The sequence below is a fragment of the Nannospalax galili genome, unplaced genomic scaffold (genome assembly GCF_000622305.1).
Source record: "Nannospalax galili isolate Female #2095 unplaced genomic scaffold, S.galili_v1.0 scaffold707, whole genome shotgun sequence".
Taxonomy (NCBI): Eukaryota; Metazoa; Chordata; class Mammalia; order Rodentia; family Spalacidae; genus Nannospalax; species Nannospalax galili.
Genome location: NW_008356263.1, coordinates 1,696,678 through 1,762,655, shown reverse-complemented (window position 1 = coordinate 1,762,655; position 65,978 = coordinate 1,696,678). Strand labels below are relative to the sequence as shown.

General features: G+C 43.7%; 1 protein-coding gene across 3 annotated transcripts; it reads left to right on the top strand.

The window, feature by feature from the left end:
* Positions 1-13,958: 13,958 nt before the first annotated feature.
* Positions 13,959-49,337, top strand: Stk35 (serine/threonine kinase 35). Of its 3 annotated transcripts, none has more exons than XM_008854510.3 (4): positions 13,971-14,471; positions 15,040-15,637; positions 25,137-25,885; positions 44,830-49,337. In XM_008854510.3, exons 1-3 carry the CDS (start codon positions 14,085-14,087, stop codon positions 25,847-25,849), a joined length of 1,698 nt encoding a protein of 565 aa, XP_008852732.1. In that variant the 5' UTR covers positions 13,971-14,084; the 3' UTR covers positions 25,850-25,885; positions 44,830-49,337. The 3 variants fall into 3 exon arrangements, with proteins under 3 accessions (XP_008852733.1, XP_008852732.1, XP_029412718.1); XM_029556858.1 differs by lacking the exon at positions 13,971-14,471 and adding an exon at positions 14,478-14,677; XM_008854511.3 differs by lacking the exon at positions 25,137-25,885 and having other exon boundaries at positions 13,959-14,471.
* Positions 49,338-65,978: the final 16,641 nt, after the last annotated feature.

Sequence of the window (65,978 nt, the reverse complement as noted above, 5' to 3'; positions counted from 1 at the left end):
TTATCTTGAGATTCTTCTCCTTCCTGTGTGCCTATGATTCATAAGTTTGGTGTTTTTATGGGGTCACACAATTCTTGCATATTCCATTCTTGTGTTTTCTTAAATTTTTCTTAATCTTTTCTTGAGTGGTCTAATTTGTCCACTTTATCTTCTAGTCTTGATACTCTGTTTTCCATTTCATTCATCCTGTTGGTGAGGCTTTCTCCTGTCATTTCTAATTGGCTTACTGAGTGTTTCACTTCCTTCTTCATTTCAGCCTGAGTACTCTCCAATACTTCTAACTCTTCTCTGAATTCATTCAGAAGTTTATCCCTTTCTTCCTTCAGTTCTTTGATTTCTTTGTGTGTTCTTTAAATTCATGGAACTATTTTATCATGTTTATTATTGTTCTTTTGAGTTCCATGTCTTGTGTATCTCTAGGGAGTTCTCATTGTACTCCTCTGGAGGACTATTGATACTTGGTGGGGTCATATTATTTTGGTTTTTCGTGTTACTATTTTTTCTCTGTGACTTTGACATGTGAATTTCTTTCAAAGCTTCTGATTCTTCTGTGAGACTCAAGCCTTCCCTTGTTGCGTTTAGATCTGCTTCTTTTTGTAAACTTTATATGCCTTTGTGGTTTACTTATTGGGCATGAAAAGCTGGTTGGTCTAGGATTCAGGTTCTCTCTTTCAATTTTATATTGGAGTGGCCTAATTGCTTTTGTCTTCAGCAGTCCCACAGAGGCCCAAGTGAGATGAGGATCAGATATTCTCAGGCTTTCTCCTAAGGTCTGGATCCCTCCAGGAAAGATGCTGCCCTCAGGAATTTGGGTGCTTCCCTGGCCTGGGAGCAGGGCCCAGGAAAGTTGCTGGTCTCCGGAAGCTGGTGGCTGTGCCACCCAGGGATACAAAGGGACGCGGGGGAAGAAAGAGGCCCTGAGGGCTCCTGGGGCTACTGGGAGGAACTGGGTCGGTCTGGATGCAAGGGATCAGGAAGCAGTGGTGGCTCTGAGCCAAGAGGTTAGCCCTGGTGTCTGGGGTGCCAAGACAAGAAATGGGCCTGTACCCAGGATAGGAGGAGAGACTGGGCGGGGGAGCTGGGAGGGTGAAAGAGGCTGGAGGAGTCAAGGCGTCATGGGCACTGCTGGACTTACCCAGGAAAGGTGATGGCACCAGGACACCAGGGGCTGTGCAGCCCAGGGAAGTAAAGGGAGGTGTGGGTGGGACCAGGCTCAGAGGGTTCCTAGGGACCACAGGGAGGGACTGGGTTGGTCTGGATGCAAAGGATCAGGAAGCAGTTGTGGCTCTGGGCTGAGAGGTTAGCCCTGGTGTCTGGGGTGCCAAGACAAGAAATGGGCCAGTAGCCAGACTAGGAGGAGAGAGCTGGGAGGGTGAAAAGGTCGGGGGAGTCAAGGTGGTGGGCACTGCTGGACTTGGGGACCAGGAAAGGTACTGGCACCAGGACACCCGGAGGCTGTGCAGCCCAGGGAAGTAAAGGGAGGTGAGGGCAGGCCGAGTATTTTTTTTTTTAATGTGTATGAGTGTATTGCCTGCATGTATGTGAACGTACCCCTGTTGTGTAGTGCCGTGGAGGTCAGAAGAGGGCTTCAGATTTCCCTGGAACTGGAGTTAAGGACGGTTCATAGCCGCCATGTGGGTGTGGGGAATTGAACCCAGGTCCTCTGCAACAGCAGTCTTAACTGCTGAGCCATCTCTCCAGCCCCTCCCCTGAATAAATATGTATATATATAATCACAAAGGAGTCCCATTTCTCACTCTGAGTAGTCAGAGCTCACTGCCTCACATTCTTACTTTTGGGAGCAGGATGCAACTGATGGGTAAAATCTAAGACACAGACAAGAACTCTGGGCAGGACAGGGTGGCAGGGTTTATTTGGTGATGACACAGGGTGGGTTTCAGCTTGGGAGTGACGAAGGGAGGTGGGAGTTGATTCGTTGTGCCAAAACTTATCAGGGGAAAAGACTATGCTGACTCAGGCTGACCCATTCTGACTCTGGGGAAACAGACTATGCTGACTCATGCTGACTCAACTCCTGTTTTCGAGAGGCCCCCAGGGCCTGTCTTGTGGGGCTTTACTGCACTGGGGGAGGGTTGCTGCAGACCTGAACTCTAACAGCAACCTTGAGCAAATACTTTGGTCTTAGGAAAATGTTGACTGGGGCAAAGTTGTTTTGGTTTTTTTTTTTTTTTTAATTGAATTTTAGTGTATTTTATACCGAGTATCTCAAACAATTGTAACCATCTTTATACCCCCATCCCCAACAGTACTCTCTCATAGCCCCCTGACTGGAACCCATATACTGTGTTATCTGTGTTGAGACCCAGTGTGTTGTCAGTGTCCCCAAACATTCCCCAGTGCACATTAGCTATGTGTATAGCTAAGGGCTATATAACAAGAAGCAGTGCCAGACAGGAGAAACCTTCCATGAGTTGTTGGCCAGGGTAGTCCAAAAGACTCCCAAACACAGGCTATGTAACAGCCCTTGATGGCCTCCTAGAACTTGAAGGTAAAACCCTATTGCTGAAGACAGGTCATACTTTGGACACAGGATTTGGAGCAACAGAGCTGGAAATGACCTGAAACAACTTCTCCTGAAGGCAGCTCTCATAGCTTTGGAGAGCACCTTTGGTGAACCTTTGGCACCTTTGGTGCCAAGGGAAAACATCAATTGATGATCCAACACCAGCTTCAAGATCAAATAACCACATCAATGGCCAGCATAGCATATGACATTGGTGCAATAGTGGTACTTTTATCTTGGGGGCAATCAACAGCTACCTAATTGGACTAAAAGCACACTCAGTGGAAGGAAACTCAAGTGTGGTACTGTAAACATAATCAAATACACATGCTGGAGAGGTTGTAGATCTTAGGGAAAACCCCAAGACTGTCACATCTCTAGACGAATATAATTTCTTGTTATGTGCAAAATATGGATCCTTATATTTACTGACAAATATCCCAGTCACCACTCATCCAAGAAGCTTATTTTGCACCAGTTGGAGACTATTACTAAGTACCACAACTGGTCACACACAGACATTGTCTATGAATTGCCCAGGCCTAAGTGACACAGCTACAATGCAACTTCTACACCTAAGGCACACAGAACATAGAACGGGGGTGAAGAAGAGGACAGTAATGAATCTCCCAATTTTCATTAATGAAGTTCCCTCATGGAACAGAGGGCCAGGAATACAAAAGGTCACAAATGGCAAAACATAGAGATTAAGACTCTGCAGATTGATGGTCCTCGAACAGGACTCCTATATTAAAATTCACCCACCTGGAGCTCAGGGACCATCATGAAAGAGGGGGTGAAAGATTGTAAGAGCCAGGGAGGAGGAACATGACCATATGGAAACCGTCCTACAAGCTCCTGGGACCTTGCTCATATAATTCCATAGCAATGGTGTCAGCATATACAAGTCCCATGCAAACTCAGGCAGACAAAAAACCAGCATAGAATTAGTGAAATGAATAGCAGACCACAATCTTAGCTGAAGAAACATTGACGACTGATTACTGCTAGGTGAGGAAGAGCTGATCTTCCTAAAACAAGGGACGCTAGATAAGCTGACTGGAACTAAGAGGATGGACTTGCACTGGGGAATGTTTGGGGACACTGACGACACACTGGGTCTTAACACAGATAACAGAGTATATGGGTTCCAGTCAGAGGGCTATGAGAGAATGCTGGTGGGGATGGGGGTATGTAGAGATACTGTATATGTAATTTGTCATTAGGTTGTTGGACTAATATGATTCCCTTCCAGGGTCTGTCACTGGCCTGGAGCTCATTAAGAAGGCTAGGCTGTCTGGCCAGAGAGCCCAGGAATCTGTCTGTCTCTGCTCCATATTGGAAATACATGCATACAGCACTACACCCACATTTCTTTATTGTTGTTGTTGTTGTTGTTGTTGTTGTTTTTGAGACAGAGCTTCCCTGCTAACCCCAGATGGTCTGAAATTTACTATGTAGACCAGGCTACAGAGATCTACCTGCCTCTACCTCCAACTGCTGGGATTAAAGGCATGTGCCGTCACTCTAGGCTGTCTTTGAGATCTTCTAAGAAGGGGTTAAATGCAGTTTACATCACCACAGAGAGAAAATTTTCACAACAGTCATGCTTGGCACTTTACTAACTTATTACCCTATGCCCACCTCTAAGTCTTGTGCAAGTCTTTTGCAAGTTTTATGAAAGAAGGCATTAAAAATAAATATATTAAGGGGGGAGCAATACATTGAATATTAGGATGTTGTGGTCATGAATATAAATATAGGAGAAATGGAAAAGCATCTGTTCTCAGGTTAAGGAAGCTAGGACAAAGTATTTTAGCAGCAACAGCATCTGAATGCTTAAAGGGTTCTGGATCACAGTGTAGACAGGATGACCTAAATGGTGACCTAAGTGATGCAGAAACCATCTCCAGGGATAATAAGGCATTGAGAGCCCATGTGCTCGGGGGGATGGAAGGAAATTGTTTTGTTGAATGGGAGAGTGGAAAAACTCTAATATTTCTAAATAACCTTTAAATTAAATAATATGAAATATTACAATAATATTACACATAAACATTTAAGTATCTTACAGCCTTAAAAATTTATACATTCTACTTGATACTCCATATATAATAAGTACATTATATATAGAGAGATATATACTATATATATACTGTATGTGTAATTTGTCACTAGATTATCATTTCCAGTATATATATATATATATATTCATATATATTTATGTATATATATTCATATATATACATATATGAATTGTGAATTTGGGGGTATGCTAACATTCTGCCTTATATACTGCATGTTAATCTCATGTGTTAAACATGGCAAGCCTACCTGTTTACCTGTTTAACTGGTGAGCACTATCCCTATTTAACCATGAATCAGTTAAGATTTAAAAAAAAAAAAAAAGTGTACTCTCCTGTTTCCTGTGTCTGCCTGAAGATGCAGAACTTAGCTTTTGCTCCACCTCCATCCACCTCAGCCACCATGCTTCCCCACCGTGATGGACTAATGCCCCTTTGGAATTGTAAGCTCAAATGCTTCCTTCTATAAGTAGCTTTGGTCAGTGTTTCTATCACAGCAACAGAAAAATGACTAATAGAGTAATTGGTACCAGAAAGTGGGATGTTGACTGTGAAGAACCTGACCATGAGGGGTTTTGGAGGAATTTGGAAGACTTTGGAAGTTTGGGTTAGAAAAGCAGTTGATTGCTGTAGGCAGAGCTTAACAGGCCATTCTAATAGGTGCCTGGAAGAAAGTAGTGCTGAGAACAATGCAGTTCCAGGGGGAAATAAGGACTTAAGCAGCAATTGGAATATTTTGGCAAAGAGTCTGTTTGGAATCTGCCCACAGCCCAAAAGCTTGCCTGAGGCTAAGTTGAAAAGCCATGGACTAATTTCTCTGTTGGAAGAAATTTCAAGACAGCCTAACATAGAAATGGTGGTGTGGCTATTAATGGTGAACACTATGCAAATCTACAGTGAAAAAGAGCAAATGAGATAGAAATACATAACTTACAGTTTGGACTGAAAAGGAGTACTAGGAAGATAAATGTTGGAGCCCTGGCTTGTGCTGAAGAGGATCCATTTGATAAGGAGATTAAAGTGATTGAGGAGGGGCCTAGAGATTTGCACTTAAACAAGGGAGATGGTGCCTCCAGGGCAAGAGCTCACCCAGCTAAGCCTCCAACTTGTGAAAGGAAAATGCTGCAGGGGCCACAGAAGAGGAAAGCTTCTAAAAAGGATAAAGCAGGCTGCAGTCCATTCTAAACTTGTAGTCAAACTTAGCAGTGTCCTTCACCTAGTGCTGGCTTTAGAGGCATGAAAGCTGCAAGAGTGAAGGGGTCATCAGTTCTTCCTCCTCGGTTTCAGAGCCTCCAAGACCAGGCACCGTGCAGCAGGGAGTCCCCTGCATAAAGAAAGTCTTGATAGGTCATTGCATGAAGGTGAAGCCTGGTTGGCAATGGAGACCTCCCAAAAGACGTTCATGATGTCAGAGCTGTGAGGCATCTGCCAAGAAGACCTGCATGCAGGGAGTGGTACCAGCCTAAGAGAGAGAGATGTATGCTGCATGCAGCAAAGCTGGAGAGGCTGAGCCATCTAAGCCCTTTGGAAGTTGGAGGTGGAGTTACAGGATTTGCTGTTTGTCCTGCTCATTTTCGGTCTTGTTTTGGTCCGGTATGTCCTCACTGTGACTCTATTCTTCTCTTTTGGACTGGGAACGTGCATTCAGTTGCACTGTATGTTGAGAGTATGTAATTTGTCTTTTGATTATATACTTAAGAGATTTCCCCAAGTCTCAGAAGAGACTTTGGACTGTGGAATCTTGAGCAGTAGAAACTGGTAAAGACTATGGGGACTTGTAAGATTGGACTAAATGCATTTTGCATTTTATATGGTCATGAGCCTATGAGGGCCAGGGGGTGGAATGTGGTGGTTTGAATGAAAATGTCCCCCATACGCTCCAAGTATTTGGACATTTTGTCCACAGTTGATGGTGCTGTTTTGGGGAGTCTTAGAAGGTATGGCTATCCTGGAGGAAGCACATCACTGGGGGTGCACTCAGAGAGTTCTTAAGCCTTGCCAGATCTCCAGTTGCTCTCGTTTCCTGTGTCTGCTTGAAGATGTAGAGCTTAGCTTCTGCTCCGTCTCCAGCCACCTCTGCCACCATGCTTCCCTGCTGTGATGGACTATTGCCCTTTTGGAACCATAAGTTCAAATAAACTTCCTTCTATAATTACAAAAAAACAACAACAATAAAAAAAGTGTTTGGGACCACCCAGCACCTAGACATGTCTAGCATGTGAAAGCACTTTGAGTTGTGACAGCTATTAGGACTATTCTGATGCTGGTCTGCCACAAACTCGACTTTTTAGCTGTGCTCTCTGAGGCATTCCCATGGCTTTCAACTCTAAGTGTATTACCTAAGACAAACTGCCAAATTTATCTGTACTTCAGTTTCCTCATCTGTTAAATAGACATATTAGTAGCTCATTAATCATTTGATAAATTAGTATAATGTAACAAGTGTTTGGAATTATACTTAGCAAATGCTTCTTAAAAGTCAGTTATTGAGTATGGGGTGCATACCTTTAATTCCAGAACTCAAGAGGCAGAGGCAGAAGTGGACCTCTGTGAGATTGAGGCCAACCTGGTCTACATAGCAAATTTCAGGTCAGCTGAGGCTACTGGGAGACCCTGTCTCAACCCACCCCCAAAAGCTAGTTATATTCACCTAAAGAAAACTTTCTTTTCTTTTTAGAAAGTGTTTTCAAATAATATTTTATTTCTGTTCGGTATGTAAGTTAATAGTAGAATGTCTTCTTAGCAAATGAGACCCTAGATTCAATCCCTAGCATAAATAATTTTTAATTGACACATAATATTTGAGTGTGTATGGGGTACAGGATGACATTTCATGCATAGATGTGCTGTGTGGTGATTAGATAAGAGCAATCCAGATATGTCATCTTGGATAGTTTTCATTTCCTTGTATTGAGAACATTCAAAATCTTCTCTACCTGCTGTTTAGAAATACTTATTGTCAACCAGTTATCCTTTAAAACCCTGACATTATACCAAAGGAAATTTTCAGCTATTTATGAAAGCTCTACCATGCAGTGAGCTTTCTCCAGCAGGAATCCTGAACTTTCATTCCAGAACTCACAGAGAAGTCCTAACACCTAGTACTGTAAATCATTAATAATTTCTATAGAGAAAGAAAGTCCATAATGTTTGGGCCCAACACAGATACTTGTTCTGTTAGTTAAAACATACTGCTAAGTGTTGATGCCCTGTGGCACAGACATATTTCTCACTGGCAAACCAAAATCTAATTTGGAAAACCACAGTATGATGAAGTTACAAAAGACCATTGAATGGGTATTTATTTACGTCCTCACGGAAACCATGAGTTCCTCCACAACAGGAACAGGGTTCCATGTATCTTAGTCCCCAATCCAGCAAACAATAGGAGCTTAGTAAGAATTCATTGAACGAATGAGTAATAAGGAACCCGAATTTTACTAAAGAAATTATTTTAAAATTAGTACCCTAAATACATACATACAAAGTTCAAATCATATCACATTATGTTGAATATGAAGGAGTCACCTGGAAAGAATTCTCAGCTTCTAGAGCATTATTTCACCAAATATTTCCTTCACGTAGGCAAAAATCAGCTTGTATCAAAAAGGTGAATGTACCATGTAACCAATCAGGGTCAGGAGCTTTGGAATCACATGTCTGAGTTTGAATTCCCCAGTGGTGCAGCCTTAAAAAAGTCACTTAACCTCTTTGTGCCCCAAATTTCTATTTAAAATTGAGATATAAAACCTACCCTCAGTTTTACTGGGATAATGAACTAGCTTTTATTTCTGCTGGATCAATAGTAGAAAGTATTCTCAGGAAGTGTGAGAGCCTATATTCAGCTCCTAGCATGAACACTTAGGATGGCCTAAATACAGATATAACTCAGTGAGGGTTAGCAATTACATATGCATATTTAAATAAAATGAGGTCCATTTGCTTTTCTATGTAACAAAATATTCTGAATGTTTGTTCTGTAGTGGTACCCACAGAATAGCTCCTTCTGGAATTGGTTATATTGCATTCTAATGTATAGCTCTACATAACCAACTCCCTGCTGTTGGCACAGGTGTTTCTAATATTTTTATTACTACAGATAACTACAATAAAAACCCTGCTGTACATTTATCTTCCTACATCTGGGTATTTTCTAAAGTTTTTTCTTTATTGTGTATGTGTTTGTGCAATGTGGACACTCAAGAGCCCATTCTCTTTCCACAGTGGGTTCTGGGGATCAAACTCGGGTTGTCAGGCTTGAGTGGCAAGTGCTTTTCCCTGTTGAGTCATCTCATTGCCCCCTCCCCACTTTTTTTCCTTTTAATTGCGTTTGTGTATGGTGTGTGAATGCAAGGAGTACAAGGGTATTTCCATAAGATAAATTTCTAGAAATGGAATTGCTGGGTCAAAGCATATAAATTTTAAAATACTTTATTTAAAAATTGTAAACTTGGGGATGGAGATGGCTCAGTGCTTAAGTGCACTGGCCACTCTTGCAAAGGAGCCAGGTTCAGTTCCCAGCACCCACATGACCACTAACAACTACCTGTAACTCCAGTTCCAGGAGATCCAATGCCCTCTTCTGGCCTCTGCAGGCATTGCATGAATGTGGTACACTTATACCCATAAAAGTTGTTTTAAATTTTAAATTGCCAAGTGTGGTGGTGCATGCCTTTAATCCCAGCACTGAAGAGGCAGAGGCAAATGGATCTCTGTGAGATAGAAGACAAGCTAGTCTACATAGTGAGTTTCAGGCCAACTGTAGCTATAGACAGAGGCCCTGCCTCAAAAAAAAAAAAAGTCAAATTGTCTTTAAAAGGACTTATTTTGGGGCTGGAGAGATGGCTCAGTGGTTAAGAGCACTGCCTGCTTTTAAAGAGGACCTTGGTTCAATTCCCAGCACCCACATGGTGGCTAACAATCATCTGTAACTCCAGTTTCAGAGGATCCAGTGCCCTCTTCTGACCTCTGCAGGTATTGCATGACATGGGTGCACCTACCTATATACAGGCAATATACTCATACACATAAAATAATAAATAAAATACAGTTTTTTTAAAAAAAGGATTTATTTTTATATCTGTGTGTGCCATTCAGGTGCCTGCAGAAGCCACAAGAGGGTGTTGGATCCCCTGAATTGGAGTTATGGGCAGTTGTGAGTCGCCTGATTTGGGTGCTGGGATCTGAACTCCAGTCAAAAGGCTATATGGCAGGCTGGAGAGATGGCTCAGAGGTTAAAAGCACTGATTGCTCTTGCAGAGAACCCAGGTTCAGTTTCCAGCACCCATATGGTGGCTAACAACTATCCTTAACTCCAGTTCCAGGGGATTCCACACAGTCTTCTGGCCTCTGAAGCACCAGGCACACACATCGTGCACTTACGTGTGGGTAAAACATTTGCTGTGTTGCCTTATGACTGTGCACATTTTGACTACTCTCCACTAGTTTATTTCAATTAATTTTCCTCAAGTGTCCAAGTAGTCCCAGAATTAAGGACTTTACTCTGCTAGTTTTGCATTATAGCTCTTTATTGTCACCCAAATCATAAACAACTCCTAAGAACTTAGCAACCAATATTCTGCAACAAATATTCCGATATGCCACTCCCAAATGAGAGAGGACAATATGTTGGCATTTCTCAGGCTTTTCAGAACACTAAGATTAGAATCATCAAGTAAATTTTGGGTCACTCATTTAAGGGACAAGCAGCTTTCTCTGTGGAGTCTTATTGGGGACTATGTCTCTAACCCAGCATGTGATGAAGGTATGCCTGGCAGGCCCCAGATGCAAGTCTGTAACCCAGGTGTACCTCCAGTCTAGAAGCTGAACAGCACCACCAAGTGGGCAGCCTGCATCATTGGTAGTTAAGGCCTGTACAGACCTTTATTTTTTGTGTCTGTGTCTGTGTATGCCATTTGTATATAAGTGCACTTGGAGACCAGAAGACGGTGTAGGATGGATTCCCTGGAGCTGAAGTTATAGGCAGTTGTGAGCTCCTTGGCATTGTTGCTGGGAAACTGAACTTGGATCCTCTGAAAGTGTAGCAAGTGCTCTTATCTGCTGAGCCATCTCTCCAGCCCCTATACTTTTATTTTCTGTATCTATTTTAATACTAGAAATATACATAATTAAGAGTTAGATGCCACTATAATTGAGATTCTACTAGAAAGCTTATAATAAAAATCTTTACTGTTAATCCTAATCTAGAGGTAGGTTTTAATTATTTTTAATTTTTATTTTCTGTGTATGGGTGTTATGCCTACATAACATGTAAATGTACCCATGTTGTGCAGTGCTCTCAGAGGACAGAAGAGGGTGTTGGATCCCCTAGAACTGGAGTTACAGTTGTTAGCTGCCATGTGGGTGCTGGGAGTTGAACCTGGGTCTATTGCAAGAGTAGCCATTGCTCTTAATCACTGAGCCATCTCTCCAGCCTGTAACTTTAATTCTGTAGTTATAGTTCCTTAACTTATGTCATTCTGCCCCAATACCTTTCTTTTTTTCTTCAAACAGGGTGCTCTTGAACTTACAATCCTCTTGCCATGCTTCCTAAACTCTTGAATTACAGGTGCCTACCACTATGACTGGTATCACATCCTATCACATCCTATCTCAGAATTACTGAATAAGTGGATTTGTGGTGGGCCCAGCAATCTGGATTTAATCAGGAAAGCTCATTGGCACTCAAGCTCGAGTTCAATACCAGATATTTCATTCCTGTGTAGCAAGAGTCTTCATGGCTATAGGGTTTGGATTTTTTCAACTTTTGTCAGTAACACAGGCTCTCTTATAATTTCTTCCTTGAAGCAGTTTCTTTGTGATTCAAAGGAGAGAAACATCCTTTTCTGTCTTTTTTGAGACAGTGTATCCCTGCAGCCCCAGCTGGCCTGGAACTCACTATGTAGACCAGGTTGGCCTTGAACTCACAGAGATCCGCCTGCCTCTGCCTCCCAAGTGCTGGGATCAAAGGCATGTGCCACCACACCCAGCTTTTTCAACTTTTAATTGAACTTCATTGTGGTATAATTCAAACACAATAAAATTCCATCACCCAGAAAATTCCTGGCAGTCAGTTCCTACCTAAAAGACAACCACTGACGTTTCTGCCACCAAAGCCTGGTGGCTAGACTTTATATTAACAGAATCAGAGTATGTAGTATTCCCCCCATTTTTTATAGCTTTAGATTGAAAATTCTCAGTTTCACACCCAATCTCTGTATGATATGTGTGTGTGGGCATGAGTGCAGAAGTTAGAGGACAAGTTGTAGAGTCAGTTCTCTCTTCCACCTTTTTGTGGGTTAGGGGATTGAACTCGGGCTTATCTGGCAAGTGCCCTTACTTGCTGAGCCATCTTGCAGGTCTCAGACTGCTTTTTACATAACACTGGTTGTGCTATTTTACATTTTCAGGCCCCAAAGTTGGCTAAAGTTTAGCATCAGTCTTGTTCCTATGGCATTACTCTTGTACTTGCTGTTCCCTCTCTCTAGAATGACATTCCTAGTTTTGGCATGGCCAGTCTTCTGACATTCAAGTTTCAGGTCATGTTCCAAAGAGATTACTATCAACTGAATTATGTTCGTACCTCAAATTTACATGTTAAAATTAAGCCCCCAAAATGTCATTAATTATGTTTGGAGATGAAACCTTTAAAAATTTGAAGGAAGCTGTTAAGATAGTTACTGGTAACTGGTTTCAAACTGGACCAGAAGAAGAAAGGACAATTGGCAAATTGTAAATACTGCATGTTAAACAAAAAGCATGTAAAAACAAAAGCATGCTATCATTAAATTCCTGATTTTGATCACTATGTTGAGACTGTTGCAAGAGGCTATCTTTGTCCTTGGAAAATACATACAAAAGGACAAAGGAGTATGTCTGAAACTGTAAAATGATTTGTAAAAGGGTAAATACATACATGCAATATATATGTATATGTCTATACAAAGTACAGAAAACAATGTAATTCTGGCTGAAAAATATGTTTCTGCACTATTCTTACACTTGTGTGGACATTTGACACTTTACATATGTAAAGGTTATAAAAGTTTTCAGTTCCCATACTGTCAGAAGTGGTCTGTCCCCAAATTCCAGGAATTCTAGTTTGTTCCTTTTCTCCATCACACTTAATCACTGGCAAAGACTATCCTAAACACTTGTTTGACTACAATGTCTAACATTACAGAAAACCCTACTCTTGTTTTAAGTGCTTTAACTGTGTAACCTCTATGAAAAGATGCAAGGTTGAATGCCTCCAGTGGCAAACAACAACAACAACAAAACCGCAAAGATTATCATCATGTCCACTGCTCTTTCTACAGACTTAAAGTAGTGCACAGCACATTATGTCCTTCAATATTTGGAGATATAGATAACAAATACTGGGCATCTATCAGGCATTGGGGTACAAAGCAGACAACAAAATGTTTAAAAATCCACCAAAAAGCCAAACACAAAAAAGCAAAACCCTTTGGGCATGGCGGTGCAAGCCTTTAATCCCAGCATTCACAAGGCAGAAGCAGGTGGATCTCTTTTGAGTACCAGGCTTGCCTGATCTACATGAAGAGTTACAGGCCAGCACTAAATAATGAGATCTTGTCAACACACACCCACAAAAACATTGCCGCCAGGGCGTGGCAGCACATGCCTTGAAGGGAGACTCTGTCTCAACAAACAAACAAAAATCAAACAAGGACAAAACCAAATAAAAATCCATGCCTGCCGGGCGTGGTGGCGCAGGCCTTTAATCCCAGCACTTGGGAGGCAGAGGCAGGCGGATCTCTGTGAGTTCGAGGTCAGCCTGGTCTACATAGTGAATTACAGGACAGCTGGAACTACAGGGAGACCCTGTTGCACAAAAGACCAAAAAAAAAAAAAAAATCCATGCCTATGGGTTGGGGATGTAGCTTAGTACATGTACAAAATCCTGGGTTTAATTCCTAGCACTTTGTAAACCTAGTGTGGTGGTACATGACTTTAAGCTCAGGACTCTGGAGGTGGAAGCAGGAGAATAAGAAATTCAAGGTCATCTACAAACTACATAAGCATTGTGCCCCCTCCACCTTTCCCCTAACCCGGTGGGGTGTGTGTGTGGCGGGGGGTCGACCTTCCAAAATCCATGCCAAAAGTAGTTTATATTGGGCACTCCACTGACCAGTCACCGTATTTCATTTGGTTCTATCAACCTTCCCAGGTCAGTGAGGACAGTTCTGTCTGGCAGAGAAGGTGAAGCAATGATGGTTTGCCCAAGGTCACTGAGCTAATTAGTAGGCCTGAGGAATAGTATTCTAACTCAGGTTTGAGCTGTGAATCAATCAATCCGACTAATCCCATCACCCAATCAGTATTAGGTGCGGATGGTAGGGTAGCTCTCGCGTTTGTAAAGGAAAAGGGCTTCTGATACTCAGGCTGAGCGAATCGCGGGATTTTGGCGCGTATTTTTTTGTGGGCTGGGTGTTCTGGCCCGTGATTGGTCCCGGATGCGCCCAGTCGCTAGAGCTCCGTCGACTTCTGCACATAGGCGGCGGCGCAGCAATCGGCTGGCCTCCCGGGGGATGGGCCACCAAGAATCTCCGCTGACCCGAGCAGGGGCGGGAGGTGCTGCTTACATAAAGAGGTTACGTAAAGGGCTCAGCTGGCGCGAACACGAGGAGGACCGAGGGAACCTGGAAGCACTAGCCTCCCCCGCGAGCGCCGCTGTCACCACCCGAGCAGCGCCAGAATCTGCAGTACGCCGGCCCGGGACCTGCGCCTTGCGTCCTCCGCCGCCACCGCTGGGCGGACAACCCGGACCCGGAACCGACCGTTCTTGGGCGCGGGCTCCAGGGGGGAACCGAGCCGCCCGGAAGTGGCACAGCGCTGGCCAGGTAAGGGCAAGCCGCGGAGGAAAGGCCGAAGCCGGAGCCCCCGCGCTCCGCGATGCCGGGGGAGGGCCAGCGGGGCCTCGGCTAGAAGTCCTGAGAGACCAGACTTTCAGCCAGTCTTCTCCACCCGCTGCGCCCGGGGACTTGGGTCGGTCCGCCGGGCTCCGTAGGATTTAATTCAAAAGACTGTTTACACCCGGAGAATCTGGGTAGGACGCCGGAGGGGGCGTGGGGAAGGGGCTCAGCGCCCGGAAAAGGTGAAGCAGGCCCAATCGCTCCTCGAGGCGATCGTCATAGGTCGTCAAGGCCTCTGCTTCTTGTTTTTCTTATTGTAGACCGATAGATCAATGGACAAGGAGGACGGTTTGTACTTCACTTTCCGGTCCTCCCTCTGTACCACTTCTCAGTGGTTCCGCCTTTCCCGCTTTCCTCTCCCCTCCCCCGTTCAACCCCTGCCCGTGGCTCCTTCTTAAAGGGGCCGCGGCTGGCGAAGGTGGGACTCTCCGCGCCCAGTGCTCCAGGTTTGCCCTTCTTGGCCTGGTGTTGTTTAACCGATATTTTTCGCCCTCAGATCTCAATCCAGGGTACAGCTCCTCAGCATCCCGGGGCCAGGCGGAGGGATGAGGCAGGGGGGGCTCTGGCGGTACCGTTGCTGCTCCCCCAGCCGCCTGCAGCCATGGAAACGGGAAAGGAGGACGGCGCCCGTAGAGGTACACAAAGCCCGGAACGGAAAAGGCGAAGCCCATTGCTGCGGGTGCCCTGCGCGAAGCTGAGGCCGGTGGCCCAGGCCATGAATCCAACGGCGACCGAGGCCCCGGACGAGGCCTTCCTGGCTCGGCGGCGGCCAGAGGGCGGAGGCGGAGGCCCTTCGCGGCCCCGCTACAGCTTGGTGGCCGAGATCGGGCGCGGCAGCTACGGCGTGGTTTATGAGGCAGTGGCTGGGCGCAGTGGGGCTAGGGTGGCGGTCAAGAAGATCCGCTGCGACGCGCCCGAGAACGTGGAGTTGGCCCTGGCTGAATTCTGGGCCCTGACCAGCCTCAAGCGGCGCCACCAGAATATTGTGCAGTTTGAGGAGTGCGTTCTGCAGCGCAACGGGCTAGCCCAGCGTATGAGTCATGGCAACAAGAACTCACAGCTGTACCTGCGCCTGGTGGAGACCTCCCTCAAAGGTAAGAACACCTTGGGCGGTCCTTCCCTCAGAAAGCCTGGACCCTCTGCCCTCAGAACTACTTGGCTTGTCTCTCTGGATCGCTAAGCTAAACCCGGTCTGTCACCATCACCCTGGGGCCAAGACTCCCCATCTAGCCTAGGCTTTATGGGCCCTTTGAATGCAAAATCAGTCTGTGCCACAAATGTTAGCTGATATTTCATAACAAAAGTTATCTTAAGTGCTAACCATTATTTTAGTAAATAGTAACCATGAGCCCTGATTACAAGGCCACAGTTAAAAAACCCAGTGGGGGTGAGTTGTTGGCAGAACTGCAGAGCCCACCCACCCTTGAGGGGCTCTTCTTTTTCCTCTTCAAAACAAAAAGAAGCTATCTGACCCGCCCACACTCTCCCTTCCTGGTTCCTAGCTTCCTGATAACCTTCCAGTTCCACCCCAAAACTCTCACATCCAAGTTTGAAATTTTCTCTGAGCCTTCCTCCCTTCCGTTATCGCATCCAAGCATTTAGTTCATTTTCTGGCTTAGTCCTTTGAGGTATGCAGATTACTAACCCAAGAGCTTTCACCTAAAACATGTTACCTCTTTTCCTGCCTTTTACAATCATAATCATTTTCATAACCTCTAAGACTGGGAAGTGGTTTTGCTTAAAAAGAAAATGGGGTTCTTTGAGGCCAAAGGGCTTGCATTTCTGCATAAACTACAAGTAGTCAAGGATCTGCTAGAGGAGAAGGAGCTGTGGGGTAGAAAAGTCTAAGGGAAAAATAACTAGTCTGAATCCCAGCAGATTCTGAGCACTCAAGCACTTTTGGATAATTGTAAAAGTAAATTCTGTCTCCATTCTATAAATAGAGACACTAAGGCTTAAAGTGGAGCAAATACATCTTGATTAAGGTTAAAATCACCTTGAAGGGAAAGAGGGACTCCTGACTTCAAAGTCTCTTACATACTTGAAGCTTAAGTGATATGAACCCAGATTGGTCTTAACTCAAGACCTGCATCTTTTCACCTAGGTAATGCTGCTTTCCCTATCTAAAGTTGAACTTACAAGGTAGGTATAGGAGTAGATAGTGTGGTTTGCTAAAATCTTTTTGGAGCTTTTGTCAGATTTTACTGTAAAATCCCAAGAGACGCCCTTGTAGGGGTTTTAAAGTCAGTTTCAAAATGGATTGGATGGTGTGATCTGAATCACTAAGGGCCTCTTTTTAAAAGTACACTAATTCCTTTATCCCCATCCCTACCTGTCCATTCAGAAAAGGCCTTCATCCCTCCAGGATGCTTTTCCTAAGACTCCTCAGGGAGAATCTTTTACTTTCCATGTATTCTCATCACTTAATTTCTTAATCCTCTATTCTCTGACTTCTCAGTGGTTATTTCATATTTTGAGACTGACTTGGACTGTTGTGAATTTGTTATTGCCAAACAGTACCTTCTAACCTCAGTTCATTGATCCCACCAGTCTTGAAACTTTGACTTCAGTTTACAGCCCTTGCTGACTCTCCCAATGTACTAATACTATTAAACTGTATTCACAGATTTTTAAGAATTCTTCAGTAAACAGTGGCAGCATAGCAAGTAAACACCATGGCCTTTGGGCTTACATTCAGTCCTGGCTTGTTCATAACATGGGCTCATGCCTTTATCCTAAGATTAGGGTATCTGTGTCATAAGGTTGCTGTTCGTGCTGGGAATGTCAGTAAAACTATGGATAAAGAATTCACTGCCTCATTAAGTTCAGACACCATTCTGAATTTCTTCCATCTTCATCCTCCTAGAAGTTCAATTCTTAATTGACATTTCCCAAACTCTGAGCACATCTTATTTCCTGTTTGTTCAGAATATGAGGTTGACAGCAACACTAATTGTTCATCCTCTTTGTGAACTAAAATCTAAAACTAGGGAAATGAAATATTTTCCTTTGGGCCTTTTCAGTTTGGAGTCCTTATTTTTTTTTCTTCTGTGTGTGTGTGTGTGTGTGTGTGTGTGTATGTATGTGTGTATGTGTGTGTACCCACACACACGCATGTGCGCGCCTTTTTGAGACAAGGTCTCCCTGTAGCCCCAGTTGGCCTGGAACTTGCTATGGAGTCCAGGCTGGCCTCGATCTCACAGAAATAACCTGTTTCTGGCCTGCTGAGTGCTGGGACTAAAGGTGTGCACCACCACATGTCATATGTCAGTTTAGGAAGTATAGTACATAAGTAATCAGTTTTTGCTAACATTGGTTTCAGTTTCCAAGACATCATCTGTGCTTGATCTGTCTCTGGCTCTGAGTCTTGGAGCATGCTGTTGCTGTCTAGTCATGTCAGAGCTGAAGGAATTCTAGAGACATCCAGGAGCAGCTTAAACTGAAAAGTTTTTTGCAGCTGTCCTTTACCCTGTCATTGTAAAATGATTTTGAAATAGACCAAAATAATTTGTCAACTTTGGTATCTTTCATGCACATTTTTTTTTTACCAAGTCTCTCCCTGAAGTATTTGAAGAGATAAAAGTAACAAAAAAAAACCAACAAAAAAAAAAATTAAACACCCCCCCCCAAAAAAAAACTTGCATAGGTTTTATGCATATTTGAAAAGTTTGAAAACTATAGAAGGTATAAGTAGTGATCAGGGTCATTGAATGAATGACAGGTTAGCTCATTAATCAGAACTTTGTAGAGAGTGTTGTACATAATTAAGAGACTAGCAGGTACAGGGAACTTTTGAAAGGAGGGTGCCCAGTCATGAGTGGCAAAGAAATGGCAAAGAGAAACCCATTTCCTATTGGACCAATAGAAAGTCATTTTCCTCCTTTCATCTCAGTTCCTTGTTGGACACACAGAAGCCATTTTCATAGTCTTCACAAATTATTTGATGTATAAATAATAACAAAAGAAAAAGAAAAATCATGTTTATATCCCACTTTCATTAACTTCTGCACATCATATTTTTTTCCAAGCGTAGACCAAACAATTCCTACCCATAAGTACCTTATATTCAAATTGTATTCAGATAGGTCTTAGATGTCTTCTGTCAAAGCAAGGCCTTTATTTTTTTGAGACAGTCTCACATATCCCAGGCTAGCCACAAACTTGTGTTTTCAAAGATGACCTTGAACTTTGGATCCTCTACCTGGAGTCCTGGGATTACAGATGTGCACCAGTAAACCTAGTTTATGTGCTGTTGTGGATTAAACCCAGGGCCTGTGCATACTATACACTCTACCCACTCCCACTGAGTTACAGTCCTTGCTCTCAGCTTCTGTTTCACAAAGAAGGAACAGAAGCCCAGAAAAGGGGACAGGACTTGTCCAGAATGAATTAATGTCACAATCTAAACCCCATCTAGGGCTTTAAAAAACCAGATTAAGTCCTGTAAATTTGTTTGATGGGTTGGTTGTCCATGTCTTCAACTCTGAAGTGCTTTTCACATGAAAAGAGGAGTTAAGACATCAGTAGTTTTTTATCACCTTGTTTTCCATTCCTAAAAAATCCTGTCCTTAAACAAAGCTTAAGATCACTGCCACTTAGAAGACAGCAAGCAAGCCTAACTCATTTTCAAACACAGACAAGCTGGGAGCCTAGCTTATTCCTAATTTGATAATCTCTCTCTTACCAGTGGTTTGATGTTTATACTTTTGGTAGCTCTATGTTGGTTGGAAGCTAGGCTTTTGGGAAATAGTCCTTCCTCTTATGAGCCAGGTCACTATATATGAGCCTTTGCAGATTTTCTTCTGTAAGACGTGCCCATCTAAGTGATCAGCCATACTATGAGGTCACAAGTGAGGACATTCTGATAAATGGATTCTTATTTTAGAGGCCTGGGGAAACAGGAACAAAAGTTGCTCACACACGATCTAGTGTAAGGGAGCCTGAATCTGGCGATTGCAAATTCCTCCTAGCTACTTAGTGCCTAAGGAAACGTAAGGGGCCCCAAACAGGGCAGTCATCTGTTGCTCAGGTTTCTGGAAATCAACTTTGAATTCTGTACTTTGATTTGGGCCTTGGAATTGAGCCCCCAGTAGATAGAGATGAGTGATCTTTGACTATCTTGACATTGATAAAAGTGGCATTGCGGGCCCTCAAAGTTAACAGGATACCGTAGAACACTGGACTTGGGGTCCAGAGGCTTTAGTTTCAATTTTACTTTTGTTAGTAACAACTAAAACTTACTGGATTAAGCTTAACTTAATTTACTGGATTATGCTTTAATCTCAACAGTTGGATGGCAAGACAGGAGGATTGCTTTAAGTTGAAGATCAGCCAGAGCTATAGAGTGAATCCCCATGCCAGCTTGGGCTACTGAGATCCTGTCTCAGAAGCAGGCAAAATCTTGCTGATAATCTGCCAGATGCTACTCTAAGGCTTTATACCTATTAACTCACACAGCCCTCAGAACCCTTTCTTGAAGTCAACACTATGATTATCTTTTGCAGGTGAGACAACTAAGGCAGTGAGGTTGCCTGATGTAAGACAGCTAAGCAAGTGGCCCAACCAGGCTTCCAAGTGCAGGCTTTCCTGCAGGTCTTACCACTAGGGGTGTGCCTGGGTTAGTGGCCAAAGTTTAGAGTTCTTTTTTCTTGGTTGTAAAATGAGTGTACTTTATTTAAGAATCGAATGGCTGCTGTTAGTGTTGAATTATGTTTAATAACTGCCCATAACGCTGCTTTCTGTTGGTACCATCCATGTCTCTGCAGCCAAGGGTACTGCACCTGCTCCCTGATCTGCTTTTCAATGAGTTGGGACATTCTTGGGACAACTATGTAAACTTTTCTCTAGCTACTGAGTGAGTGCTTTTCTTCTGTATAGGGATTTTAGGTACCAGCCCCAGGAGATAGAAACCACCAGTCTAATTGAGAGCGTTGGTTAATTGGGGTTACATTGGGTAAGGCTTTTTATAGTATAAACTCTCAGGGAGAGCTTAATTTCCTAGTAGAATATCGGTTCACCTTGAATTTGGTCTTCAGTGCTACCTTAGGGCTAGGAATCCTCCTGAGTGACTCAAATTTTTATTAAGTTGTCTTTAAATTTATATATTTCACATTCCCCAGTGTTACCAGGTATAGGATCTGTCTGCTTACCACACAACTGGAGGCAGTGGAGAAGCAGAAGTGGTGGTGAAGAGCATACAGTGAGCTAACTGATCTGAAGACAGGGGTGGACATCATCCTAAAGCCACTTAGGAAGCTGATTTAGGGGCAGTTTGTATAGGAGATATTGAAGACTTGTGGCACCTTCTCTCAGGTGGAAGTTGTGGCCAAATGACGTATATCTGATCTTAATCACCTAGTCCCAAGATTTTTAGTTATGAGTATCAAGGATAAAATAAAGATCATTATAGTTTCCCTCCCTCTCCCCCTTCCTCCCTCCCCCACTACCCTGGAACTTAAGAGATCTGCCTGCCCATGCCTGTGCCTGCTGATTGCCAGGACTAAAGGAGTGGGCCACCTTACCTGGCAAGGTCATAGATCTTACCTTTGCCTATTCACCTGTTAGTAAACTGTACTCATATAGTGAGCTGTGGTGGGGAACCCTGATGCTTGATTTTATTTCCATTTGTGCTCACATCTAATGGAAAAGTTGGCTATGGAGCTGATTTGGTCTCATTGCAGCCTGTGAAAGATCTAGGGGGCCAGTCACCAGGAATGTGAACTGAGTTCTGAGTAGGAAGGATAGGTTCGAAATTTCAGATGGTAGAGACTGGAGAAAAGTCAGCTGTGTGGCAAGGTCATTGTACATGGAGAAGTACTTGAGCCCCACCACCATTGGTAACTCCTACTCTGGCCTCTAGTGATAGAATCCAAGTTTGGTTTTGTTTTTATGAGATAGGGTCTTGTTATATAGTCTAGGCTGGCTTTGAGCTTATAGCAGTCCTTCTGTCTTAACCTCCCTGGTGTTGGGATTACAAGTATAAACCACCATGCCAATCAGGCTCCATGTTTTAACAAGGTCCCTGGTAGTGTTCCCTCGATATCCTAGCAATAGCTAATCTTTCATGGTATTTCCATATTCATATTCTCATTTAATCCTCTTCTGCATTGGTAATTTTGTAACTTGATATCACAGATGCGATATATTGAGATCCTTCAAGGGCTGTCACTCAGCAAAGACAGGAAGCTTTTGTGGGTTCCAGGCTAGCCAGAGCTCCATATTGAGATACCGTCTCAAAAAAAAAAGAATTATAAATAAATAAAAAATCCTTCAAAGTCAAGTAACTTGTCCAGTATGATGATAGTGCATGTTGGAGCTCCAGAATGACCCAGGTTCTTTCTCAATTTCTGTTCTTTTTTTATTTTTAAATTTTATTTGTGTATGTTTTGATGGCCTGTATGTTTTACTAGTATGTGTGTAGTGCCTAAGAGGGCCAGAAGAGGGTAACAGAACCAGAACCACCATGTAGGTGCTGGGAGTCGAACCTGGGTCCTCTGGAAGAACAAGTGCTCTTAACCCTTGAATTTCTATGTTCTTGACATGCTATTGTATGACCTGTGTGGTCATGTTAAATAGCTGCCAGTGGTGTCCAGAGACTTTAACATTATTAATACTCAGTAGTTGTTTACACGTGTTTTAGCTGTCAGTATGAAGCCTACAAGAGCGTAGTGACAGGTGTTTCCCCTCCCACTGTACAGAAAATAAAACCGATTCTTCGGCTCTTGGGTCATAGTTGTATAAGTGGTGGGGACAGGAGGAGAATGTTGGTGCCAAGCCTGATTGGCTCCACACCCTTGTCTTTTCTCCTAGGTCTGTAAGTTCAGTTTTGACCACTAGCGGACACTGTATCTTGCCTGACAGCCATTTTAACAGATCTATTCGAATAATCTAAGTACTTTGGGCACACCCTGTGATGTTGACTGATACCTAGACTCTTCATAGAGCTATGGCTCAGCCTCAAATCTTTGAGAGTAGGATGAGAGATTGATCTGTAGGCTTGTCTTCCTTGAGAGGACATGGCATGGTCTTCAGTCTGTCAGGACTGATCATTAACTGAGCTAATACTGAAAATAAAATATCTTGATGTACAATGCTTAACTGATCAAAAACAGGTAGTCATAATTAAGACTCACGTTTGTTTTCCCTAATCTTTTTTTTCTTAAATATAATTTTATAATCTATACTTCCTCTTCATATTAAACGTAAATTTTTGTCAGAGTACAACATGGTTCTTTGATGCATCCAACCAAATAGTAGCACACTGCTAATATTCTTAGACAGTTGTTTCTCACCCTTCGCTTTTACTGTATTGTAGAGAATGCCACTTTTGGGTGTTTGGTGTCTAGTGTATCTTTTGATAGCAGGGGTTTTATGACCTTTTTAGTCCTTTTAGAATGAATTCCAGGTCCCAACGAATTGATCGTATTTTAGACTTTTGATACTGTTTAATAGCTCTTACTCCAGCATATTTAAGTTACCATACAAATTCTGTACCAAAGCCCGGGCATAGTGGCACAAAACTTTAATCCCAGCACTTGGGAGGCAGAGGCAGGTAGCTCTCTGGGAAATCAAGGCCAGCTTGGTTTATATAGTGAGTTCCAGGCCGGCTGGGGCCATAGGGAGACCCTGTCTCAAAAAAACATAAGCCAGAACAATATCTGTGCCCCCCAAAAGAGTTTGCATTTTGTGTGGTTGGATAACCCAAACCAAGGACTCGGCAGAGCTGAAGCTGAAGAGGTTGCGATGTATAAGGAGCATATGCCACCAGGAAGCATCAAAGATCCAAATGCGAACTTGCTGCTAGCACCATGCGGCAGTAGTAGAGTGTGGGGTTGAGGAGTTCTGGATCCTGCTCCTAATTAGCTGTGAGATTACAAGCAGGTTAATCTTTTGAGCCTCAGTTGTCTCACCTGAAAAGCAGGTGTAATTATCAAGAGCAGAGACAATTGGATAGAATGCTTTGAATTCTTTCATTATGTCACAAGAGATGAGTTTCCCAGATCTGATTTAAGCCTTCAAATCTTTTGCCCATCCCTTTCTGTCCTCATTCCTTGATCATCCTACTCTTTGGTTTCAGAACCTTCTAATGAATTCTTAACCACTCATCTGTCTTCCACCTCCTGCATCTCAGCCTTCAGAGGGGACTTGTTCTGTCCATTGTTCAAGACATGCTTTTGTACATGTTGACGACTCTGGTCTGACTGGAATGTAGGCTTTACAGGCTGGAGAGATGGCTCAGAGCTTAAGAGGACCCAGCTGCAGTTCACCAGGCATGGGATCTGACACCTTTTTTCTTTTTCTTTTTTTTTTTTTTTTTTTTTTTTTTTTTTTTTCTTTTTCTTTTTTGCCTCTGTGGGCATTGCATATACATGGTGCATTTACATACCTGCAGGCAGAATCCTTGTACACATGATATACAAATAAAGTAAAAATTAGAATGTAGACTTTAGCTGTCACAGCCTAAGAAATGTGATGCTGTAGATGGAGCCAGCCACTTTTGCTAATCTTAATTTCATTTTTTTCCTAACATGTAAGAACTTTTTTTCTCTGGCCGGTATATAATAGTGGGATTATTAAAATCAGTGATTTCCGAGCTGAGTGTGGTGGCACACACCTGTAATCTTAGTACTGGAAAGGTTGTCTTTCAAAAAACAAATCAGGGGCCAGAGAGATGGCTCAGAGGTTAAAAGCATTTCCTGTTCTTCTAAAGGACCTGAGTTTAATTCTCAGCACCCATGTCGGGTAGCTCACAACCGACTGTAGCCCCAGATCGAAGGGATGTGATGGCCTCTGTGGGGACACACACACACACACACACAGTCATTGAGTCTTGCTCATTCTTCATTTTTGATAGTTCACCTTGTTGCCATTATTCTGCCTGTGATAATTGCTTGTCATAGATACCTGTGAGACCAAGTTTCATAGAGCCAGGAACATGATGCATACCTAGCTTGGGCTAGGCATGTGATGGACTAGCAGAAGATATGGATGGATTGGAGTATGGTTCTGAAATAAAATTTTAATGCCTTTTTTTTTTTAATGTGTTAACAAAGATTCTTAAGCACGTAAGGAAAGAAGAGTGAAAACATTTATGGAGTAGTAATAATAGAAACCAGGTATGGCAGCTATGTCTGTGATTCCAGTGCTCAGGAGGCTGAGGTAGAGTTGATAGTACCACACCAGCCTGGACCATAACACTAAATGGTGATAGCAGAAATAGCATACACTTTACAGCCTTCTTGAACGCTTTACAGTCTCATCTTCTCAACAGCCCCTGAGAAGTATGGATAGAATCATGCTTCATTTCAGGACAATATAAAGAAACAAAATGGCTTCCAAACCAACTAGACAGCAGTAAACTCAGGCTCCCTACCTGTGCTTAATTTCAAACCCCAGGTGCTTGACACCAGTCCTAATGGCTCCGCCATATATTGACTTGTACTGTGTGGGTAGAATTGGACCTGCATGTGTAGAGTTTGCTTGGTGCCAGCTTTGTAGGTCCTCTTGGCACAATTTATTTGTCACCATCTTTATTCCAACTTTAATATAGTAATATGAATGTCCACTCAAGTTCTTTCCTGTCCTTTGATTTAGGAGAAAGGATCCTAGGCTATGCTGAGGAGCCCTGCTATCTCTGGTTTGTCATGGAGTACTGTGAAGGTGGAGACCTCAATCAGTATGTCCTATCCCGGAGACCAGACCCAGCCACCAACAAAAGCTTCATGCTACAGCTTACAAGCGCCATTGCCTTCCTGCACAAAAACCACATCGTGCACAGGGACCTAAAGCCAGACAACATCCTCATCACAGAGCGGTCTGGCACCCCCATCCTCAAAGTGGCAGACTTTGGACTGAGTAAGGTCTGTGCTGGGCTGGCACCTCGAGGCAAAGAGGGCAATCAAGATAGCAAAAATGTGAATGTGAATAAATACTGGCTGTCCTCAGCTTGTGGCTCAGACTTCTACATGGCTCCTGAAGTCTGGGAGGGACACTATACAGCCAAGGCGGACATCTTTGCCCTGGGCATTATCATCTGGGCAATGATAGAAAGAATCACTTTTATTGACTCTGAGACCAAGAAGGAGCTCCTGGGGACCTACATTAAACAAGGGACTGAGATCGTCCCTGTTGGTGAGGCGCTGCTAGAAAACCCAAAGATGGAGTTGCACATCCCCCAGAAACGTAGGACTTCCATGTCTGAGGGGATCAAGCAGCTCTTGAAAGATATGTTAGCTGCTAACCCACAGGACCGGCCAGATGCCTTTGAACTTGAAACCAGAATGGACCAGGTCACATGTGCTGCTTAGACTTCAGGGCTGAACGTCTTGGTGTTTTAAAACTAGGTGAGTGCTCTCTTTTGTTCTTGTGCGTACACACTCCCTGGATTGGCTCTGTGTCCTGTATTGGGTTGGGCCCTGTGGAGTTGTGGAGAAAACACAGTGCTGGCAAGAAATAACTTCTTGTTAAGAAAGATCGTCCCCAAGTCTTGATGAGTGGAGGTAGGTAGATAATTTGAGTCAAAAAGTCTTCTGAGAGGAAATTACACTCAGCTGAATCTCCTGAAAGAACTTCTTTGTTATTAAGTAATAAATGCTCACTGTAAAAATGTGTGGAAGGGTTTTCAGAGAAGGGACTCTGTCTTTACTATATTCTTCCTGTTCACGTATCCAGTTTATTTACATGGTTAAGATCTTACTGTAATTAAGGAAAGTATTTGCCACTTGTTTCCACAACTGATCTGAGCATCCCAGTAAACATCCTGTTATATGTACCATAATTTAACTGTTGTCCTACTTTAGATAACAGATTGTCTCTCCATTTTAAAGCCTATTAGAATATGTTAATGACTATTCTTACATGGAAACCTTTGCTTATTCAACAGGATCCCTGGGCTTTAATTTTCAGATAGTCTTTCTGGGGGTTATACAATTTCATCCTTGTAAATTCTGCTACTTAATTAGGAAGGGAGATGTTCATCAATATCAGTCATAGTTGAGTAATGGTGAAGGAGAAAAATATTAAAGTAAGTTGACCTCTCAAGGGACTTTGGGGTAGTGAGGAGTATCCCAGAGAGAGGAACCAGCTCCCATAAAGGACCTGATGCCAGTGGTAAGCCTGGGACATGGTGAGAATAGACCAATTTCAGGTTAGTGTGGAATGTAAATATATAGTGATTGGGGAAGACAGGGAACAGCAAGGACAGTGAACAGCATGGCCAGGGGTATTTGGATTTTCTGTACCTAATACTTAGAACTGAACCAGAGTCTGTGGTGTGAACAAGAGCAGGATATTAGAAGTTGACTACCACATGTGCTATGTATTTTTATATGTATCATAAATGATTCATCATTGGTTTTGTCACAGAAACAAACTGTCTAGCACAGGGCCTAGCATCACCTGCGTCAGTTTTCAGTCCTTTCTCTTTGTCACCCTTACATTTCTGGTAGAGTTTGTTCATACTGAGCTGAGCAAGTTATGTGAGTCATTGGGCTTCATTCTGCCATTCCACAACATGAGTGCCATGCCTATGTATCTACCATTCATTGAGTTAGAGCACCGAGAGCCAAGCTTGGGTAATGTTAGAAGCAAGAGCCGGCCAACCAGTGCTTTAGCTGGATTTCATGCTATAGCTCTCTATTTCCGTCTTAGCCTTTCTACCTCTAAAGACCTCTTGGAATTCAAGTTTCTGAGTATAGGAGGAAGGTTATTGGAAGAAGAACCTGACTTTAGGTTAGGATCTTGGGGTTTTTGCAGTTAATTGAGATCTGGTCCCCTATTTGGATATCAACACTTAAGATTTGTGCTGCTTTACAGGGCAAAGTTGTAGCTGAGGAGAATTGACTTCATCTAGAGAAATCTGTGACCTTGAGAAGAGGGGCTTGTTTATGAAAGAGTATCCTGAGCACTTTGTCAGTTCATTTTGTGGCTCTGACAGCTAATCATTGTGTTTGTGGTGCCAATTTGACTGGCTTATCTTGCCCTGTCCTAGGTGAGCACTTAGAATTGTGGGCCTGGGCCCAGGTCTGTGTGACTGATGCTAGAAGTTTGGTATGTTGCCAGACGAGAATCAGGCTTCTGTTAGAAAGGGCATTCAACTTAGTTTCTCTTCCTTTTGTGAAGCTAATTCCATTTATTCAGCACATTTATTTGGAAATGATTTTCTAGGTTCCATTTTACATACTGATAATACAATAATGAACAAAACCAACAAATTTTTTACATTTCATTGAGAAGACAGTGAACATGCATCTTCTGTTAGAAAGGGCTAAGTGGTGTAGGTAAGGCCTTCTTTTAGACAGATAAGACTAGGGTAGGCCTTTCTGAGATAGTGCCCTCTGAGCACAGGCTAGGAGCTGAAGGAGTGCATTTTGAAGATTTCTGGAGAATAAGAATCCCAGAAATGACAGGCATTATAAGGACCTGAAAATTGGAGAGTGAGGTAGGAAGATATACAGGAAAAGAAAAGGAAACTAGGAGTCAAGTTACTAATTAGACCTTTTGTAGGCCATTGGAAAGATTTTGGCTTTTATTTTTGAGTGAAATGAAAAAGCTAATGATATGTTCTGAGTTGTATGATAGATACTGGATCCAGTGTCCTCTTCTGGCACTGCACACACAGATGCACTTACATACATGTAGACAAAACACTCATATACATATGTGTATGTGTATGCACAGAAGAGGGCAATGATACCCCTGAAGCTGGACTTAGAGGTAATTGTGAGCCACCTGACTTGGTTGCTGGGAATTGAATTGGGTCCTCTGGAAGAGTAGCAGAGTACTCTTAACCATTGCGTGCTCTCTTCAGCCCTGAGAAACGGCTAGTAGCAGTACAGGCATTGAGTTTTATTTTGTGATTTATTGGCTATGCGATATTATTAGCAGATTATTTCAACACTTTGGGCCTTGAATTTTTTTTTTTTTAATCCACAAAGTGAAATAATTACGTTTATTTTATGGAAGTTGTTACACTCATGAGATTGTGAAAGTGCCCTAAAAAGTTTTCATTGAAATGTTACAAGGTAGGTTTTGGGTGTGTACTTGTGCTAAGATGGAAGTATAGTAAAACAAGGCTGTATTCAAAGCCAGCTTGTCTAGTTGCTTGTTCTAGAAAGGCATATCTATTTTTAACGATTGCTCAATAATGGGCCCTATCTCCCTTATTTGTCACTTTTAGGAAAGAGTAATTCTCTAATGAATCCTATCAGCCACAAACCTTACCCTAAGCAGGAAGCTAGCCAAATTTATGTGCCAGGTGCTACTGCCCACACATTACCAGGGAGGGTGCTGTAAGATGAGGGACTCTGTGTTCATGGCCAAGCCTGCAGTCCAATACACAAACCCTGTTACTAGGGCTTTTTGAAGCCAAGCCCTTGAATGACGTATGTTTGGAATGGACAGCTAAATCCTGCTGAAGGAAATCAGATGTTAACGTGATCTGAAGGGGTCACAGAAAATATTCTTTATTCCATATGAGGGCTTGGTAGTTGCCTAGCACCACAAAAAGAACCAGGCCTGATTTTTTTGTTGTTGCTGTTGAAGATCAGAGATAATGGGCAAAGCTGATTGAACCCAAGTCTTGAGTGTATGGCTTTAAGTAGTATGCTGTATTGCCTCATTGTCTCTATAAGTCACATAAATTTCAGATGTCTTCATAATTGAATTCAGCAACTAGTTCAGGATAGACTGACTTTACTGCTATCTAGCCCCAAACATTCTGAGGTGAGTTGAGGGGCAAGTGACACTTGCATCCCTTGGGAGGTAGTTCTTCTAATACAAGATTTAGAGTCCTAATCTAAGCAAGGAGGCCTTAAGGAAAGGTGTGGTTGATTCTGTGCCCCAGATGCTGACCTACCTGGTGTCTGGTGGAGCCACTCTGCCCTAAAGTAGATTATTGCATTCTTAAGAAAGAGCTGGTGGGCCAGGTGTGGTGGCACGCTCCTTTAATCCCAGCACTCTGGAGTCAGAGGCAGAAGCAGACAGATCTCTGTAAGATGGAGGCCACCCTGGTTTACATAGCAAGTTCCAGTACCTGGGACTACTGGGAGACAGAGCCTTTGGGTTGGAGAGGTGGGCCAGTGGTTAAGAACACTGACTGGTCTTCAAGAGGACTTGGGTCCTGGGTTCAGTTCTTAATACCCACATAGCAGGACCTACCCTTTACTCCAGTTTCAGGGGATCTGATGTCCTCTTTTGGCCTCTGCAGGCATGGCAGGCAAAACACTCATATATATTATATAATAAAAATAAATTTTGAAGTTTTTTAAAAAATGGGGCCTTTAGGGGCTCAAGAGATGGGTCAGCCATTAAAAGCACTGGCTGCCCTTGCAGAGGACCCAGCACCGACATGGCGGCTAACAGTCATCCATAACTCCAGTTCCAGGGGATCCAACGCCCTTTTCTGACCTTCACGGGCATTGCATAACACAGGTGCACTAACACAGATGCAGGTAATATACATATAAAAATAAAAGTAATAAATAAAAATACTTTTTAAATGGGGTCTTTAGAGTAGAGAGATCATTTGGTACAGGGGATTATGTACCTATTGATTATTAGTTTTTTGATTCAAGCAGACTTAGAACTTCTGAGCCTCTTTCTTGGATCTCTTTTGAGTCACTGTCTATACAAGAGGAGTTATGGCTTTGTCTTGCTCTGCCTTGCTTTCCAGAGCTATGTCAAAAGAGAGGGACTCTGTTTAGTTCACTCTTGCCCCAGGAAATTGAAGCTTTGCTTTCAGCTGTTGACTCTAGTGGGTTAGGTACCAGTGCACAGACATGCCTCTTGGGGCCTTGTCTCTGTAGGTGTTTGGAGTAGGGAAGACTGGTATAAGACCCAGGTATGTTGCAGAGATGGAGGGAGCTGACTGAGCCGTTGAGCTGTCAGTTATATAATGGTTTGTGCCCTCACCTCCGTGCCCTCACCTTCAGATCATCTGTTCCTTTGAGCCCTACAGGTCAGACATATAAGCATCTGGGAGGGAACAGGCCTGCCCTGGGGCTGTTGATAATAGGGCTCAGATGGCTGTTCATCCTTAACTCCACCCTGAAGAGACTGAATCCCTTTGGGCAAATCTAAGGGGCTCTGAAAATCATCTAGATGCCAGCAAAGCTGCTTGAAGGTTTGGCTTCCTTCCAACTTCCATTTTCTCAGACCCCTGGGACCCGAAGATACTAGTGATAGCTTCTGGTTATCGAAACCTGTTTTGAGAGTCCCATGACCTAGGGCCAGTAACCATACCTCTTTTCATCTCTGTTCCTGAATTAAGCTCTGTACTTCCTGTTGTTCCATATCATATGCCTAACTATGTTGTTTGCCCTCGTCCTGCTGCAGTTCACTGCTGTTCAGAGTCAGAATTTGACCCAAGGTGTATATGATTGGAGCCTCTAGTGTCTTGAAAAGCACCTTTGGGTGAGGTCATGCTTTGGAATAGGTCCTTTTCCAGAAAGCACTGTACTGAGGGCCCTGCAGGTCTCAGGATACATGATTTTCATGGGTATCCTCCATAACCATAACTGATCTAGGTCAGGAATACCACAGTAGGGCCACCAGCTCAGCTATTGCTTTAGGTGAGGTCAGCCTGTGTGCAGATTCCTTTTGAGTTACCCTGACACTGCCCTAGACATTGGCAGGGGAGGCAGGGCCAAGCTAGAGAGCACTTTCAAGCAATGCAGTACCAACCCATGGAAAGAACAGAGGCTGTCCTCAATGTCTCTGAGCCCTAGCACCCTGCAACAAGCCTGTTTTGAGGAATTCTGCCAGGTACTTGAGGTAGGTGAGGACCTAAAACAGACAGTAAGCGTTGCCATGGTTCTTACTAACAGACCATCCAGCTCCCTCAAATATTAACTAAGGCCAGGGATGCCATCGTTCTTGTCTGCTCTGATGAGAGGGGCTGCCTACAACCCTGTGTTGAAAAGTTCTGAGGCCAAGTCTCTTTTGTAGGCAGGAGTTCCCTTGCATTTGGCAGGCATTTGTTTAGGGTGATATTGGTCATTTTGATTCCAGTGTTGTACCCTACAAGCTTGCAGTGGACTTATGGACCTTTAGTTTTAGGTTATGGCTCTGTAGAGATACAGGAATACCAGAGAACAGGCTTCATGGAGAAGCATTTAGAGTTGGTTCTTGGAGGTTTGGGGGTACCTTGTCACAGGTGAGATGTGAAGAGGTCACATCTCTGGGTATGTACTGAGGAGGTTTTGTTTAACACACTACTCAAAATTACTCAGGTTTTGAGAGGAAAGGACCATTGTAGTAGTGAAATTCCCTAGTGGTGATACATGGAGCCAGGTCTGGGGAAAGTGCCCAAGGTTTTGTCTTTGACAAACTAGAAATGAACAAACAAGTTGTTAAGCCCTCTTCATTTCCACTAGCAAGTCTTCATGGTATTCCAAAATCAGAGGAAATGGAAATCTTCAGCATTTCTAGGGCTCAGGCATGGTAGGCCTTGAGGCTGCCAACCAAGTTTAAAATAAATCAATACTATAAAACACTGCAATGAATTTCCCAACTTTAAAGGAATTTCACTTTCAGTAAGAGGTGCCAGGGGAAAGCTGTAACTCAAGCCTGTATCATACACAGGTCAGAAAGATTCCTGTATTTTGTTTCTTTGTTAAAGAAAATGGTGTCTAGGGACTTGGGGTAGTGGATTAGAGCCATCTAGACACCCCATACGGCATAGCGAGGAAGACTGAAGGACTTGTTTTCCAGGCTGCAGAAAGGATCTTGTGAATCTCGGGGAAGTAGTTTTGTGAATGATGCCTGGATTGATTGTTTTCTGAACTTGACCATCGTACTGTAGAAGTTATGGGAAGCAAATCGGCTGTATCATGTTGGATTTTACTATTTATGTTGTCTAGTGAGAAAATTACCAAGATGACATAAGCAAACTGACTCATTCTGTTTCTGCTCCATCCTCTGGGGAAAGGGACACCTTTTATAACCACATATAACGCCCCTTTGATATGTTCCTTTTGTTTTCAGACAAGCCTAAGACATGCCCTTCCAGAAAGCTGAAATGTCAAATAAATCTAAGGCATGGAGTGGGAGTGTGGTGCTGTGGGATTTTTGGCAGACTGCATGGTCATTGCCAGCAGGGCCCAGCCCCTTGTACCAGACATAAAGAAAACTGGAAGTCACAAGTAAAGGCTCATTTGTTGTTAGTTACCAGATTGCCTGTTTGGATCTGGTAAATGCTTGGAAGGAACTCTTGGTTTGCATGGGGCAGCAGAAATGGGTGTGAATATGCCACACCCCAGACAAACAACAGGATGACTTTTACCTTTAATAAAGCTTGTTCTAGGGTTTAAGCCAAGTGCCTAAACTGAAATACAGCTGTCACCACTGACACAGTCCAGAGGTCCTCCTCCCTCCCTTCCTGGAGCATCTTACAGCCTAGGCACCAGTGTAATGTGGCATAAAAAGCCTTTAGAGAACAAGCCTTTAGAGCTCCATTCCATTGTTGCAGACGCCCTGAACTTCATGAAACCCACCTGTACTGAGATGCTGGGGTTGATGTTACGGGCAAACTAAGCAAGAGTCTTCTAGAACTGCATCCTTGACCTTGGGTGAAATGGAGCTGGCTTGGAAGGTGCTCCCATTTGGCAAGAACTGACAGCCATGAGCAAGGATTTTCTAACTAGATTGTAATTCTGACCAGGCAGATGACTTCAAGCCTTTGTCACAACCCTCTTAGCTGCCTTCAGGTTTCTAAGTGCAAGTACCAAGAATTGAGAGGTGCCCTACAGCCTTAACTTGACCTCTAGCTAGTGGAGAAGCGACTTCAAAGTCACTCTTTTCATGTTCTTGCTTTTGTACCTTGGTTTGAATGATAAATAGGGTATATGGAGAGGCTGTCCTGTCAATGGAACCCTGGAGCCCCTAATCTTCTTTTCTTTGAACTTAATGAGCACATGCATACTGAGAATTTTAGGGGCTGGCTGTATATTCACTTGTTTAGTTTTGCAAAAAAACAGGCTTGAGGCAAGTTGGAGCCTTCCCCAGGAGGTATAATGGGGGTATGAAAGGGAATTTCTACCTTCTGAACTTTCTGAGCACAGGCTGTTGTACATCTCATTAAGTCCTTACCTGTGTTCTGGACATTGCTGCCCCTCCCCTTTCCAGAAGGTAAGTGATTTTTCACCGACTTTGTGACTGACAAGTGTCAGCTCAAAGGCTAGAGCTCCAGCCCGGGTTCTTTATTAAGTTCTCAAAGAGAAGTCACATGGGCCCTGTGCTACCTTAAGGCCACTAGCAGCTCAGAGAAAGGTGTGCTGGCTTTTTTTTTTTTTAATTGATGACATCAACATTTGGGACTCAAATCTCTAGATGGATTTAGAGAAAGGATATCAGGCAAGGGAATCCTGAGCAGGACTACGAGTGAGTCCGGGCAGAGCACCAGGAATGTATATAAAGAGCACAGTCCTAGATTGGCTCATGCAGAGGATAAATAGCCCTGAGCTGCCAGGAACTCTTTAAAACTTTTTATTTGATTTTTAATTTTGTGCACATGGATGTGTGCGCATATGCATGCGTGGTGTGTGTCTGTGTGTGTGTGGTGTGTGGAGAGAGAGAGAGAGAGAGAGAGAGAGAGAGAGAGAGAGGTGTACACGGTCATGAGGGCAGGTTCCCATAGAGGCCAGAAGAGTGCCAGATCCCATGGTTACAGTCATTGTGAGCCACCCAACATAGGTTTTTGGAACAAAGCTCTGGTCTTCTGGAAGAGCAGCAACTGCTTTTAACCACTGAGCCATCTCTCCAGCCCCCTGCCAGGAGTTTTGATGACATCCTAAGGAGGAAGAACTTCACCTTGCAAACAGGGTAGGGCTAGAAAGTAGGTGGAACTATGCTGGCTTTATTTAGGATAGATCAGACCTCTAGTGATGGAGCTCAGGTACCACAACTACCATGTAAACAATCCCCTTCCTGAGCATGTGAAGGAAGGAGGGCAACAATATAGGGCATGGAAGCCCTGAGTTCCCACAGTGGTAACACTTAGGGACATGGTATGGCATCCTCATTTAAGCTATACACCCCACCTGCTGCCTCAGTGGTTTTGGGCATGTAATGTGTCTTCTTTGGGCTATTTCCCGTGTGAAGCACAGGATGCTGCCTATGGTATGCTGTGTCAGTAGCAATTCTAGGACACTCGAAGAATTCAGCAATGGCAGCACCATATTTCAACTATATTCTGCTGTTTTGTTTTTGCCAAACTTTAATAGGCTAACCATGTGTTTCATCTTCTCTTTAATGATGTGTAGAGCTCTTCTTTCCCCTAAGAGAGCCATAAACCTCTTAGCAAAAGCCTCCATGAGTTCCCTTTGGCATGCTGGGCTTTGGGCTGGTTGCTGTAACCAGAAAACCATATGATCTTCATTTTGCCCAGACCACCTTGGGGCGCAACCTTGCTTAAGTCTTTCCTTTTATAACACAAATTGTCCTGACTCCATATGTGGAAGTGACCTCTCCTTTAATAATAAAGACTTAGATGACTTTCTTCTGGGAAAGGGCACTTAGGGGAACTCCCAGGATTCCCTGCCTTTTCCCCTGAGCCCTTTCTCTGCTAATCACTGCAGCTCCAGCTGAACCTGGCTCAGTGGGGACCAATTGAGGCAGTTGACAGCTTTTATTTCAACCTCACACCTAATAAGTCTACCTATCTGCTAATTATCAGGGCTGTTTCTAGAGATAAAAAGTTCCTTTCTGTTGATCTTGTGCTACCCAGGACCTGTTTACCAGCTAAAGTGCTTAAGGGAAACACCAGCCCCAGGACCCCAAGGCCTGTTGACTTCAAGGCCAGAACAGATTTCCGTAGGTCCAAGTTCTCAGACTGTCAGGATGACTCAGATGGCAGCTCTTTCTACTGTCAGTCACCACAGAGCCCTCTAAATCTAGAAGCTTCCATCTTTTTTTCTGTACCTTTGGTGGGCTTTTTAATACTAGTAATTTTGACAGCATTCTCCAAGGAATCAGATGACTTAAAATAATATTCAAGCCACTAAGTAGTTGAGCCAGTGTGATCAGTGCCATATTATAACTGAGTCTCCATGTCTTAAGAGCTTCCACAGTAATTAGTTGTTGCAGTTACCATACAAAGCTCCCAAATGGAGCTTTGTGACGCACTTGAGTTAAAGGTGACATGTTTCCAGTAGCATGTTGTCTTGACTTTAAACTCTGCTCATACCCTTTTCTCCTAGTGAGTCCCATCTTGACATCTAGTGGGCCTGGCAGGTGTGTTTTGAAAACGTGTGTGTGTCTTCTGGAGTAATCCAGCTTCAGCTGATGGGGCACAGAGTTCAGGTCTCTCAGTGGTGTTTGTACCCATTCAAGAGGGTCACAGATTTTACTTGAAGCCTTTAGGGAAAAGGACCTCACTGCCCCACTGTTAGGACAGGTTGTGGTAGGTATATTGAGTTGAGATTGGCTTCACCCTAAACGCATACCAGCCCAATTCTTAAGTTCCCAGCCACACGGTTTGTACTGTTAATCTGTGCCTATGTGTAGAGCCATGAGCAGCTCCTCTTGGCACTCATAGACTGCTTTTGCCGATCAGGAGGCTGCAGAGGTCCTCCTGGTTTTCGTTATTCATTGTGCCATGGATGCATCTCAGAATCTGAATAGTGAAATATTCCACCAAAAACATACATAGGACTTAGGCTGTGACAGTTCACAGCCTTTTGTAAAACCTGTGCCACATCCCTGAGATTGGAAGAACCCCAGGTTTAAAAACCCCCTCTCTGGTGTCAAGTCTTCATTGAGCGCTTGCAAAGATAAAGTCTCCAGAGAGCAGCAGGGAAGGAGCAGTGGCACTGGAAGCCAGGCCTCTCAGGCTCTACACTGCCACTGTCGTGCAGTCCTGTAGTTTTTTCCTGCAGCGTCTGAATAGGCCTTCACTTGGAGCTGGTGCCTAAGATTGCATTTGTACAGTTACAGCCCAGGCAGCAGTCTGCCTTTCAGAGAAGTCGTAAGGCCAGATTACTGTAGACATTTAAGCAGGTGGTGCACAAAATGTGGAAGATGGAAGTATGGGCTCCCTGGGCAAGAAGGAGACTCCTGGCTGTGCAGTTGCCACTGCTTAGTTCCTTTTAGAGCTGCCCTCTGTCCACCTCTTCTGACTCTGAATTTTGAATGTGGAGTCAAGAGTTCTCCATCACCCTGACAGTGCCAGAGCTCTATTACTGCTTCCTGAGCTACTTGCCATCTGAGGAGAGTAGAACAGGTATACAAGTGTTATTTTGTTTTTGCTTTTTTGCCATTTTACAAATAGTTATGCCAAAATCCAATCTGTGATTATAATTCTGCTCTTCATATGAAACAACCCCCTCCCTCACTATAGCTGACTTAGACTCAGAGAACACGGCCTGAATCCAGACCCCTCTCATCTAGTCAGGAGCCCTCTTCCGCATAAGCAGCATATTGGTAGGCAGTTGGATCTGTTTCCCCTTTGGGGGAGGGTCTCCTACTTAAAAGCTTGGGAGAAGGGGGTAGTAGAGAGGGCTGGAATGGAGCTAGGAACCTCTTTCTATAAACAGTAGCCTGTCTAATGTCAGGGAGATCCTTGGTCTCCATATGCTTCAGTTCTCCTCTCAAGTTCTGAAGGTGAGAGAGAGGCGTGCGGCATGGTAGAAAGATAGCACAAGGCTTCAGGGTTGGGCACAGTCTCAGCCTTGTACCTTACCGTATGTCAGAGTGTGGGGAAGTAGCCCAGCCTTCAGAGGGGACACTGAAATGTCCCTTGCTGCACCTGGCTATTCAGATGGTCAGTGGAGTGTGTCTAAATACTTGGCAGTGAGGTAAGAAATTAACCAAAGGCAGAGATTTTTTTTTTTTTTTTTTTTTTTTATTTATGTGTGTGACTTGCCTGCATTGTACGTAAGTGCACCCACCTGTGTTGTGCAGTGCCCCTGGAGGCCAGAAGAGGACTTTAGATCCCCTGGAACTGGAGTTACAGGCACTTGTTAACTACCATGTGGGTGCTGGGAACAAAACTTGGTCCTCTGTAAGAACAATCAGTGTTCTTAACCTCTGAACAATCTCTCCAGTCCCAAAGGTAGAGATTTTTGTAACTATATTTTTACTTAAAATGTTGTCCTGAGGGCTGGAGAGATGGCTCAGTGGTTGAGAGCACTGACTTTTCTTGCAGAGGACCTGGGTTCAATTCCCAGCACCCACAATGCTACTACGAACCGTCTTTGAGTGAGACCCTGTCTTCAACCAATAAGTAACAAAACTCCAAATGACTTGTGAAAAAGATTTTTGTGAGTTTTGTTTATTTTGGATATGAGCTAAAGCTGTCCTTGGAATTTTGAGTATCTTTTGCCCACTATACAAGATACATTTGCTTCTGTCATGGGTCTTAATACTTAGCAGAGTAGACGTTTCTTCATTTTAAGTTGAGAACTGAGGCTGGTAAAGATTGGAACTAGTAAATGGGAGAGCCAGGAAATAAATACCAATCTCCTGATTTGCAGGCCTGTTCTCTGATAGCCCACCTCTTTGCCATTTTGTGAAGTATTCTCACTGAGTAACCCTTCCTTCATGTTTGGGACCTGCACTGTCCTTCTGGTCAGGGCTGGAGACCACAAGACTGGACCTCTAGCCATCCAGATTGTTGTAGACTACTGTGGAGTTTCTGCTGTGAGTTTTTATAATTACTGGCTTCTTGTTCCCCTTCCCCTAACATTATGTTTGTCCTGTAGACCAAAAGGCTGAAGATAACATTTGCCCATTTGTTTGTTGCTCTTGTCTTTGATCTGTCAGTCTGACCTCAGGACACCTGTATGCTGCTTGCACCACAGTCATCTCTGGCTTTGCTATGCTGACAGCATGCTCCTGTTAGCAGTGGGGCCTCAGAATATTTGACTCCTTCCCTTCAGTCTTGCTAATTGGAATAGGCAGTAGGTAATGCTGGGGCCACCGGACCCCAGGTCAGCATGTTGATACTTTTGTGTATTAAACTAGTAGAAAATGATTGTTTAGGAAGCTTATGAGAGAGAGAGAGAGAGAGAGAGAGAGAGAGAGAGAGAGAGAGCCCTCTGTGACTGGCAGATGAACATTGCCTCTTTATCTCTGAGGGCTGCTTGCTCTGCAGCATAAAGCTAACTCAAGCCTTAGTTTGCTTATCTGTGAAATAGAGCTAAATCCTCTGTACATTTATGTCTAGGCAGAAGGGACAATGCATACTAAGCCTCCCACAGGTCTAACTTGTCATGGGTGTTATTAGCTATAGTACCAATACCACCATGAAGGACTGAGGGAAATTAAGGAAGTGGTATATCCTACACACTGCATTCACACTGCGTTAGTTTGTGAGTATGCTAACCAGATGACTTCTTTTCATTTAAGTAGACAAAAGGCTGGGGTGGAGAAAAACAGACTTTAGGTTGGAATTCCAGACAACCATTTATTAGCCAATTACTTATCAGCCTCTTGTAACTACTAAGCACACTCCAAGACTGAAATTCCTTGTCTATGCAAAGAACTTACTGCAGATCCCTGCGTGATAGATCAGGAGTGTACATGAGGGCTGCACCTGCCTACTTTACTGTTAGTGGGCAGGACCCTGAAGTGCTGTCCTCCTGCCTGCACAGGGATGTTAAATTGCCTTCTTACAAGTGCCAGTAGTTGCTTGGGATGTTGCACTCCCTTTTATGGGTAGCTGTGACACTTTCGTATAGTAGCGCAGAAAATGGAACAAACAACAGTGCTGTATTTTGAAGATCTAGATCCCTGGGTTCCTTCATTTGGGCTTCCAAAAAAAGGTCTGAGGCCATTATGGCAGTAGATGGAGGAGGTTCATAAACCTTTGGATGGCAGTCAGAGGCCTACCTCCACCATTCACTCCCTCACCTCCATATGGGTGACATAAATCCCTCTTCATGATGGTCAGAGGCCTGCCTCCACCATTCATTCCCTCACCTCCATATGGGTGACAAATCCCTCTTCATGATGGTCAGAGGCCTGCCTCCACCATTCATTCCCTCACCTCCATATGGGTGACATAAATCCCTCTTCATGATGGTCAGAGGCCTGCCTCCACCATTCATTCCCTCACCTCCATATGGGTGACATAAATCCCTCTTCATGATGGTCAGAGGCCTGCCTCCACCATTCATTCCCTCACCCATATGGGTGACATAAATCCCTCTTCATGATGGTCAGAGGCCTGCCTCCATCATTCATTCTTCACCTAAGATAGTTTCTGAATTAAACCTAGACTCGGTAAATTCTAAGCTAGACATGATGGCTGAGACAGGAGGATGGCCTTGAGTTCAAGACCAATCTGGGCTACAGAATGAAATTCTGTTTCAGTAAAACAAAAAAAGTTAAGTTCCAGGTAGTCCATTCTGTGACTCTCTGAAAACCAAAATGCTCATTAAAACATGTAACAGTAGCTGGGCTTGGTGGCACACTCCTTTAACACCTTTAATCCCAGCACTCAGGAGGTGGAGGCAGAGGCAAGTGGATCTCTGTGAATTTGAGGCCAGCCTGATCTGCATAGTGAGCTTCAGACCAGCTGGGCTATAGCGAGACCCTGTCTCAGAAACACACACACACACATATACACACACACAACATGTAGCAGTGAGGCTAACTCTGCCAGGTTCTGTGATGGCAGTTCACTGGAGTCCTTGCTTCTCAGAGCAGACTCCAAAGGGTAAATTGCACCATCTGCATTTCCAAGTAAGAGCAGGTCAGGGGTGTAACTAGTAAGTATCTGAGTCAGCTTGGAATCCTCAGGTATCTCAAAGCCTGTACCTTTTTCTAATGGAGTGCTACAATGAGAATGCTGTATTTCACCTGTGTAAACATATTTCATAAGGCAGTACAACTTACTGATAAGCTAGGGGCTGGTGGAGGAGACTTAATTTTTCAAACTCTGACTCACCAGGAATTCGGAATTCTATGTAGATCAGCCAGACCTCAGACTCTCAGAGATCCTTCTGCCTCTGCCTCCCAAGTGCTGGGATTAAAGGTGTGTGCCACCATAACCCATGATGGTCTTAATGGGAGCAATTTCTTTCCCCCAGCTCTTTGAACAGTCTGTTCAGCTGGCAAAGGAACTGCTTGAGAAGGTGTTCACTACCCCAGTTGGTGACATCTCTCTCCACCCCAGGACTTGTGCAGGGGCACCTAAGCCAGGTGTTCCACGAGACTTTGCTGAGTTCCATTTATAAATGTAAGGATCAAATGGGTTTTAAGCTGCACTTAGGCTCTTGTCTCTCTAGGAATGGATTTTACACTTCACAGTTAATGATAAAACCAGGGGCTTAGGAGAGAGACTGACCTGGGTTTAAATTCTGCTCTGTCATCTAGTGGCCATGCAGCCCTTCTAAGAGGTTCAGTTTCCTTGTCTCTAAGATGGGAGTGGTGACCATCTCTGTGAGTTCAAGGCCAGCCTGGTCTACATAGTTTCAGGCCAACTGGGACTACAGGGTGACCCTATTGGGGAAAAAAAAAAAAAAATGTTGGGAGATGGTAAGTAGTGATTGAAAAACAGTGCAGGAAGGTTGAAAGTTGCCTTGCCAAATTACTTATAAAGAACTCAGTACCTTGCTGGCATGTATGAAGTGTTTATTTAGGGTTTGTTATGGTAGCTATAGAGAAATTAGGATGTGTTGAGGGATTTAGTCCAATATCTGAAATAACAAGGTAAGGATTTGCTAGAGCCTGGGTAATAGGAAGCCAAGGTTTGGCATCTGCTGGGATGAAAGGTCATAAGCAAGAACTCACTGAAGCTGGGGCCTGCACTGTTTGTGATCTAAAAATGAGTGCCAAGGAGGTGGACTGCTAAAACCAGATGGTCTTTAGTATTCTTGTTAAGCAGTAGAAAGAGCCTTCTCCATCTTCCTGTGGGTATGCTGTGCCATGGGCTTCCGAGGGAAAGTGTACCCTCTAGTAGGGAGATGAGAAGAACCCAAAGCCAAGGTCTTTTCCACAGCAGAGAGGCTCTCTTCCTTTCCTCTACCCACCAGTGAGAGCCTGACTCTTGCTGGTTGTCCTGAGGCTTCCTACAAGAAATACAGAGCCAGTACCTACAGAGCTAAAGGGGAGAGAGGACCCTTGGAAGATGTCAGCTTCATTTCCTAGCAGGGGACCTTGTTGGAGGTAGAATCATAACAAACTGGTGTCTCAGGAGCTCTTCGAAGGCTGTTCTACAGCCTGACTTTTTACAGTCGTACCATGGCCCAATAGTTTTATTAAGTCAAAAGAGATCTTTGACTTTTGAATCTCCCTGCCTGCTCATCAGCACCATTTTTCAGCTGTCATGTGCCACCCCTGTGCTGACAGTGATCCTTTTGAAGACAAGCGCCCCCCATCCCCACACATACTCTAAACATAGACAATTAGATCCCTTTCTCCAGGGTAGTAGAACAGGAATCATATCTAACAGCTTAGAGGAAAGGGAGCAAAGGGGTGTTGAAAGGTTCTAAAGATCATCTTTGAAAAGATCATGCTTGACCATAGAATTTCCCAAAGTGATGATGCTTGGATGGGAGGGCGTCCCTTAAACATCTCCTGCTGGTTCACCTACTCCTCTACTGAAAGCACAGGCAGACAGCAACAGGCACAAGCTAAGCAAAACTGTTTTGGCTGTCATTACTATATGATTTTTTTTCCTTAAGTTGAAAACTGGGGTCCAGATCCAAAACAGATTTTTGTTGGGGAATCTTAATTCCTGTCTGACATAGGAGAGCAGAAGCGGCCAAGTGAAAGACTGGGCCTCGGAAATCAGAGGGTTTTTCCCAATTGTATGTTTCTTCATTGTGCGTATCCACCATCCCTGCTTCAAACATGGACCAATGACACTGGATCCCTCTACCCAGGGTGGTAGAACAAGAATCACCTCTAACTTCTTATAGGAGGTTAGAGGAGTACAGTTATTACTGCCCAGAAGGTATGAGAAGCTCAACTCAGATCCTGCACCAGGACCTTTTCTTTGAGCTGCCCCATTTTTCTTGTTCAGTAAAGTGTACTATATTTTCCATTAAAAAGTAGGTATTGGGGCTAGAGATGGCTCAGTGGTTAAGAGCACTGGCTGCTCTTCCAGAGGACCCAGGTTCAATTCCCAGCACCCACACAGCAGCTAGTAATCATCCAGTAACTCCAGTTCCAGGGGATCTGGCTCCCTCTTCTGACCTCCACGGGCATTACACTACATAGGTGTAGTGTATTTACATACATTCAGGCAATACATTCATACCATACATGTAAAATAAAATAAAAATAATAAAAAATAAGCTATCATAATGTGATGTCTTTTCAATATTAAAAGTCACAGGTGGGGGAAAGAGGAAACTTCACCATTTCTTGGCCAGATTTGTCTGTGGCAGGGGAGAGTTTACATAGCACAGTATATTAGTCCATTTTCTGTTGCTAGTAACACATTACCATACTCGTTAATGATCAATAAAAGGGATATTTTTGGGTTCCTGGTTTTGGTCCCAAGTCAGACGTCCACATCTGAGGAGATAGCCCTTCATGCTGGCAGTCTTTTGAAGCAGCACAGGGGCTCATGTGTCAAGCCTGTGTGTGTCTTTATAGGCTCTCCCTCTTATAAAACCACCAGAACTTACTCATGGAAGCCCCACCCAAATGAATAATCCTAATCACTTCTCAGAGACCCCGCCCATTCAAACACCGCAGATTTTCACTCCTTTGATAACTTGAAGGGATCTTAAGCTCCAGCTTGAGCTGTGGAAACAAAGCTGTATTTATGCCTTCTGCCCCAAAGCTTTACAATTTATATCTTCCACTTGCCCCAGAGATAGGCTTCTGGAAGATGCACAGATGCCACCCCTCTCTCCCAATCTGCCATGTAGCAGTGCACTAGTAGATTATTTGTGTAATCCCTTATTTTTGAACTTGGGAGTTAGTATTTCATAATTAAAGACATTAGTCTTTGTGAAGTCCTTTCCATATTTAGAGTTATCAGCAAAGCTAGGCTTCCAGAGTGGAACTATAGGGCTCTAGGTCTTAAGTACACCTGAAGTTCTGAAAGCACTTTGCCCAATTGTTTTCCAGAGTCTCTTTACACTCCTCAGTGTGGGAAATGCCTTCCCTGTAGCACCTATAATCAGAACCACTTGTGATGGCTGAATGACATGGCATATTCGAGTCCAGCTAGAAACATTAGCCAAGGAGAAGTGAGCTGGTCGAATATCAGAATGTGCTGTAGGCCCTATACACCCTTTCCACTCAGAGCTCAAAAAGTCTGGTGGAGGGGGCAGGAGAGATGGTTTGGCAGTTAAGATCACTGGCTGCTCTTGCAGAGGACCTGGATTTGGTTCCCAGCACCCACATGGCAGCTAGCAATAATCTATAACTCCAGTTCCAGAGGATCTGATGCTCTCTTCTGACCCCCACCGGCATTGTATAACATGGGTGAACGTATATACATGTAGACAATACACTCATAACTAAAAATAATAAAATACTTAAAAAAATTTTTTTAAGGCTGGTGGAGGGGAAAAAAGACAAAGACTGGTATGGGGGGTGTTTCCATGTTTCCAGAGGAAGAGACTGAGGTCGACAGGAAATATATTGGCTCACCTCAGTATTGCTTTTAAGGACACTCATACACATAAAAATAAAAATTCCTTTGAAAAACTCAGCTTGTTACATAGGCATAGGTTATGAGACTAAACAGCAGATGACTTAAATTCACCCACTATCAGCTGGCAGAGCCTGTTTACTGAGAACACGTAGAACTGCAGCGTGGTGCAGTGGGAAGAATAGGACCAGTCAGTTGGTTCTGGTAACCCTTATCCTGAGGAGGAAGAGGCACTGTGGTCTCCTTAAAACTTGGAGGGTAACGTTTAGGTTCTCAAGAGATTGAAACTCATTTTTTCATCTCTAACTTAGCATTCTGGAATCTTGAAAGCATTGCTGATAGACTTAGCACAGCATAGTTATTCATGAGGGTTGATAGGAAAGACAGTAGAAACAAGGCTGTGTCAGGGTCTGTGGGAACAACCCATCCTGAATGGATCATGTGGGATATAGGGAACCTAGGGTGGGAACAAGGCCATGGGATTTGAGATCAGTATGGTAGCTGGAGCCAGCATGTCTAGGTTCTCTCTTCTAGAATGTGCTTTTAATTATGAATTTGGGCACATCATTTTCTGGGTGGCTGGGTATGGTAAGGCTCACTTTACTTCATGTAAAGTATTTAGAAAACCGAGCCCCCAGCATACACAATTTCAGGATGAGTCTGGGTTGGGTTGCTGGTACTGTGCCCTCACCCACTGATCCCATATACACTCCTTGCTTGCCTTCTGTCTTCCAGGTCGATTCTTCAGGACCCACAGTCTCATCGTGTCTCAAACAGGACAGCAGAGGGTACAGGTGGTGGCCTGGCTGGTGGCGATCTCCTGACAGCTGGACCTCCCACAATGTGAAGCTTTGGCTTGAGTTTCCCGGCTTTTAGTTGTGCTCCCCCTTTCTGTCTTTCCTTTTTTATTTTTATGTAAACCATCGAGACTTCTGAAGAACAGAAGGCTGTGCTGTGGACAGATACCATGTCTTTAAGAATATTGAATATGGACAAAGCTATGTATAGACTTCACTGTTAATTTCTTGAGTTAGGAAGCAATTTTGATTTTATATTTCATCTTTCCTATTTTCTTTCTTACACATCTCAGTTTTGCTGTAGCATCTCACTTCCCAGAGAAGTTCTGTCTCCCCAGAGAGTTTGGTGTTTCTCCTGAAATGCGATAAGAAGACATAAGGAGGCAGCTTCCAAGCCACCTCTCTACCAGACGTGGGAACTGTTGGACTCATTGGTGGGCTGGTCCTGGCCAGAACTCAGGCCTCAGGATCAAAGATGAAGAACCACCTGGAAGAGGAAGACCAGGGTTTGGCCAGAAGGATTCCAGAAAGGAGGCCTAAATCATGAGTGTGGTTCTCTTTAAGCTCTCAGGAGCCCCAGGCCATGCCAGTACTGGTACTTGCTTCCCTCTTCAGCTCTTTCCATCTGGGGCCCCAAGGAAGGAGACAGTGATCATTCCTATCACTCGGGGATGAGGAGCCACCCGCTGCACTTTCATGAGCCTACCTTCTGTTAGGATTGTTGTGCCAAACCTCTGCCTAGACATACTGGGTCTTCCTTGGCTACTGTCACTGCTATAAGGCCAACACCCTTCACCCCTCTACCTCCTGGATCATCTTCCCAGGTGTGTTGCAAATGTCCAGCCTGTCACAGAGACTCCCCAGACCCTAAGATCCAGTTGTAACCGTTGCAGAGTGCCCTCAGCTGCCTGCTGTCATCATCTCCTCCCAGTGAAAGGTGTGCCCTGTGAGCTTGGTGACACACATTGTCAAGCACCATCTCCCTTACCCCAAGGAACTTCAAGTTAGGTGCCCCATTTCTATGTAAATCTTGTCTGATGGGAAGAGAAAGGACCTCTTCTGAATGGGGAAGTGTGAGGCAACCCAGGATACCCCATGTGGTTATTAGGGGCTCATATGGAGGCTAGCTACTTGAAAGCATCTCCAGGCTAGGTCCCTGAGACCCTGCTGCCTCTGCCTCGCCTCTTGGCAGTGCTCTTGCAACCTCCTGTGGGAAGGCACCCTCCCACAAGCTCTGCTCAGACCCCACCACTCACTGTTCTGTTGCCCTCTATCTCTGTGTACCTTTGTTTGGTTCTGAAACTTTGTAGGCTTTTCACTGTGTTCTGCCACATGGGATGGGAGTCTCTGGACAAGGAAAGGTATTTGTGTTCATTCTTGTTTTTCATTCTTAGATGAGTGTAGATGAATGGGGAGATAGTTGGAAGGCATTTTGTTAATGTAGCCAAAGTCCCTCCCCTCCCCCCAGGCAGTAGTCCCTTGGCCCTAGAGTGTGGGAAAGGCCAGTACAACATTGAGCCCTGCTGGACTTTGTCCACTTCCATTCTTCTAGCCTTCTCTTAGGCCCCTTAGCACCAAAGTTTCTCTTCTTGGCCAGAGGGCAGCTGCTGTTCCTATAGGCACAAGAGTGCAGGTGGTAAATCAGACCCTTACCATTACTGAAACTTGATGTGCTAGCATCAGTTGTCTCTTTGTCTCTGACATTAGCTTTCTGAGACTGTTCTGAGTGGTGGCTGGGAGGGTAGAGACAGTACATACCCTAATTGCAAACCATGGTCCATCTCTACCATATCATCCTGCTTAACTGGGGGTTGCTGTCTCAAAGGACATGAGCAAATGGGAAAAACAGTCTCTGAGCTTGGTACCCCAACTTCCCTTGGCTGTAGTCCCTGATGTAGACCTAGCAAGTCACTTACTCTACCTGTCATTTTTCTCTGGCTCTTCCCTATCTCTTAACTCTAAGTAAGACTTGGGTTTTAGTACTTCCCCTTGTTACTGGTGTCAGTATTCCCTGTAGGTTACAGGTACCACCTATAGGTGGGTGGCCTTGCGAGGGGCAGCCTGCTTTACTTTATCTGTACTTTATCTTCCATGACTCCCAGCCACTTTTGGCTGGGTGATAGCACCTCTTTCCCTGGCTCAAATGAGGGCCAGGTTTTGAGCCCCAAGTGCCTGTTCCTGCTTTTTCCTCCTTCCCCTCTGCTGTCTGTGCTGTCACCTACCAGCCAGATGGAAAAATTGGCCCTGTGTACATGCTGGCTCTGGTGACCCCTGTATTCTCAGAGCCCAGCTCAGTGTCTGTCTTAGATTAGTTTACTCTCTCTAACTTTCTTCCTTCTGCCTCTTTGTGGGTCTCAGGTCTGCCAGTAGCTCTGTGGGGCATCATCTCAGGCACCTCCCGGTTTGTTAGACCTGTCCATGGTCTAGATGTTTTCAGATCTTATAACAACAGTTGGTCATTCTCTTGGGTGTGAAGATTGCCTGTTGGGTGACCATCCTGGCCTTAGTCCTCTGTGATCACAGCTCAGCTCCTGCCTGGTCAGTGAGAGGAGCCAGCAGGACAGATCATAGTGCCTTATTCCCTTGTCCTTCCCTGGCCAGACTCCGCTGAAAGCATGTGGCTGTCGTCTTTATCCATTTTTCACTTGTATTAAGTCTCCCACCTGCAGATCGCCATAGGGGAAGGAAGACTCAGACCATAACCCCCTCCTGTGGACTGTAACTGGCCACACATACCTCCCACCTGCCTCTGTGGTCCTCACAACGTCCTTAGACCAGGACAGAACACTGCTGCTGCCCACACATCTACACTGCCTTGGTCCCTCCCTATTCTTACCTCTAGCTAGGAAGACACTGACTGCTCCATTTAGACTGGCTCCATTTAACCCTGTTCTGGTCACAGGAGAATAGGGTTCAGGTGGTAGCCTCATCTTGCTCTGGGGGCATTAGGGAAGGGAGTGAGGAATCTGTTCCCACCCTGTAGAATTTGCCCCTTGGCTGCCTATCTGAGGGAGTGTTTTAAATGTTTACTCAAGAAATACCCTGTTTACAGCTGGAGGAGAAATGTGCCCATACTGGGTAGAGATCTGACTGGACAGGGCCTGGCCTCCTCTGTGGCACTGCCAGTGGCCCTAGCACTAAGGTAGGGAAGCCTGGAGTGAGCAGAGGCTCTTTACTTACTCTGCTCCCTGACCCTGTGGTGCTAAGACCACTCCCCACCTTCCTCACAGCCGCCTTCACCCAACATTCCCCACCTCCATTATTCCTTTCCTCCAAGATTCTTAGCTCCTTGACCTATCACTTGTCTCCCACCCTAGAATACCAGTGTTTGCAGCAATAAGATTATTGTTTTTGCTTGTGTCTTTTTTCCAAGACTAGGAAAAGCGTTAGTATTTTGGGAATCTTTATGCTATTGGCTGTTTACCATTTTAGAAGAAACATAAAAGGATGGATGATGTTTGCGTTAACTTTGGGGTATCTTGGAAATTTGGGAAGAGTAAGAGTCCAGCTGCTATCCTCTAAGGAAGGGAACTTAACTGCCCTTCCTTTGGTCTGTACCACCCCTCCCACACTGCCACCAAGAGCTCTTCCCTCCTTCGGTTTTGTTCCCTTGCCCTTCCTCCCACATCTGGGGACACTAGTGACTAGGTGGATGTTTTGTTAGCCTTCCCCTTGACTAGGTTCTCACTCCCTGGCTAGCAGCCCCGGACAGATAGCTGCTGGGAGTCTCTGAGGACTGGCTACCTCAGAATTGACTAAGTTGGGATTATTCAGCTCTCCAGGCCAGCAGACTTGGGGGTGGGGGGAGGGGCAGGAGACTGAGGTACTGCCTCTGTCATACAGCCTTCAGGTCCCTTTGAGAGCAGGAAGCCTTGTCTGGAAATGTGTTCTGGAAGGTGAACATGTAGGTGCAACGTAGCATTGGCTGGCACCAGCATCTATGACCATCACTGAGGGATGCATCCACTGCCATTGGTTGCCTGGGGCCTCTAGGATTGCAGAGTGTACCAGAAGACGCCTGCCACTTTTTCCCAGGCAAGATCATAGGAAGGAAGAAGGGAACTGGGGGAGGGGGGGGAGCATTTTAAAATTATGCCCCAGGGGCTGCTTGCCCTCAAAACTGGAGGGTTCAGTTATTTAATGCTCAGTGTGGGTCATACTTGGTTGTGGGGGAGGTTTTAAGTCGGGCACAAAGGTAGTTTCAAATACTAGTTGATCTATTTTTCCTTACTTCTTTTTTGCACAGAAGCTGGTAATATAGGACCTACGTGTGAACAACTTTATATGAACATTTTTTGTACTTGGTTTACTTGGGTTGGTATGATACATTATATTTAAGTTCTTTGAACACTGTGGATCCCCCTAATGTGTATGAATGACTGGAGCTTTGTAAATTAAGGGACGTTTGTGTGAATAAAGTTATTTGATGGGGTCAAAGAAGCCATATACTATTTGAAGTTGAGTGTTTTGTGGTTTTGTTGCTGCCTGTTTGGGAAAGTGGAAAGCCACTGGAATTAGGGTCAGAGCCTGGGCCCTGGCAGCCCTAACAAGCTAGACTTGCTGAATCTGCCCTCAATAGACCGATTAAAGTGATAGCGAAAAAGCTTGCCAACAGGGAAAGACAACAGCCTCAGTGCACCTCTGTCTCTTCATGTGATACGGAGGTACTGATGACCTCCTTCAGAGTAAGCGAGGCCCAAATAGGAACCTAACACTGGGCCCAGCAGTGTGAGCTTTGTAGTATCTTTTCCTGAAGAGTCAGCTTTAGGATTTTAGTGGAGCCTGTGAAGCTGAGCCCTGATTTTCCTGGCACTGCGGAGCCCTGGATGAAGCTCACCTGTCTGATAAGGATTTTGTTTGATAGGGAGCCCACCACCATCTGTGCCTTTTTCAAGGAGACCTCTGAGCCCAGAAAAGAAAAAGTAAACCCAAAACACAAAAGGACATAACGGGGACATTGGAATGTATATTGGAAGAAAAGGTAAAAGAGACTTCTGACACAGATTTTGGACTATGTAAACTATGTTCTAGGGCCAGGATTTGGGGGCAAAGCCTCCTACAAAAGATTCCAGTTGAGCTGGAGCTTAAGAGAGGGTAACTCACAAGTTGTTGGGGTTTTTTGTTGTTGTTTGACACAGGCTCTCCAGTAACCCAAGCTGGCCTGGCACTTGCTGTGTAGACCAAGTTGGCCTTGATCTCACAGAGATCCACCTGCCTCTGCCTCCCTAGTGCTGGGACTAAAGGCATGTGACTCCATGCCCAGCTGTTTACGTAAATTTTTTTTTTTTTTTCTGTCTTTGAAACAAGGTCTTCTTGTAGCCTCATCTGGCCTGGAACTCACTGTGTAGACCAGGCTGACCTTGAACTCACAGAGATCCTCCTACCTCTGCCTCCCGAGCGCTGGGACTATAGGCGTATGCCATCATGTCCGGCTAAGTAAAAGTTTCTTAAAGGTATGTGCCACCACACCCTGCTTCAGCCAAACTTTTAAAGAGATTGTACCATTTATACATTACCACTAAGTGTATTTTTGCCATATCTCCTTATAGTTAAGCTAGTGGCAGTAAAGTGGTCACGAGCTGCAAATGTCTATTCCAATGTACAGTGAAAAGGAGAGGGAGAATAATTCTTTAGGTTCTGATATAGTCACTGAAATTGAAGCCAACCTCATCTATATAGTGAGTTCCAGGCCAGCAGGGGCTACAGGGAGACATCCTCTGTAGCGTGATATAAGTACTCAACACCAAGGATTTAGACCTTCAAGGGAAAGATTCACAGTACCCAGTGCCTTAGTTACTTTCTCATTGCTTTGGTAAAATGTCATGACAAAAGCAACTTAAAGTTGGTATAGTGTCTTTAATCCTAGCACCGAGGGGGCAGAGATGTGAGAATCTTTGAGTTTGAGACCAACTTGGTCTACGTAGCAAATCCCAGGCTAGCCAGGGCTACATAGTGAGATGATACTGCCACAAAGGGAGAGAAAAAGCTAACTTAAGGGCAAAAAGATTATTCTGGCTCACAGTTCAAGAGTTCAGTCCATGGCTGGAAAATCGAGGGGCAGGTGTTTGGAGCAGATGGTCACATTTGCCTTTGCGAACAGAGCAATGAAGGCATGCATGCTAGGGCTCAGCTTAATCACTTATACAGTTCAGGATCTCCTGTCCACAATTAAGATACGTTTTCCAGAAGCTGAAAAGATGGCTTAGTGGTTAATAGTACTTGCAGAGGACCTGGATTAGGTTCCCAGCACCCACATGGTGGTTAGCACCCATCCTTAACTTCAGTTCCAGGGGATCTGCCATCCTTTTCTGGCCTCCTTGCGCAGACACACACATATGGTCTACCTACATACATGCAGGCAAAACAAATCTTTAAAAAACAAGGTTAGGTTTTCCCACATCCACTAACATAATCAAGATAATCCCCCACAGGATTATTTCAGAATTAGAGTCTGTCAGGCTGACAGTACTGATCATCATAACTCCACCCCTTTGTCAACCTGAGCCAACAATCACACAGAACATCTGAAACCATCTTATTCAAATAAAATACCTTTTTTTTTTTAGTATTTTTGAGACAGGGTCTCCCTGTAGCCCCAGCGGCACTCACTGTGTAGACCAGGCTGGCCTTGAACTCACAGAGATCCACCTGCTTCTGCCTCCCTAGTGCTGGGATTAAAAGTATGCACCACCACGCCCAGCCCGACACATTACTTTTAAGCTATAATCTACCAATTGTCTCCATAGGCCCACAACCCTAATATAATACAAATGCATTCAGTAAAAATTTTAAGTGTCTCCATAGTCTTTAATTTTTTTTATACACTTACTTTGTGTGTGTGCGTGCATGTGCACACTTGTTTGTATGCACACACGTGCTATGGCATACATGGGGAGGTCAGAGGACAACCTAAGGGAAGTTGGTTTTCTCTTTCCATTTTGTGGATTCCAGAGATTGAACTCAGGTTATCAGGCTTAGTGGCAAATGCCTTTACCAGCTGACCCATCTTGCTACTCCTGTCTCACAGTCAGTACTTTAAAAGTCTGAAGTCTCTGTGAGCGCCTGTAAAATCAAAATTAAGTTAGATAGGTTCAATTTACAGTCTGTAAAGTAAACTACCCCAAAGGAAGAGTGGCAAGGAATGATGAGGTTAACGCAGACCCAAACCCAGCAGGGCAAACACCAAATTTTGCACCTCCATATCTGGAGTTTGGACTCATGATGAAACTGGTTGGTCTCCGAACGACCTAGGTAGCTTCATCTGTTCAGTTCTGCTGCCTGTAGCACACAACCTCTCAAGTTGGCTTCACTGTGTATGCAACTTAACTTGGTGGATGTCCCACAATCCTTGCATCTCCTGGAGTCTCCATTGCAATTTAGGCTTGCTTCACTTTCAGTTTCATACAATGGACCCTCAGGACATCTGCTGGGACTCCAGCCCTCCCACACATTTCCTAGCCTCAGCTGTTCTTAATGAATGACCTCTTAAATCTTGGGTCTTTCATACATTCAGAACCAGTACCACTTGGACAATCCTGCCAAGCTATGCTTCCAGCTTAAAGTGGAGCCTCTGATGAGAACAGCTTTCCTATTACTCTAGTGCGGTGTAGGAGGTGTCCCCTTAATGGCATTTTTCTCATTAAGAGTTACAGTTGCTCCCTGCCAGAAACTTGAAGCTTGTTTACACACCTTTCCTCTGCCAAACAAATTAGTCAACTTTAAATTCAACTTCATTCAGGTTCTCAGGACATGGACAGAAGAAAGCCAGATTCTTGACCAAAATATCACATGAAAGGTCCCTAGCCCAGTTCCAAATAGAGTCCTAATGTCACTATTTATGTGTCAGCATTTTTGTCTTCCAAGGTCTCATCAAAATGTCCCATTAAATTTACTTAGAGCAACTGGAGAGATGGCTTAGCAGTTAAGAGCACTGATTGCTCTTGCAGAGGATCCAGGTTCAACTTCCAGCACCCACATGGCAACTAACAACCATCTGTAACTCCAGTTCCAGGAGCTCTGATGCCTTCTGATCTCCTTGGGCATTACATGACATGGGTACACTTACACACATGCAGGCAATACGCTCATACACATAAAATAATAAAATATTTTTAAATGTGCTTATAGTATTTAATGGCTTCCTAGCCCAGTGGCCCAAACTCAGCCACAATCCTCCCACAAACAGTTCTAAAGTCCCAAGAACCAGGTGGTCAGGTTTCCCCCACTTGGTACTGGTTTCTATGTTTGATTCCTTCTATTTCTATGATAAAATACCCAAACAAAAGCAACTTGGAAAAAAAATTCATTCTATCTCACAGTTCAAATGTACAGTTCATCATGGCTGGAAAGTTAAGGTGGCAGGAGCTTGAAGCAGGTGATCACTTATGTCCACAGTTGGGAACAAAGCAATGGATGCAGGCATGCTGGTACTCAGTCAACTTTCTTTATACAGCACAGGATCCCATGCCTCAAGCACAATTAAGATGGGTCTTCACAAATCAGTTAATGTGATCCAAAGAATCCCTCCCAGCCATGCTCAGACTCATCTCCCAGGTGATTATAGATTTCTGTCAAGTTGTCAACATTAACCATCACACCCAACTAAGTCAGTGTTCTTGCCAGTGGAAGGAGTTACCCAGGACCTCATTAATATTGCCCCCTGCCACCTGCTTCAAATTGTGCTTCAACTTCAGCCCTAGGTTTGACAGTTTGATAAATACCTGCTCCCAGCCTACTCACTGCTGGCCAGGAGAGACCTGGAGAGCATAGATGGATCATTGTGGAAGACTGGACCTGAGAGAGAGGGAAGGTCCAGGGCTTATGGTGCTTAATGGGGAACTTGGGCAAACTGGAGTACATGGGGTGGAATTCCTGGAGGAGATGAGGCCTGGGGGACTGTGGTCAGAATCTGCTGACCTAAGCAGAACCCTGCTCTACCCTAGAACCCTGCCCAGCCTGCATCTCTCCTGATAGCCTAGGTTCTGAGATGTAACAGCATGGCCCCTTCAGCCTTCTCTGGCTTTCTAACTTTGAGCCTTCCAACAGGTCTTTCCCTCACAATATCCCTGCCTGGGGCTCCAATGCATGCCCTATGGCATTGAGACCTACTCAGTTTCCTTCTAAGTAACACTGCAGGCTTCCATTACACTTAAATTTTTCCTGCTTGCTCCTTATGCCTACCTTTTACTTAGCATCCTCTCAGGCTCTGCCCCAAAGCCTTCTTGGCTTTCTTACTGCCCCTAAACACACTGAACATTTCCATCCCAAGCCTTTGTATTCCTGCCCCACTTGTTATATATTGGTACTTTACTGCTTCATAAAGGTTTCTGTTCATGTCACTTGAACTCCTTCCTGACTCCCTATTTAGAGAAATACCTTACCACCACCACCACCATCACCTTTTTAACATGTTTTATTTTTCATATAGTACTTATCACTAGCACAGTTTAGTATATAATACACATATATAAATAATGTATACACAATATATATCAATAATTGGGTGTGTTATTATTCCACAGCCAAACTTGTTTGGGAGCTGGAAGAGCATATTGTAGTGGTGGGATAAGAACCCAGAGCCTGGGCCTGAAGAGATGGCTCAGCAGTTAAGAGCACTGGCTACTCTTGAAGAGGACCTGGGTTCATTTTCCATCACCCACATTGTGGCTAATAACTTTAACTCCAATTACACAGGATCCAGTGCCCTCTTCTGGCCTCCACAGGCATTGTATAATGCAGGTAGATTTACATACATGCAAGCAAAACACTCATATACATAAAAATAAATACATTAAATTAAAAAAGGACCCAGAACCCATGTGCCTAGCCCATTCCCTGCCTGACTTGTAGCTCCTCTTCACTCCTGAGATTTAAGTCACATGCCACTTCATTCCAGCCAGCCCCAGAGACCTAGGAATACAACTATTTAAGGAGATCATGAGATTTGAATAATGACATTGGGGTTTAATTTTTCATCTAGATCAAGGAGTAGCAAATCTATTTTGTCAGAGGCCACATGGTAAATATTTTCAGCTTTGTTGGCCATAAAGCCCATTGAAGTTCTTCAGCTGTACTGTCGTAACACACAACTGCCACTGAGAAAGCTTACACAAATGACTGTAGGTGTGTGTCAATAGAACTTTATTTATGGACACTGAAATTTGAATTTCATATTTTTACCAGAGTGTTAGTATTTTTACTTCAACTGTTTAAAACTACATATGCCAGGCACGGTGGTACATGCCTTTAATCCCAGCACTTGGCAGGCAGAGGCAGGTGGATCTCAAGATCAAGGCCAACTATGTAAGTGAGTTCCAGGCCAGCTGGTGCTACAGGGAGACCCTGTCTCGAAAAAAAAAAAAAAGTCTGGTTCACAAGAGTGAGGGTGGTATCTGTCCTGTCAGCACAGACATCCAGTGTCTTCTTCATGCTTAACCTGCTTCCTTAGCTACAACTCTGAATATGGTCAAGGGAGGTGGATAACACACACTCTTCTAGTTTGATTTTGTTGCTGTGACAGATACCATGATCAAAACCAACTTAGGGGAAGAAAGAAAAGGTCCATCATTAAGACAAGTCAGGGCAGGAAGTTAAAACAAACCATGAGAGAATGCTGCTTGCTGGCGTGTTCACTGGCTCATGCTTAGCTAGCTTTCTTTAAAAAAGTTTTTTCTTTCATGTATATGAGTGTTTTGCCTGCATATATGTAAGTACACCATATGCATGCATGCAGTGCTCACAGAGGCCAGTAGACGGTGCTTAATTCCCTTGCATCTGTAGTTAAATGGTTGTCAGTATCCATGTCGGTGCCAGGAACGAACCCAGGTCCTTTGTACTAAGCTATCTCCCCAGCCGCTTAGCTTGCTTTCTTATACAGCCCAGGAATACCTGCCTAGAGGATGATACTACCTACAGTGGGCTGAACTCTCCTTTATCAATTAACCATCAAGGCAATCCCCCATAGACATGCCCACAGATCAGTCAGATATAGGAAATGACTCAGTTGAGACTCTTCTCAGATAACTCTAAACTGTGTCAAGTTGACAAAGTTAAGTAGGACATCTACCAACTACTATGGTCCTGGGTCTAGAAGCAGCAAAGTGAAAAAAAGCAATTGGAAGAGAAGTCAAGATTTCTGTATTCAAGGTCTCTTGCCGGTGTGGGATGTGGCAGGCTCTTTCTTCTCTGGCCCTAGAAGTGTGGTAGGTTCAGGAATCAGGGGGTTTGGATTACCACTTCTTGCTTCTTATAGTCTTGTGGCCTTGGTCATAGTACTCTCTGATTTTATGTGTGTGAGTGTATTGCCTGCATGTGTGTAAGTGCATCCATGTTGTACAATGTCTGTGGAGGTTAGAAAAGGGTTATGGATTCCCCTGGAACTGGAGTTACAGTTCGTTTAGCTGCCATGTGGGTGCTGGGAATTGAACTCAAATCTTCTGTAAGAGCAGCCATCTCTCCAGCCCATTTCCTCTTTAAAATGATAACAACAGTCTCTCTTGCCATTTTGTATGGCTGTGGGGAAGTCCCGATCCATGCCTGGTTGGAGACTTGTCAGTGCAGCCTTAGCGGGGAGCAGCTACACTCCTTAGGAGGAATACCATTCAGACAGACCAACAACTATGTCTTGGAAACATGATGAAAATGCCCAAGGGTTCAGTATCTCCCCACAGTGGGAGGAAGATTGTCCTACATCTATGTCACCTCCTCAAAGGCTCAGGGACTCTTTCAGAAGAGGATGGTGGAAAGAATGTAAGAGCCAGAGGAAGGAGTGTGTTGCATTGGCCTCTGACTAGCAAGCTATGTACAGACACCTTCTTCCCAAGCTTGGTTGCACCTGCTTGCCTAGGATCATCAAACACTTGTTGACTGTTAACACTCTTCAAACAAGGAGGAGCAAGGAGAATCAAGCACACGTCCCAACCAACCAGTCAGGCCTAGTTGCACAGGGGGAGGGCCTAAATGAATATAAGTGGAGGAAGCCATAGAGAGACTCTCTTGCCATTTTGCCTGTGGGGAAATCCTGATCCATGCCTGGATGAAGACTTTTCAATGCAGCCTTAGGGGGGAGCACCCACACTCCTGTAAGTATACCCTCACCCACTACCCTGTAAGAAAGCCCAATAAACTCACTGGTGTCCCAAACTTTAAAATTAATTAATTAAATGGCAATAATACCACCTCCTGAATTTTTCTGAGAATTAGTGAGCTAGTGCATATATAATTCAAATTCAAAAGGACTAGGCATGCAGCAAATTACTCATATATAGCATCTACTGACAGTTGTTCTTGTGTATGAGTGTCCTGCCTGTGGGTCTGTGTGCCCGTGTCATGCAGTACCCCTGAAGGACAGAAGAGGGCACTAGATCCCCTAGAACTGAAGTTACATGGTTGTCAGCTGTCATGTGGGTAATGGGATTTGCACCTAGGTCTTTTGCAAGAACATCCAGTGCTCTTAACCACTGAGTCATCTCTCCAGCCCTGACAGTTATTATTTTTTATTTCATAAATGCATGCAATATGTCTTGGTTGTATCCATCCCCCATTCTCTTCCTCTGTCTGCTCCCAGCCCTCCCAACATGTCTTCCATCTCCCTTCCATCTTCATGTCTTTTTTTTTTAATAACCCACGAAATCCAATTAGTGCTGTCCATATGCATGTGGATGTGGGGTCATCCACTGGGACACAGGCAACATATGGTCATACACCCAAAGATAGGTGACTTTCCTTCCTTCAACAGCCATCAGTTGTCATGAGTTCCCACTAGGTGGGAGGCATCAGTTGACCCTACACCATCCATGATGGAATTTTTAATTCTCTTGATCTTGTGGCGGTCTTATCTGGGTAACCAAAGCTGCTGTGAGTTCGTGGGTAACGTCCGTGTCATCTCCAGAGGCCAGTCTTTTGGTCTTCTTCAACCCCTCACAATTACATCCTTTCTGCTCCCTCTTCTGTGATGTTCCCTGAGCCTTGGGAGGGGGATTGATTTAGTTGTTTCATCCGTAGCTGAGCACTCACATTCACTGATTTTTCGGCATTTCAACAGTTATGAGTCTCCAAATTAACCACCTGGAAAAAAAAAAGCTCCGACCAAGATAACTGCCAACTCTTCAGCTCCAGATCTCAAAATTTTTGATGTAGGCACTTAGTGCTATAAACATTCCTCTTAGGACTTCACATGGCCATAGATTTTGATTAGTTGTGTTTTCATTCTTTTAAAAAATTTTGTGTATTATTTTTATATTATGTGTATGAGTATATTGCCTGCATGTATGTAAATGCAACCATGATACGCAGTGCCCATGGAGGTCAGAAGAGAGCACCATATCCCCCTGGAACTGTAGTTACAGATGGTTGTTAGCCAACATGTGGGTGCTGGGAATTGAACCTGGGTCCTCTGCAAGAACAGTCAGTGATCTTAACCACTGAGCCATCTCTCCAGCCCCTGTGTTTTCATTTTTGTTCAATTCTAGGAATGTTTTGATTTCTTTTTATTTCTTCACTGACAATTATTATTCAATAATGTGTTGTTTAGTCTCCAAGAGTTTCTTTACTTTCTGTTGTTTATGTTGCTGTTGACGTCCAGCTTTGTTCCCTTGTGCAGTTAGAATACGGGGCATTCTTTCAGTTCTCCTTTATTTGTTGAGACTTGCTTTGTGTCATAATTTGTGATCAAGTTTGTAGGAAGTTCCATGGGCTGCTGAGAAGAATGGTATTCTTTACCATTTAGGTAGAATGTTCTGTATATGTCTGTTAGTTCATTAGATTTATGGTTTCATTTAACTTCAATGTTTTGGATTAGTTTTTGTCCAGATTAAAATCTCCCATTAACACTGTGTTAGGGTTAATCAGTATTTTTACAACTAGTAGTATTTCTTTTATGAACTTGGGCACACCTATATTTAGAATTATAATATCCTGTAAGTGGACTTTTTAATGAGTATGAAATGACTTTTTTTTCCCTAATAGGGAATCAAGATCATGATTTTCATTTAATGATGTATATTAATTCCTGTCATTTTGTTGATTTTGTGTTGATTTCTTAGGTGTCTTTTGATCAAATGTCTTGCTATTGTTTATTTATTCCCTGTCTTCTTGAGTAAAGCAAGAAAACATATTGTCTTCTGACTGAAGCGTTCCTTTTGGTACCTTTTTTATTTTTTGTCTTTTTTTTTTTTTTTTGAGACAGGGTCTCCCTGTAGCCCCAGATGGCCTGTACCTCACTATGTAAACCAGGCTAGCCTTGAATTCACAGAGATCTGCCTGCCTCTGCCTTCCTGTTGCTGGGATTAAAGGTGTTTACCAACATGCCCAGCTACTTTCAGTATCTTTTGAGGAGCTGGTTTAGAGGCCACAAGTTCCTTTAATCTGTTTTATCATGGATTTTACTTTGCCTTCAGTGTTGGTAGTTTTGCTGGGTGTAATAGTATAGGTTACAGTTGTGATCATCTAGAACTTGAAATACATCTTTCTAGACACGCACTGGCTTTAAGATATTATTCTGGCCGGGCATAGTTGTAGCTCACACCTTTAATCCCAGCACTTGGGAGGCCCAGGCAGGTGGATCTTTGTGAGTTTGAGGCCAGCCTGGTATACAATAGTGAGTTCCAGGATGGCTGGGGCTACAGGGAGATCCTGTCTCAAAAAGACAGAAAAAAAAAAAAAAAAAAAGATATTATTCTGATGGGCCTGCCTTTATAAGTGATTTGGCCTTTTTTTCCTTGAAGCTTTCAGTACCCTTTCTTTACTCTGTGTTGTTAATGTTTTAGCTAGATGTAGTGGGGAGTTTCTTTTCTGATCCTGTTTACTTGGTGTTATGTGGCCCTGGGTGGTCATCTCTTTTTCCAGGTGTGGAAGATTTTTCTTCTACGATTTTATTGAAAATGCATTCTATGCCTTCCTTTATATGATATTCTTCTCTTTCTTCTATTTCCATAACCCAAATGTTAGTCTTTTCATAGTGTCCTAAAGCTGCTCCATGTTCTATTTATGTGTTTTTATGAATTAATCATTGACCTTTATTGTATGAGTCATTTCCTCTCTTGTCTTCCAGTCCTGATACTGTTTTCCTCATGATCCATTCTATTAATGGGCTTTCCATGGAGATTTTTATTTGTCTTATTGAATTTTTTATTTCTTACATCATTCCAGTTTGGCTTTTCTTCAGTAATTTTATCTCTTTATTGAATTCTATTTTTATATCTTATATTAACTTTCTTATTTCATTTATCTCTGTTTTGGCTCTCTTGGAATATATTCATGTCTTCTTGAACGTAATCATTCTTTTGAATTCTTTGTCTGGAAGTTCTTCCAGATTGTTTTCATTGGGGTCCATTATTATGGAATTAGTGATTTTTGGAGGAGACATAGTGTCTTGAATTTTCATTTTTCCCCCCCACTGGAACTTGAATACCTGGAGTTAGTTGGTTGAGTGGAACAGTGGGCCAGGGACTGACTTGTTGGCCCTAGAAGGTAGTGGATAGCAGAAGTTTTGACTGAGCGCTCAGGTTCCTCTAAAAACTCCTTCCTTTCAGCACTGAGAAGTGGTTGGAAGGCAGAAGTTTAGGCTGAGTTCTCAGAATCTGAACACCCCTACTTGTTGGCACCTGGAGCTAGGGAGAAGGTGGAAGTTTGGACCAAATATCCATGGTCTGGGTACTGTGGCCTAGTTTTGTTTTTGCTTTTGTTTTTGTTTTTTGGTTGTTATTAAGCTGAAAGCCATCCTGTGAGATGCTTCATCAAATAAAAGGGTTCTAAGTTCAAATAATGTTAAAGAAGTTCCTGTTGGAACGTCTGTGTGCATCCTGAAAGCGTTGAGAAGTCATGTGCCAAGTACTATTTCTCAGACTTTTCATGTCACTGCTCACACATTGAACACTACCTTCTAATACATCCTGACACTAGGATGTGTTGTGAGAGAAATGCTCTAGAGCCCACTTTGGGAGATGCTGAACTAAGACAGCTCTAAGATTCTAATTTCTTTCCAGGCAGCTTTAGCCACCCCATCCCGTTTCTTTTGAGGCTGCAATCACTTCCTCACGCAAAATCCTCTAGTAATTTCCTCTGCTTGGTCTACCAGTTCCCTGAAAGTAGGCAAATATTGGGAATTTAATAAGCACAGTCTGGGTTCCCTGCCAGAATGCTGTAGGGCACTGACCAGACAACTTGAATGTGGTAAGAAGACAGAGTGGTTGACCCAGACAGCAGACCAAATGCAATGCCAAACCCATACATCCCTCATCCCCACATTGGCGGGGTCTGGTCCTTCCCAGCCTGTGCTTACTCAGCACAAAACATTCGGTTAGCCTTCTGCTGAGTTTAGTGGTTTTGCACACTGACTCTACAGTAAGACAGCCTAGGCTCCATACCCCTTGAGGACTCAGTTTCCTCATGCATAAATGAGGGTAATAAGTGCCTGTGTCTGCAAGGATTGGTCTCTGCTGCATAAACAAGAGACCCCAACAGCATCTGCTGAAACAAGAAAGAATTTGTTTTCTTTCATACACAAAACAAGGCACAATGCAGGGCTCACACTGGTTATATTAAGTCGGCAAAGACTTCATCTTCTTATCTCCAGCCCATGGTTTCCAGTCTCTTTATCTGCTCCCTCTGTTGAAGAACCCCCTGCCAAGACAGACAGCACACTTCTATGTGGATTGGCTAAAAATTAGTCACATGGCCATATCTTGTATCAAGAATGCTGGGAAGCAAAGGTAGCAATGGCCTTGTTATTAAGGTCAAGGGAGACTGAATGTTGTGGTGGGCAGGGAGTTGATTTGTCATATCAAGTTTTCCTCTGGCTCATACAAACAAAGACTACTAATAGTAGTTGTCCATGATGGCGCAAGCCTGTAATTCTAGCGCTTGGGAGGCTGAGACAGGAAGATTACTGCAAGTTCAAGACCAGCTTGGGCTGCATAGTGGATTCAAAGGCAGCCTAGCCTGCATAGCGAAACCCTATCTAAAAGAACAACAAATCCTGAAGATTTAGCTTAATAAAACAAAACAAAACAAAACAAAGCAATAAAAAAAGACACAAAAAGGGTGGGGGTGAAGAGGAGAGAAAAGACATATCTAACTTAATTCTTTCTCATAGCCAGAGAAGATCTGTGGTGCTTTTATCAGAGCTGGGACATTGCCTTGGTTAGCTGTACCTTCTGTGGGATCCCTAGTTTCAATGTCTTCTCTGAAATGGTCAAGACCTGTCCTAGTGACTAAAATACAAGTCACGTGCTCTGAACACTCTGGGGAAAGTATGGACCCCTTCAATGGATCAGAGAATGTCTCCATGATCTTTGCCTTCTTCCTATCTGCCTTGAGCATTCGTTGAGCACATCATCTGCTGGTCACTGGGGGTCAAGGATGTATTCATTACACATTCCCTAATGTGTGAATGCTCTTTGAGCTCCCACTGTGTGCCAGGTTCTGGCACTGAGAGGGAAGAATTTGTGGAGCCATGTGCAAGATACATAGAAGACAGATACTGGGAATTTTTCTTGCAGGGAAGATGGATCTAAGGAGTAAAGATATAGGATCTAGTCCCAGCTCTGTGGATGGGATGTAGCCTGTAAGTATCTGTATCCATAATTCTGGACAGGCAGCTAAGCCAAACATGGGAGAGAGACCTGGGAGAGAAAGCCACTCAGTTCTGGCACAGAAGTATTGCACTGTTTGTCTAGGTCATCAAATGAACGGTAATCTGGGCATAAAAGATAATTAGCCATGGGTGTGTGTGAGCTAAGTCTGTTGCCTGTACCTAGGAAGCCAGCCAGTTTTCTGTTCTCAGACCTCTAAACTTACCTCCCAGGACTGTTCACATGAGGCCCTCATAACCCAAGCCTCCAGCAAGCTATGGTGAGCCTGCCCCTTTGGGTCAGTTATTTTATTTTCATTCTAAATGTTCCTCATTTATATGTGTTGTATGGTAAGCAATACAGTGTATTTAAGTATTATCCTTCAAAGAGAACGTGAGTTTTAATTCTCACTAGAGGACACTGGAAGAACATTGTTGGAAGAAAAAGTGAAATTCTTACTCTGACCTTGGGTGCAGAATGCTCTGGTTATAGCCTTATAAGCCTAGCCTAGCAGCATGTTTTTTACAGGCTCTTAATTTTTCCTTATGAGTAAAACAAAAAAATATTAATTTTTTGGTTAGCATACAAAGAAATGGATGTCATTGTCACATTTTTTATGTGCATGTATGTGTCTGAGTGTATGTATGTGCACAGTGTGTGTGCAAATGCCCATGGAGGCCAGAAGAGGCGTCTGATCCCCTGAAAATAGCGTTACAAAGGGTTGTGAGCCACCATGTGGGTGCTTGGAGCCAGATCCGGTCCCCTGCAAGACTAGTGGGCACTCTTAACTGCTTCAGCCCCCATTGTCACATTTTATAAGTACATATAGGTGTCTTTGTTCTTATTTGCCTCTGGCTGCTCCCCCCTGACTACCCTCTCTCCCTCTTGCTGGACTCCTTCATTCTTCCAGAGTTATTACTTATACTTTTGTGATATATGTATTCCACTACCTGTTCATGTTTCCCCCTCTCTTTAGACTTCTTTATGTCCTACTTCCGTGTGTGCAAGTACACACACACACACACACACACACAGAGGAATTTAGAAATACAGATTCTACATATGAGAGAAAGCATCTGAGTTTGACTTACTGCACATGACATCTGTTTTCCTTAAAATGTCAAAATTTAATTCTTCTTTAGAGCTGAACTAAATTCCATTGCATGTATGTACAAGTTTCTTTATTCATTCATCTGTTGTTGGGCATCTAGGCTGATTCCACATCTTGGCTATTGTAAATCATGCAGCAGTAAGCATGGATGTACAAGTGTCTGTGTGGCGTGCTTAACTTCAATCCCTTTGGGTATTTACCATGCAGTGGCATAACTGGGTCATACGGTGGTTCTTTTCTCAGCTTTCTGAGGAGCAGCCACACTGGTTTCCATAATGTTTGTACCACTTTACACCCTCACCAACACTGAAAAGGGATTCTTCTTTTCCCCTCCCTGGCCAGCATTTGTTGTTATTTGTTTTCTTTTTAAAAGTATTTATTTATTTATTATTTATATTCTATGTGTCTAAGTGTTCTGCCTGTATATATCATGCATGTAAATGCACCACATTTGTCTAATGTGGAAGCCAGAAGAAGACAGTGGATCCCCCATAACTGGAGTTAACAGGATGATTGTGAGCTGCCATGTGGGTGTTGGGATATGAACCTGGTCCTCTGCAAGAGCAGCCAGTGCTCTTAACCACTGAGCCGTCTCTCCCACCTGTCATTTGTTTTCTTGATGATAGTCATTCTAACTGTGGTGAGATGGAATCTCAAAGCAGTTAAACTTGCATTTCTGTGACGACAAAGATGATAAACACTTTTTCAAATATTTACTGGTCGTTTGTATGTCTTCTTTGAGAGCTTTTTTTCCATTCACCAACCTATTTATCGATTAAATGATTTCTATTTAATTTTTGGACGTCTGTATAGATTTTAGGTATTAATCACTGGGCAAACGTCAACTTAGCAGAACTTCTCTCCTGTTCTGCATACTGTACTATCTCATTACTCTGTTGATTGTTCCTGCTGGTGCAGAAGCTTGTTAATTTAATGAGGTCTCATTTGGCAGTTCCTGAGGATGTCTTCTGTTGTTAGGGTGTTTTGCACATGGTCTTTGCCTGTATCTGTAGTTGGAAGTGTTTACCCTATATTTCCTTTAGCAGTTCCACAGTCTCAGGCCTTACAGTAAGGTCTATGGTCAAGTTTACACTGATTTTTGTTCAGGGTGAGAGACATGGATCCAGTTTCATTCTTTTACATATGGAAATCCAGTTTTCCCCAGTACATTTGACATTTCTTTAAGAAGTTGCCTCCCCCTGTCCCCACCCCCAGTGCATGTTTTTTGCATCTTTGTCAAAAACTAGGTGACTGCAGAGGTGTGGGTTTATTTCTGGGTGCTATTCTATTTCATTGCTCTTCACATCTGTTTTTGTGCCAGTACCATGCTGTGAACGTCTTTGCTTCTATGGCTACATAGCATATAGTTTAAGATAAGGTATTATGATGCCTCTAGCATTGCTGTTTCTGCTTAGGAGCGCTTTGACTATTTGAGATCTTTTATTCTCCCGTAGGAATTTAGGATTGCTGTTTCTATTTCTGTGAAGAATCATGTCACTGGAATTTTGATGAGAATTCTGTTAAATCTGTAGATCACTTTCAATAATGTAGTCATTTTCACAATGTTAATTCTGCCAACCCATTAGTATAGGTCTTTTCACCTTCTAGTTTATTCTTTCTTCAATGTTTTTAGAAATCTGTGTGTGTGTGTGTGTGTGTGTGTGTGTGTGTGTGTGTGCACATATGGAAGTCAGAGGGCAACCTTGGGTGTCAGTTCTCACCTTCCACCTTATTTGAGATAGTGTCTCTGTTCATCACTGTTTACAGCACGCTAGCTAGTCCATCAGTTTCCAGGAATTCTTCTGTCTGGGATTATAGATGTGCACTCCCATGTCTGGATCTGTGTGGGTTCTGGAGATCTGAATTCAGGTCCTTGTGCTTGTGTAGCAAGCATTTTACCCATGGATATGTCTCCTTAATCCACGTTTTTTAGAAAGGTTTATTTTTATTTTATGTGTATGAGTGTTGGCCTTCATGTATGTATGTGCACCATGTTGGATCCCCTGAAACTGGAGTTACAGGTACTGAGCCACAATGTGGGTACTGGGACAGAACCCTGGTCCTCTTAAGTGCTGAGCTGTCTCCACTTACCCCCTGCTCCCACTTTTTAAAGTTAATGTGGAGGTAGTATTTTTAGCCTCATCAAATTTATTATTGGTATATAGAAAATCTGTTTATTTATGCTGATTCTGTATCCTGCTACTTTTTCAGAATGTTCATCAGATCTCAGTTTTCTGATGGAATCCTTAGGGTCTTTTAAGTGAAAGATCATGCTGTCTAAACTAAAGATAATTGGATTTCTTCCTTTCCAATTTGTATCCATTTTATTTCTTTCCCTTCTTTTATTGTTATAACTAAAACATCAGACAACTATATATTTTTTAAAAGATATTTTATTTTTTTAAT

What these genes read in the sequence shown, in the direction of transcription:
- Stk35 (XM_008854510.3), top strand. Translation starts at nt 14,085, where the DNA reads ATGCGCCCAGTCGCTAGAGCTCCGTCGACTTCTGCACATAGGCGGCGG. An exon ending in AGTGGCACAGCGCTGGCCAG is followed by an intron (nt 14,472 to 15,039) that starts GTAAGGGCAAGC and finishes TTTCGCCCTCAG; the next exon opens with ATCTCAATCCAGGGTACAGC. An exon ending in GGTGGAGACCTCCCTCAAAG is followed by an intron (nt 15,638 to 25,136) that starts GTAAGAACACCT and finishes CCTTTGATTTAG; the next exon opens with GAGAAAGGATCCTAGGCTAT.